We start from the raw sequence: 67,744 nt of genomic DNA, 5'->3' as shown, positions 1-67,744 counted from the left end.
CACTCTACTCAACTCTACTTCTCTGTCCCGCGAGTTAAAAAAACAATTGGCAAAAGAGCTTTTAAGTTTAAGACTCCAGCAGATTGGAATAATCTATCTGTGGAAATAAGATAAATTTATTTACTTGGTTTGTTTAAACATGCCCTGTCCGCTCACTTTAAGATAAACTGCCTCTGTTATTAAAGATGCATGCTATTTTTATATCTACTGTTCATACCTAATGTTTATATTTGACTGTAGTTAGAAATCCACTCATACTCTACTGTTTACTTATTTATTTACTATTGGTCATCTTGGCCTTTTGGTGGTTGTGATGTATTGATGATCATATGCAGGTGTTGTTGTTGTTTGTTTTGTTTGTTTTTGTTTTGTTTAGATTTTTCACTTCTCTGTTGTTATGTAATTATTGTGTTATATGTTGGAACCCCCTCGAAAACGAGCTGATACATCTCAAGGGGTTTATCCTAATAAACAAATTTGAAATGTGATGATGGAGTGCCATGGGGAAACAGTCTTGAGCCGCACCCAGTTATTAAATGGTTTGTTGATTTTCCTGTGAGAGGATTAGTGTCCAAGATCTGTGCTAAACTGATGCAAGTATCCATAGGAGAACTCCCAATAGCAAGGAAATGGGAGCGAGAGCTGAGCCCTGAGGGGAACGCAATTAATTGGGAGACAGTTTGTGACAACATTTTCCATTGTTCCAAGAACCCAAATCACCACCAGATCTACTTCAACATATGTCATAGGACATACTGGACTCCTCAGAAGAGATAAGTCTCTAAAGTCATTCCCACTCCCTACTGCACGTTCTGTCAACCTGAACAAACTGGAACTTTCCTGCACATGGTCTGGGAGTGTGAACAGGTGCATGAGTTCTGGAATAAAACAACATCAATACTATCTGATGTGATAGGATGTTGAATTCCTACTGACCTGATTGTTTTATTACGTAATGATGACTCTAAATTAAATCTGCTTGGGAGACAGAAGAAAGTTTGGTTAGCCGGCTCAACCACAACCAAGAAAATGATAGTTCAATGCTGGCTCCCCCCCCCCACTTGCTTTGTATAAAACAGTGGTTGGCGTACTTTCTAGACATAGTTATGCTTGAACTCTCTACATCAAGGATTAACAAAGCCAAATCATCGACAATAGATCTATGGAAAAATGCAGCAGCACAAGTATCAGTCCTAATGACCTCAGCATCACAAGAATTAGAGGAGAGTGATTAGGCAAGGTGTGATTTCTGTTTTTGTTTTTGCTTATTTGTTTGTTTTTGTTTTCCTCGAGACCGCAGAGGGTGGGAGGTGGGAGAGGGTTGTTGTTCTTGTTCAATTGTGTTTTTCTGTTCTGTATGTTCAGAAATATAAAAATAATAAAAAAAATTGATCTAAAAAAAAAAGAAAGTGGAACCCCACACAGATAGTCTTATTTACTTTGTCGATCCTTTCATTTGTTTTCTCTTACGCTGAGGTGTTCACCACTGCTCCCCAAAATCAGCACCTTACATGTTTCTTTTGTTTTTATGTGTAACTGTGTCCATATACCTCATTGATGCATTATTGTGGAATAAAGAAAAGTCTAAAAGAAAAAGGATTGCACTATCAAACAAATTAGCTCTAGCTAAAAACCACCACTGATGGTTTACATTTGTGGCATAAAACACCGAGTTGGCCTATGATAATCCAAACTGGAGTAACATGCTGCAGCCGGCACCAGAAGTGCACTTCAGAAATGTTTGTGCTCGTTACTGAGTCATGCCCAATTCTGGAAAAGCCATTGCAGACAGTGACTCACTGGAATCAGACAAAGCCTGCAGGGGGTTTTATATATCTTTTCTTGTGTCTATTCGCTTCATACTCCCACTTGTTATGAGGCTTATGGGCTTGTGCCTGAATCCCCCACCAATTAAGTGCACTGTTTTATTTAAGAGTGACACAGTATCAGATAATTAATTTTACTCAGAACCTGCCTTGCTTGTGGCAATGATAGTTGAGTATTTAATGATGACTCACCTAATCACTTCATAGGTCTAGTTTAGGGAAACCCTAAGGTGAACTACCTGTGAAGTGACTGCCTCTTAAAAGCATCATAATCACAGTAGATCAAAGTCTTTCTCACATACTGTGAAGCTACTGAAGGCGTGCATGTGCAGTGGGTGATGTCTGTCCTCTACAAACAAATGATCAAATGCCTGGGAGAAAGCCACAGCTTGGCTCCTGGGGGAAAAGTGCAAAGCTATTTATAGGCCTGATGGGGTGTCACCTCCAATATAACTCTCAGCACCGGTGTATTACCTAACCAATGTATCAGAGCGAAGCACTGAACGCAGCTTCAAAACCGCAAATGAGATTGCTTTTGGAGGATGCTTTTATGTGTGTTACGTAATCAGCCACTGCAGATTTAGGTTTCTTCTAAAAGGCCTCAAGGAACTGTAGCAGTTTCACAACTAAACACAGTAAGATATCTGCTGATTACCAACCGCTGCTCACAGAGGCACGCAGAGTTGCCAACTTCATGTTTTGTTCCACATCCTACAATAAACTAAAGTGCATATGGTAACAACAAAAGGGGAAAGACACAAATTGTAATTGATTAGATTCAAAATCGGTCTCAAGCACAGACGGAAAGTAAGGAGGTAGATCCTTTAGAGATAATATGAGCTGCACATGTGCAGTATAGGTGCAATTAGGAACAAATGCCCTGAATGTGACCAAATTTCTCAAAAAAGTTACATTAGGGCTGCAACTAACGATTATGTTTGTCTTATCTGTTACTGTAATTGTTTAGTTCATAACATCTAAAAAAAAAAAAAAAAGAAGTGAAAAACAGCCCATCACAATTCCCCAGAGCCAAAAGTGTCATATTAAATTTGTATTAGGCCTTAATATCAGATAAACAGTCCACAATACAAGGATTTCACAATTTACAATGCAAATTTTAACATTTCAGAAGCTGGAACCACTAAATGCGCTAAGGCTGTACATCAGTCACAGCCTGTTGTTCAACTCGTCAGTGTGCTGACATGATTAGTAAACAGGACTAAAAGAGTCTACAGCCATGCTAGGAGTTCTGTGAAGCTGCACTCGGGCACAGTGGTAGTAAATGCTAACATCAGCATGCTAACATGCTAAAGTTTAGCAGCAATAATGTTTACCACTTTCAGTGTGTTCTGGCTGGGATCGACTGTCTTAGTTCATCAACAAATACGTTTGATATTCAATTTACTCAGTAAGTCACTACCAAAGGAAAATGCATCAGCTTCTTAAATGGGAGGATTTGCTGCTTTTTTCTGCCTTATTTTATTGTAAACAGTGCAGTTATGGAGCAACGCAATGAATTTGGTGTTTTGCAAGGAGAGAAAAAATTGGAACAGAGTACACTGAGAGAAAAATGGGTCTTCTGTTAGCACCTCACAACCTCAGCCTTATAACAAAGATTGCTCTGAGAGCTTTCAATTTCCTGTTCTAACCAATTATCTTACGTAACTGTTGGACCTTCATACCAAACCAACATGCCGATCACCTTCAGGCATTAGGAGAGATGCCTTAGATGTTTAGAAATAAGTGTGATCTCAAATGTCCTTCGGAGCTTGTACCTGCGCTGCACCTTTTGAAATCCACTGCCTTTACAGTGTCCCAGGAGGTAGAGCACAGCCTGAGGCCAGGAGGAGGGGTGGGGGGGTCTCAGGTCATGCATTAGGTAACTTGGTAGTTGATATGTCTTGTCTCAGAGTCACAGCACAAGATACAGTAGTGGGTAACATGATGCCTTTGGACAGCTTTGTGTCATAAAGACTCTCAAGCATTGCACAGATGATTTCTACTCCTTATCACTTGCTATTCAACCACTAAATCATTCATAGATTACACTCATTATTTTGCATATTTTACAGCATTTACTAAATTGTGCAGTTTGTGTTGCCGTCAACCATTGTCCAAAACATGCCAATGAATTTTACCATCTTAAAGTTACTTAGATAATCAATCAAAGTGAGCATTTAGTCATCTTTATTTAGTTTGACTTCTTCCTGTATTAAGTTATGTTATTATTATTGGGTGATAGTGAAATTGAAAGATGATGCAATTCACAGTATTTCCAAAAAACTAAGATGCACAAAACAAATGTGGACTTTGTGAAAAAAAAAATGTAAGCTATATTTGTGATATCTTTTTTTAAGACTTACTGAACGAATGGGCTTGGAGCTGGGTGCCACAGAAGTATTGACAAAAGGACTAACACATTGATGGTTTTTGGTCTTTTCATGGGATTTGTGGACAACTAGATATATATATTACTTTAATGCAGCACTAACAAGAGCTATTTTCCAGAACAGTCCCTGCCTGCGACTGCATTACAATTTTTGGATAACATGACTTTGTTAAAATAATTAAGGTAATTGAATGTGATGGGTTATCTATTTCAAGCAACTTTTAGTTGTGTGCAAGTTCATTTGCATATAATATTGAAATGTATTAACCACTAGCTGCCTCGAAGGTGGGACATCAATTTGAAATATATTCGTAACGCTTTGGAAAATGATAAAAAATGCAAAACCACCAGTTTGCTCCTAATTTAGTTTGTCTCTCTTCTCAGTTTCCTTCAGGTGTGCATATAAAAAACTTAGTCAGTCTGCAGGGTTGTGAACATGTGTTCTCTTTATCTTCACAGTGAATATAGGTATAGCACAAAAGTTAAATGTTGTTCTTTCGCTCCAAAGAAAATCATACATCAACATCTTCAAATATTGTGCAGACATTTCGTTTTAAAAACAGATTTCACTCATGATATTAAAGATGTCAATATGTCTGTCTAGATTCTCACAATGTGTTATCTACTTTTGTGGACCCAATTACTGTATTTGAGCATGTGTTCATATTGACCATATAGGTCAGCTCATATTGAGTCAGTATAAGGATAGAGATACAGTATAATAAGGGTTAGGAACAAGGTCAGAAGTCATTAACCTTTAAAACATGCTGTGCTCAGACTCATACTTCAATGATCCATCATATACAGATCAATATTTGATCTTAAGGTAAGTCATACAAAAAAAAAAACAGTCTCCAGCAGAAACCATTATACGCCCACCTGAAGTAACGTACTACAGCTCCCACCTTACACATCATAATGAAGGAGATATTCCCAAAACAGACATTTCCTGCTTCCTGACTGAGCTACATTTTGTTTTTATTGCAGATATATTTTCCCAGTAACCAGTGAGGATAAAATGACGTGGGCCCGTTGTGAATGACAGCTCAGGATTGTGTTTACAGGGTTAGTAGTGGTGTGACAGTTGGGCCTCCTCCACACTTCTCAGTGTGTGACAACATACCTGAAAACCACCACACAGAAACAAAACTGGGCTCAAACATCTGCCACTTGCAGTGTGTGTGTGTGTGTGTGTGTGTGTGTGTGTGTGTGTGTGTGTGTGTGTGTGTGTGTGTGTGTGTGTGTGTGCGTGTGTGCGTGTGTGCGCGTGTGTGTGTGTGTGTGTGTTGCACAATTAGACAAGACTGTTGATCTGATATCATATGAGTCATGTTGTTTTGCATGATTCTTTTTCTTATTAGTGTTATTATCATTTGCACACATTTGCATACACATTTTTAATTCTAATACCACAAAAAAAGCACATGGGAAATGATTGCTCTTGGGGGGAATTGTTGGGTCTCTGTAAATTAAAGTGTGGTCTAGACCTACTCTATCTGTAAAGTGTCCTGAGATAACTTCTGTTTTGATTTGACACTATAAATAAAATTGAGTTGAATTGAACTGCGTAATTATTTGTGGATGGATGACTTCTTCTTGATAAATGGTATACTCTCTCAACTCAACTGCGTGCTGTACAAACTCAATTCATATTTCTAAATAATTGTACCCTGATCAAGTGTACATAAACTCCTTATGATGACATATACAGGTTATTAGTTATTATGGGCTACTGTATATAATGTGTAAAAGTGTATGGAGGCCCATTGTATTTCTAACTGCAAACTACATAAAAAAACCTCACTATTGCATACTGATAAAACTGTATTTAAGCTTATTATGAGGACACATACAGTTATTTATCATAATGTATCGAGCCTCCATTAACTCCAATTGCATTTATAGTCCAACTGATGCAATAAGGTCAATGACTTCATATATGTTTTAAAGTCATCCAAAAATCATGCAAATTAGCATCAACACATACTGCAATCACATGCATTTTCTTTGGGAATTGCTTCTATTGTATTCTGTGTTGTTCCTCACACAATCAGGGTCTGATTGTGTGATTCAATCCCAGCCTCACAATGTTAAGGCTCAAACTCATGTCCCGAAGTCAACAAAAAGTGCTCAAAAAGATACAGTATTTCCTGTGAAAGAAAAACACAAAACAACTCGCTACAAAAGCCTTTTTAGCACCTGCGTGTCATTGTGTTTTCCTGGACATCTGATGTGATATGTTATTGAAAATTGAGGCTCAGCACTGCTGCTTGGTAAACAAAAGGAGCATGAAATAGCTTTCATGAGTACTGTGCAGCTGCCACAGGTATAGCAGGAACGACTTGTGATGAGTCATGTTCCCATAGCAACACTCTAGTCTGGGAAGTTATCGCACCATCTCTGGCAGCACATGTTCTCAATGTGGATGTAAATATCATTTACATGGGGTATTATGGCCATCAAAGGAGATTATGAAGCCGTTATTGTCTGCTGCTTTTTTTAAATGACACATCAAAAGAAGCACACTGAAATGATATTCTTTTTATAGTATCTGTGCAACTGGAGGAGTATTTTGACAGCATTCAAACGCTTAAATGCTGTTTGTGACATGTGTGCATCATCATACGTTTCTCGTTCTTCTTCATCTCTCCCATAACTGAATGGTCTCTCCCATCCTGAGATAACCCGTTTTAACAAACCTGAGCAAACAGAATGGTTTGGTCCGCTGCAGGTGTCCAAAGCTCTGTCAAACCCTTTGCTTTGTTCACAATGAGCCCTCTTTTATCTGGAGCCCTAAAGGAGTGGATGGAGAGATAGCGGGGGGTGAGGAAGAAGCATAAATAGATTGCTTTGACCCAATGAGGACAGACCACATAAAGCCACATCTGAAAGGACTCCTTTAGTGTTTTATTAATGACCCAGTAGGTGATACCCTGCCCATTTATTGATTTCTTCATCAATCTTTTCATAAACAGTCAAACACATTCTTTATGAAGTTTTGAAATATATGACACAGGCTTCCTGGATGCAAAAGATATGAGGAAGAAAAGTGCAGGAGTTCAGCATTGTATCAAAAGGCTAACTGCAGTATTTGCTTTGGATTTTAAGAGCATTCCTTGGATTCAGACCACAGGGTCACAAACACATTGTTATCGCAAAGGGTTTATGACCACTCACGCAGAGTGTCCAGCGGGCAAACCAGCCAGGAAAACTGTCTTTCTCTGGAGCGGCTGCTCCTGCAGAGAGAGTAAAATGAAACCTGTGTCTGAGTGGAACAGATTGACAGTGAGCCACAAAGCACATTGAGCAGACACACTGCATTCATTATCATTAGGCGACAGGAGCGCTTTGAAGTCGGGGCTCCAGTGGGCAGACGGAGCAGGCCAGCACCTGATGGAGCATTATAGCTTCATTATAGCAGCAAGCTATGAAAAGAGCCTCATAAAAGGTGCAGGCACACTGATGAAGAAAGCATTACTTAACATGCTCTTTATAGGGATGGTGTAATGAACAGCCCAGCTCTTTAGAAATTGTGTGCCGAGATCACAACTGCTTTCTAAGATTAATGTACCATGTGCATGTGGAAGCTTTGACTTGATGTTAACAGTGTTGCAAAATGTTGATTCAACATCCACTTACTAGCTTTTTCCATGGTTTTCAAACCCCATCTCAGGGTCTTCATCATCAGTTGTTTATGTGACCTGTTTTCACTAGACCAAAAGTTCCATGGGTCGCTTGATGGAAACTGAGCTATCTCCATGACAACAAAGCATACTTGTGCTGAGGAAGGTGAGATGTGGTTGAAAGCCTTGGAAGAAGGTAGTAAGTGGACCTTTCGTTAAGTAGGCTCCTGTAGTTGAGTAAAATGTGTTGATATACGCATATCAAGCAATTAAGATTCTCAGCCCTGTGAAAGTATTATTTAATTAGATCCTGATTTAAATAATAATGCAGCTAATTTTAAATTTCATTTTATTCAGGCAAATCTCTTGTGTTAAAGCAACACTAGAGAACTTTTCCCGCTTCGGTCCCCCTACAGGTTGGAAGCGGAATTGTCCATTACATTACATTATGCAAGTTTGCCAGATCAGGTAGCGGATCTATAGTTCGAATGAACTGGACAATGTAATGTAATGGACAATTCCGCTTCCAACCAGTAGGGGGACCGAAGCGGGAAAGGTTCTCTAGTGTTGCTTTAAGCTAAAATTAAACCCTGGTGGATTTGAGGTGTTATTTGATTTAATTATGTTATTTTGGCACACAGACATCACCTCCTGCATGAGTGGAGATATGGTGCCCTGCCCTGAGTACTGAGAGTGCTATCTAGCGTACAGTACAGCTTTGTAAACTATCCATCACGCTGTCCAATAATGAGCCCATCACTGTCACCATAAAACAACAGAAAACACACACCTTAATGGCCCTCTGCAATTACACCATTATACCATTACACAGATGAATTTTATGGTGTGCATTTTACTAAATGAATATGTTCATTGTTATTCATTGCTGCTGTTGGATGAAAATCGGTTTCCTGGTGAACTTCACATCATTCACTTGTTTTTGGGAGGGTTTTATAAGTTTAGCTTTCTAAAACTCACTCTATCACTACTGCATATGTCCCATGTTAGAACAAAAAACTTGATAGGCGTAGCAACCGTAACTGAGGAGGGTGTGGCAAATAATATTCCCTTCCCTGTCCCATCATTTTTGTCTGTCTTCACTATCAGCTTTCAAATAAAGAATGAGAATATTCTGTTATGGTTTCCCAATTATCCAGGAATTAGCTTTATCTTATTACAGCACTTTGTGGGTTTTACAGTTTGTGGAAATTAAATGTTCTCTACTGCCAGTGAATATATTATGAGATGTATAATTTCACCAGTTGTCTCCCTGTGATCCAAACCCTTGCCATAATAAATACACATAGTCTAAGCATTGACTCACTTCTTTCTAACTCTGCCTATTTTCTTCTCTCTCCCTGCACACACAACCACATATACGTACGGATCCAAAGCTAAATCCCCAGTGGTAGTAGTTTGTTCTGCCTGTGCATCTCACAGTACCTCGGCTCTTACTCATCCTCTCGACCTTTACTGTGGCCCATCTGCACAAGAACAGGATGTGTCCAAAAACGCCTGCTTCGACCCTCCTTCAAGGCTCCAATGGCCTTAAAGATGTGGACTTGCAGTGTAGTGACTCACACTAAATAAGTCGCATGAGTCACAGAAGGCCGAGCACGAAAGTAATCACTACACACCCCACTCTGGGTAAGGACAGCCACCACACTTTCTGACACAGCAGAGACACACAGTCATTTGATATTTATTAGGATTTAAAGGCTGAACAGTGGCTTGGATCGGTTATGTTAGGTATACAACCGGATAGGGTAGTGGAAACATGAAGACTGCAGAAGTCGCTGGCTTGCATTGCACAATGGGAAGTTTGCTCTCCTTCTCCAAAAAATTCTACAGAGGAAGCACCAGTGAGCGAGCTCCACGGCTCAGTTGCCAGAAGTACAAGACTGTATTTGTGTGTGTGTGTGTGTGTGTGTGTGTGTGTGTGTGTGTGTGTGTGTGTGTGTGTGTGTGTGCATGTGTGCGTGTGTGCGTGTGTGTGTGCGTGTGTGCGTGTGTGTGTGTGTGTGTGTGTGTGTGTGTGTTTTCCTTTGCTCTACAACTACTCCCACTGGCTACAAGAGTGTGTTTTTAGTAGTTAACCTGAAGGGGCTGTTTATTCTGGATTGAAGAGATAGGATTTCTTACTATAGTCAGTCAAATTTATTTACTATTTCAGAACCATTCGAGCTCTCCCTGCCTATCTACATCACCAAAGGCAAATTAGGGGAAGGAACCTCCTTAACTTGGCTTGAGCCAAAGAAAATCATAAATGAGTGATGTTTAGCTGTGTTCAGACAGAATGCAAAGCTAATCTATTTTGCCTTGCATCATTTGCACAAATTTGACTAATGGCTGTCTGATCTATAAACTCACCTTGAACTGTAGTTCTTTCTATTCTCTAGTTCTTTCTATTATTTTCCTTCACATGTTCTCATTTTCCTATTGTCTCAGTTTGTTCAAGAATTTGAGTCGTACAGCTTCAGGGTTCTAATATTTGCCAGGATTCTGTCTGAGTACACCTTACAGAATATTGATTCAAGTCTTACAGTAGATTTTGCTATGAAAAGGAGGCTCCTAAAAGACAAAACAGCACTGAAAGCAAGACACAATTACATTTAGCTGGTTATCTAATTTCAATACTTTGGTGTATAGTTTTGGGGAGAAATGTAACAGTGGCTATCATAGAATACTTGTGACAGAGTTTTAGTCTTCTTTTAAATAATAGTATCGCTTTTTGGATTGTATTTTATTTAGGGAAAGGTCTTGTTCAGCTATGTGTACAGACAAAATGAAGTACTGAGGCATTTGAAAAGTTTGACTTATGTTGTGAAACATAAAAGGGTTATCAATGTGTCCTGCTATAAAATATAACTTTTTGAGGCAAACCAAAAAGAAAAGATATCATTATGTCATTATGTTGATTTTCTGGAAATATGGATAAACTGGTGAGCTCCTGGGGCCATTTAGTAGCATGGCATTAGCACTCTGTGTCAGTCACAAAAACCATCTTTCGGTGCTTCAAACAAAGAGATGACAAATTGAGGTCCACTGCTTGGATCTTTTCATGAGGTTCATTATTAATTCAGATACATTTTGCACAAATCAGTATGATTTAAGTGATTTAGCAGCTGTGAGCACCCAATTAATCAATGCGTTGGAAACACACCATCTTCAAATTTTGCAGCATGTCATGGCAGGATTGATTCTGCCACACTGGCAGATGTCATTACTTTTTTAGCGTAGTCCATGCAGTATTAACAAGTGTTATGTAACCTTAATCAGGGAAGTAAAGTGAGGCTTTGAGAAACCTCCACACCAGCAAGCAATTTCTCGTTAATCTTTAATTAAGCATAAGGTGCAGCGTTGATTTATCCTTTCTCGAACGCTATTTTTAGCCACTGTTGCCCACTTTTACCCTCACTGGGGAGGCAGAGGGGATCTTTAAAAGCAGGGAAGAGGCTAACAAATATTCCTGTCGAAGCGCAATTAGATTGAGGAAAGCTATTTTCAAGCAGGCTGGATTAAATAATGAAAGTGTCTGCTATATGTGGCTTTTGGTGTTTGGTAGCATGTTAAAGATTTAGAGAATAGGATCTTCAATCACAGGAAGTCTGTCAGATCTGCTATTCCTGTGTGGCACTTATTTATTTTGGTGTTGCTACTGCCACGAAGATTACAGTGTGCATTCATGTTTAATATCTTTGCATGGCCTTATTTCCCACAGTAACATGATTATGACACATAATACGACTGCAGCTCTGAATATTTTAGGCCGATATTTTTCACTAGAGTGAAAGGGCCTTGCATAGTACAGTACAAGGTAAAGCACAGGCTGTACTTTAACATTACACTTTACAGTCTACGTACTTCAACATGAGCCGGTCTGATTTAAATGTACAGTAGAAAAAAAAAATGTATGGCATCAATAATCTGCCTGTAAAATCTTTAATCGTTAGAAAATGTGCACTAGTTTGCATCAGTTGTATATAACTTAGATGAGGTTATAAGGCTTATACATTCATCAGTGGGGCATAAGACAAACATCAAGCACCATCCTAGACTGAAAAGTAAAGGAATACTTTGACATTTTGGGAAACCTTTAGCTCAGTTTAGGGAAACAGCTAGCCTGCAGCTCATTCCACAAATATGCCCACCAACACATCTAAAACATGCTTATCTGGCTTGTTTATTCCGTACTCATAGAAAAAGTTAAGTTAATGACTTTTTGTGGTGTTATGTGCTGTAACTACTATTCAACAAACAAAAGTTTATCCAACAGGCAACTGACGACAAGCTCTGGGAAGCGTAGCTTAGCTGCACTGCTGTTAGCCAGCATGTAACCCCCCATAAAACCCCACATTTTTAAATATCTGTTTGTGTACAGATTAAATGATCAAGATTTCAAAATACTGCTATGCTTATTTTTAATCATTGGATGGAGCCAAGCTAGCTGTTTCCCTCTGCTTCTAATCTGTATGCTATGCTAAACTAAGCTAATCACCTCCTGGCTCTAGCTACATGTACATACTTGAAGAGATGAGAGTGGCATTGATCTTCTCATCTAACTCTCGGCGAGAAAACGCATATGTTCCAACTTGTCGAACTATTCCTTTAAAGGTGGTTATTGTGAGGTTATTATGTAAATCTGTCTTAGTGCAAGTCTGTCTATTATAACCTCTTTGGTCAAATTGGCTATAAAGACCAGCGCACTTCCTGGGAGCCCTGTGGCCACTAGAAAAAATTGGCTGCCAGGCTGAGCGCACTACCTGGGGACTTACATCTGGGTGACCTCGGCCCGTCACCCATGGTAACGACACCCACTCCCAGCTTCTGCCTCTATGGTATCTCCCATTTTTACTTCACATCAGAGCTGCCAAGCTGCTCTTATGTTGGTCAGATGCATTTTCTTTTTTCACTTTAGTGAGTCGGTTAACCCATGGGAGCTGGATGCTCACAGCACTTTAACATTCTTCACATGATGAAAACAGATGATATAATATTGCATCATGAAACCAAAATTGAATTTTTGTGTCCCTCGAGAATGATACAATGCGGTTCATCCCTGTAAGCTGCTAATGCAATTGAGTTGATTGTATGGAGAGTTTTAAGAACAATCCAGAGCATGCACTTGGTTTGTGTCATCTAATTTTCACAAAATGGAAATATGTAAGACTGACATAATTTTTTCAATGTGTGTTGATACCATGTGATGAGAAATAGTTTTCTATTCAAACAAAAGCAACTTAACTTCCGCACTATCACTGGAAAAGTACAATACTTAACCACATTCAGAGGCTTCTATTAATTAGGTTTTTTTGGAGAAAATGTATTACAGTAATATCTCTTTTTTGACATGTTTGGAAAATAATTGTCTATATGTGTGTAATTAGTTTTTCTACTAAAATAAAGGAATGAATGTTTTGGTCACAAAAAAATTGCTTTTATGAACTTTTTACATTCTACTATCACCACCAACACAAAATCTGAATTAATTTGTAACAGTTTTTTTTTTAGGGTGTGTGTTTTTGGGTGTGTGACAAGATGATACAATCTGGAAGAAAGCAGATGCAAGTCAGTAAAGCATCATCCCTGATTATTTAATTTAACCATGATGTTGTTGTTGTTGCAACAGTGAAGCCATTAGTCTAGCTGTCTCCAGCATGTTGTGCAGCTACTGCCTGTTTGTGTGTCGTGGACATTGGTTGCCTGGGTCACAAAGTCTTTGTTTAACTCAGAGAAAGTTGGAAATCATTTTTCTGTGCTATGAAACAGAAATCATAGTTTTATGTTTCTCACCCTTTGGTTTGTGTTCAGACGGAGCATTTTACTCCAATCTGAATAAGAAAAATGTCACCTAAAAGGAAAAAACAATTTTATTCCATTAAAAAAAAAAAAAACTTTTAAAAAGGAGTTTAACGCCTTTTATAGATGAAAATTGTTCATGTAAACATGTAATCACTCAGCGTTTTCATGCTCCCCAGACATTACACAGTTGCCAAGCTTTAAACAGGAAGTAATTTGAATAGTGCATGAAAAAAGATATATATATTTTGTTTTATCTCGCTTTTATTGAATCTTTTATGTCATTTTCCATAGTGGTGTGGTATGGAAGCCTGTCAATGAAGAACAGAAACTCCTTAAACCAAATTGTAAGATGGCCAAGTAAGATAATAGGATTAAATCAAAGGAACTTAGGAAATATTTACACAAATCAGCTGTACCGGAAAGCAAGTGCTGTCTTGAGTGATCGGTCGCATCCCTTAAGGAATGATTTTAAGTTACTTCCGTCTGGTTGCCGGTTTGCAGCTTTGAGATGGAAAACAAGACGCTATAAGAATACTTTTGTTCCAGCTGCAATTGAATTCTTAAATAATAAGAGAGAAGTTTTAGTACTTGACAGTTAATATGGATAGAGGATAGGTATGTGTTATGGAGCAGTCTGTCATGATGTCTATTTATTTACTTGTAAATTTGTACGTGAAATAGTTGTATGTTCGTATGTCTTTTATATGGATGACCGAATTCTTCTTTTTATCTGCAAAACAATTTTACCTGCGGGTATGAAATAAAATTACCTTGACCTACCTTGACCTTGATATTCCTAACTGTTAAGCAGTAGGGGGTAAAGGAAAGTACTGGGAGAGTGGCGAATTCACACTGTGTGGCATTCCATTTTGTGCAGAACACAGTATTAAATTAACATCTCATCAAATATTAATTCAGTGGATTGGCCCCCAAGTGGCAATTTCAACAAGCAGAAAAGGTGTATTTTGATGCATACAAGTTATGATTTTGTGAAGAATGGGATTCTGTTGCGAAATACATAAATGAGATAAATCAGTGAATATACGATGGATCAGACAGCTTTATACTTGCAGGAAGCCATAAGTTGTGTTCTAATATTAACACCATGTAAATCTGAGTGAATTGGGTAGATGCCATGGCACGGCCCATGTGTGTACTGTGTATTTCGAGCTCTGTGTCGAGAAGAAGCGCCATCCAGGCTTGGCAGCTCTCCACTACCAACTTTTTGAAGTTTGTGTTGATGGTGAAATGTCAAATGGAAACAATTCCAAACAAACCCCTCCCCACCTCCCCCCATCTCACTCTTTCTGTATCTCTCAGTTCAATGGCACACTGGGGAGCACCAGGTATGACAGCTGGAGAGCCCAACACCCTAATCTCTGAGTATCACTCAGTAGGTGATGAGGAAGGTTGAGGCATGGGGGGAGGAGAAGTGGGTGAAAAGAGGTGTCTCCTGCAGGTACAGTACAAGACTCTATGAGTAATAGCCTAAGTGTGTTATCATGACCATCCGCTTGTCGGCTTTGAGATATTGATCGAGTGCCTGGATGAGAATATTATCCTCGACTTATCAAGTGGGAGAGGATTTAAAATGTGTTGGACTTCTCTGTGGTCAGAAAATCCTCCAAAGAGCTCTTTTTTTTCAAAAAGAAGTCACAGAACAAAGTTAGAAAAAGTTCTGAGTATTTAATACATTTTACTTTTAGTGCTTTCAACATCATCACGCCAAAATAGAGGTGTTGAAATTGATCAAATAATCGATGCATCTAATTGTGGACATGGACGATGCTGCATCGATAATCGACCGGGCCATAATCGATTATTTCTGTTTACAATTTAATTTACGTTTTGCACATTCAGGAAGTGCTGTAGTTTTATGTATCCAATTTATTTAGTATTAGAACACTGCAGAATGTTTTGTTTTTGAAGCTTGAAAAGCTATGAATTAAATATCCTATATGGCTTTAATAGAAAAATGTATTTGAGGCATCGTGATGCATCGTGAAGTAAAAATAAAGAAGAATAAATACATATAGGTCTACATATATTGAAATGTAGTAGCAGCAGTAGGACATACTTTATAATTAAACATTGATTTAACAAAGTCCGACCATTTGGTCCATATCCACAATGGATATAATGATGTTTTCTTGTTTTTGTGTCTGTCACTGGAAGTGGTCTAGTAGAAGTAGTAGTAGAAATATTCCTTAGAAAAAAAATAATGTATAAGTTAAAAAATAAGTTAAACAAACCCTTTAACACTGAAATCATGAACACCATGAACAGCAACAAACTGGTAGCATAAGTGTAACCTCATTCCACAGTAACGTGTAAGGAATGGATGGATATTAGCAAGTCTGGCTAACCAGTTTACATTAAGCCAGCATTACTTTCAAGGCCATTTGTTGGATACTGGTTAGAGCTTTCTTTTTGAAAAGCCCCATTTGTGACCAACCATAGACTGTAAAGATAATGGACGTCACAGCAATGTTCTATGTTATCATCGAAAAGCTTGACAGGCATAGAAACAGGCTAAGTTAACTGTCAGAGGGAATAATGAATATGGCGGTTCCATATATTCATGCGTAAATAAATAGATATTGACACAAAATAATGTACCAAAAAAAAAAAAAATTCATCGCAGTGACAGCTGTCAGCGTTGCAGCCCTACACGACTCGCTTTGCTGAGAGAGACTTCTGTAAGTCGCCAGGCCCCATGGTGCCACAATGAATAAAGCATGAGGGAAACACGGGCAAAGTTGTTGGCTTATAGGCAAAGAGATGCAGCCACTTCTCCCTGACCTAGATTTCACACATGGGGAGTAATTTTCTCTGTCTGCTAATGTGTTCCCCTCCTTTTTTTTTTTTGCTTTCACCATCTCTAATTCATTCCTCTGGAAACTTAAAGAGCTGATGGACATCATTTAAATACTTTACTTGGAGTAGGAAAACCTAAGAAAACCCAGAGAATTCTTTATTGCAAGAAATCACTTAACACGTGAAGTACCATTTGCAGAATAAAAAAACTGAAGCCCTTGTTCCGTATCACGCATTGTGTAAGACCAACCTCTAAGGGAAACGGTTTGTTTACACAGTTCAAATAGTTTTCCACGGGAACAGCAACATGATCCTATCTGGAAGCCCACTCAACTGCACACAGGAATTCATGTTGTGATGTGCAGCTCCTACTGTATATCAACACTCTCCTATGTTACTGGTTGTATAGTTTATTAGCCTGTGACCTTTATATTAAAGGGGGTGGGAGGGGGTGGGTCCTCTGGTGTCAATGCAGTGGTGTGAGGCGGACATAAACAGAGTCATGAACAGCTGTCAGAAGGGCTGGCTGCAAGTGTGTGGAGTTGGGTATTGGGCAGGCGATGGCCTCTGCTCCCCCGGCCACCTCACACTCTTCGCCAGTTAAATGCAGGGCAGCAGGTCAATAGCATCGGATGATCTTTGCAGACCCTGAGCTGAAGGAGTATTTTCATGAATTGATTTCTTCCTGGAAGCATAATGACACACAGGGGGGGGGGGGGGGGCGAGAGAGGGAGAAATGATTTGAGCAGGTCATTAAAAACCCACATGCGCATATTATGACCTTGTGCTGCCTGTCAAAACACAACCACAATCACTTTCAGCTCCAGTGTAGTTTCTGTCCGTCATAGCTGAAGCATCATTTACGTCCTGCAAAAGAGAGGCTTCCTCTCAGTGGACCTTCCCTGAATAAATAAAGGTTGAAAAACAGAAAACAAACACACAAAAAAACATCTAAATGGCCTTTCATCAACGGTAAATTGACCAGCTACAGCTTTGACCTGTGGTCAGACTGAGGAAATACGCATACGTCTGCATTAATATTCAATGACACATTGAGCTGCAGGGAATATGTGGGCATCCGGTCTGCCAATATGTAACCTTAGAATTTCCCTTTCAACCACAGTATGGGTGTTATCCTCAACTAAACAGAAAAATCAGGGAATGGATTAAGTGCACATAATATATTTGATATATATAACTGCTATCCGAGATAGGACTTACTGCTGTTAGTGATTAGTGATTTTGGGGTTGTGTCCTTAATATAGATGCAGTATGGATTTTACTTTCTAAGTGAAAGTTAAAATGATGAGACAGTAGATCAGAACTACGGTATGGGATTTTAAGTTAAACAAATGAGTTGCGATAGGGAAAATGATGAGATAGTAATGTGTAAATGGGGGATAGTAAGTGTAAATGATTACTTTTTAAGTCAAAATTATGACTTCATAGATAAAATTATGCGATACTAAGTCAAAGCTATGTCAACATTTTGACTTTTTAAGTCAAAAATACATACAAGACTTAAATTATACTTATGAGAAATTAAAAGATAATAAAGTCGATATATGGTCTTAAGTCAAAAGAGAGATAATGGCCTAAGTAACAACTATGAGATAAGTCAAAAGTGAGACTTTTTAAGTCAAGTAAATCAAAATATAGTATTTTTAAAATCACAATTGTGAAATATTATGAGATAATTTATACATCTCATATGTCATGAGTATTTATATTTTTGTTATTGCTAACATTTCATCTGTTTTCTTTGCCTGGCAGAAATGGGCTTCTATAAGATACCACAAGGGTTGAGAAAAGGTTTTTCATAATTCGGGTGAAATTACCCTTTAACCCTCAGTCAATTTGCACGAATGGCTCCAGATGGCAAAACAAGATAACCAAGATATCCTACCATTTAATGTCAGAAATCTGCACACTGCACATTGGTGAACTACCTGTGGGACAGTATGTGATTAAAATGATGCTAACATTACTCCCAGTCTTCTATTTCACTTCACATTTTTCACGTGATTGCAAAATCGGACAGATTTAAATAATCTGTCCTTATGTCCTTATTATTGCATCAGTGGTCTGATTGCTGTCACTCACATAAACAAACCAACCCAGCTGCAGTCGCTGCGTGGGTTTACTGGTTTTTGACATTTGAGCCACAGGGTGATGGCAGACCGTGTCAGAGAGACACAGCAGTGAGGGGATGACATGCAGCTCACCCCTCAACTCCTGCCAACAAATAATTCATACCGCTAACATTTACTTTGTTCAAACGCTGTCCGGTCTTTATCCACCGCCCTGCCTGTGAACCTCAAAGTACCTGTTTGAGGTGAATAAAATGTCTAAGTGAAGTATATAGAAGCTTTTAAAGTTTTGCTGCAGTGGAGGGAAAAGTTGAAAAATGCCCTGAGTGCTCGACAAAAACAAATCCATGATGGACTTGATCATCTTTAAATAAATAAAAAGATGTAGCTTGCAATGCACTTTAATATAGAGCAAGTGTACAATTTTCTGAGCTTTACAAAAGTCCACTTCTTAAATACATGAAAAAGAAAGACAAAAGAATCCTCTGAAATTAAATTTCAGCAGACAACGTAACCCAGATTTGTCAGCGAGCTCCAGCAGTGAAACTTAAAGCTGCATCACATTTTGGCAGCCTCACACAGAAAAAAGAGGACACTGAAATTTCAAGACCTCGATTCCCAGAAATGATGTAACGTGGCATCAATAAAACTCACACTGCTTGGACCTGAACTTCTTCCTCTTTGTGATTGCAGAGCTGGATGTGGAGGCTTTAAGAGGTTCATATGAGTGAATACTGTAATATACTGTATGTAAAGTATTTACTCAAGTTAAAAAATTAACTAAATAGAAGACTTCAAATAAAGTCTTCAGGAGGAATGAGCCAATCACAAGGCATCGTTTTTCATCTTCTTCAGAGGTCTGGTCGAGGGTCGGAGCTCATCAGGACCGTGAGCGAAGGCACAGTGTTGGGCCTGCAGGGGGCAGCGCTGAGGGTGGTGGTCGTAGAACCAGCAGGGGCGAGTTTTCAGGGCACCAAGGGCAACGGGCTTCCTCTTTGTATCCACCCTGGAGGACTTCCTGTCCCGCCAGTCTCTTATGTACACCCTCCCTCCTTCTACTGAAAGAGAAGGAATGACAGGAAGATACAAGACCTCTTCAGAATAAAGTGCTACCTCCAAAAGATACAAACAAATCTGTTCCTATGGTGGAGTGGAGAAAATAAGGGAATAATTCAATGTACAATGGATAAACTAGTTTTCCTAATATGTTACCCTTTTAGTGAAAAGTTACATTTAACCTAGTCTCACATTGCCAGACCTTCCTCCACGGGTCTGGCTAGTCCACACAGCATTCCGGGATGGGAGGAAAACGTGCTCTCGTTTATTGCCATTTCTTTAAACCAATCACACTCGTCTTGGGGCGGTGCTAAGCGCTGAATGGAGCCATGGTGCCGCTGCCAAATAGCCTCGGGAAGGAACTTTTTTTGCTGGAACGTGTAGGTTCAAAAGTTGTTTTAGTCGTGCAACAGAAAACTCAGATTGGACAGATAGTCTAGCTAGCTGTCTGGATTTACCCTGCAGAGATCTGAGGAGCAGTTAACCATAGTTGTCATAAATCCACCGGACTTTAAAATTTTCCAATATAAAGAAAGCAGAAGGTAACGGACACCCGGGCGAAAAGGGCGTGATCCGGCGGAATTTCCAGCAGCACCGGAGCAATCCCTGATCCCCTTTTTTCCCTCAATTTGATGTACTTATATAAAGTGTGTGGTCCAACTACCTCTAAAGACTTGGTGGTTGTTCTTGAGCAGCGTCTGAAGGCCTCCACACTCATTCTTCAGCAGCTGCAAGGTTTCCTGCTCCAACAGCCCAGCGACCTCGCTCACAGAGAGGCTGCCTGAGGAGGAGGGAGGAGGGGAAGAAAAGGATGAAAGATAAGAGCAAAGAACACCGTGACAAATGAGCTGGAGAAGGTCTATCAATGTTATGTTCATCAATATATTAACACGCTGCTTCAGGCATGCACAGAAATCATTTTTACCCACCACTACAGAGTAAGAAACTAGCATCCGACACAGCCGATTGGCTTGAGTCGAAGTCACCTGCAGTTGTTTTGAGAGAGCCAGAGCTACTACGTTGTCTCAGAGAAAATGCTCCAGGAGTGAAAGGGTGAGCAATGCTATATACGGAACATTTTACAGGAAGAGAGAAAAAAAAATCAGTCACTGTCTTTCAGTGTTAAGTCAGGGCTCTGAAGTGTGCTCAATTAAAGCTGCTCCACTAAGCTGTCAGAACAACCAGCATGCAATGCACCGCTGCATCTCCCACCGGCCGTTTGAGAGTGTGACTCTGTCGTCACTCCCCCACTGGGACAGTAATTGCAGATACCAAGAGAGCACAAAAAGTAGAAAGGGGGATATTGAAATCCATGGTCTTATGCTAGGAGTTTAGCATGTAGTAAGCAGATAAATAAATGACGTACCAGGAGCAGCACACCACCTATGGGTTTTGGGTTTCATGAGATTTTCTGTATTTCTGGCATTGCCCTTTTACCCCCCGTAGAGAATTCTATCAGGTCTGACCTTTGGTTTGTACAAATGAGTTCTTCCTCCTCTTTTCTCTGACATATTGGAGAGGGACACACTGCAGGATTTCTAATGCTCCTGTGTGCCGTTTCATAACAATATTCGACCTATATCTGCAGATACATAATGCGATCTTTTTCATACTTTTACTTAAAATCTCTGGTGGCACTTCAGGCAACCCCTGCTGGTTTAGAGATTATTGAATATGAGAGTTTTACTGTGAAATATATTGTCTTTGCCTCTGACCTGAAGTTCAGTTGGGCAAAGAAATAAATGTACTACTTCAGAGCTAATATATACTGTATATAGTTTTATTCTAAGTTTTACATTAATTATACAGGTGAATTTAGAGCTACGATGGTTATCTAAAAACATATTGTCCAACCAAATACATCCTAAACTTAGCTGGTCAAATAGCTGAGTCAATACCTAAAATATGCAACACACTCCCACATTCACACTTGCATGGCCAAAGACGGTGTTAAACTGGGCAGACTGCTGTCCTACAGCCCAGACGCCAGGGAGCTCCAAGCCTTAATATAATATCAGCACACCATTTAGAGTTGCCCTTTACTGCCTGCAATGTTAATGGGGATTAATGGGAAAAGGGCAGTATTGACAGAGCAGACTCTGCTTGGACTAAGACCAAGGGAGATGATTATTAATGGCTCGGCTTGACATACAGTTGTTTTTTTTTTAAGGCAAGTGATTGATTGCTTGTTGTGGGGTTTTTGCTGCTTAAGCCAATTCAGAATCAGGCTGAGTGGAGCAAATTAGCTCTAAGATTGCTGAGAGGTGAATAAAACATTTGAAAGGATCATTACCAAGAGAGCACAGCTGTAATACAGGTCAGCTCATGATTTGATTTTACTGCCTGTCAAAACCTGAAAATGCTGAAAAATAGTTTATTCTCTTTATCTGCGAGTCAGAATTATCCAAAGGGGTGACAAGATAATGGACAAGTTTGTAAAGAAGAGCGCAAAACATACACCGTGTTCCAAATTATTATGCAAATGATATTTTTCACTGATTTTCCTAAATAGTCGATGCAAATGACAATGTCAGTATCATTTTCAAGTCACCAACCGTTAGGGTATAAGTCAAATTTCATTGAACAAACCACCCAATGAAAACAGTATTTTTTTTTAAATATTTAAAAATAAAAAAACTCAAAATGCACTGTTCCAAATTATTATGCACAACAGTTTCAAAACATTTTATAGGTTGTAAAGAACTGAAAATGGTCATTTGCTGAATTTGCAGCATTAGGAGGTCATATTTACTGAAATCAAAAGCTATTTCAATCAAACACATCTTAACAGGGCAAGTTACATGTTAACATAGGACCCCTTCTTTGATATCACCTTCACAATTCTTGCATCCATTGAACTTGTGAGTTTATGGAGAGTTCCGGCTTGAATGTCTTTGCAGGATGTCAGAATAGCCTCCCAGAGCTGCTGTTTTGATGCAAACTGCCTCCCACCCTCATAGATCTTTTGCTTGAGCATGCTCCAAAGGTTCTCAATAGGGTTGAGGTCAGGGGAGGATGGGGGCCACACCATGAGTTTCTCTCCTTTTATGCCCATAGCAGCCTATGACACAGAGGTATTCTTTGCAGCATGAGATGGTACATTGTCATGCGTGTAAATGATTTTGCTCTGGAAGGCACGGTTCTTCTTTTTGTACCATGGAAGAAAGTGGTCAGTCAGAAACTCTACATGGTGGCCATCCACTACTCCATCCATCTAGACCATCCGGGGTTGCACGGCACTCATCAGTAAACAAGACTGTTTGAAAATTAGTCTTCAGGTATTTCTGGGCCCACTGCAACCGTTTCTCCTTGTAAGGAGAGAAACTCATGGTGTGGCCCCCATCCTCCCCTGACCTCAACCCTATTGAGAACCTTTGGAGCATGCTCAAGCAAAAGATCTATGAGGGTGGGAGGCAGTTTGCATCAAAACAGCAGCTCTGGGAGGCTATTCTGACATCCTGCAAAGACATTCAAGCAGGAACTCTCCATAAACTCACAAGTTCAATGGATGCAAGAATTGTGAAGGTGATATCAAAGAAGGGGTCCTATGTTAACATGTAACTTGCCCTGTTAAGATGTGTTTGGTTGAAATAGCTTTTGATTTCAGTAAATATGACCTCCTAATGCTGCAAATTCAGCAAATGACCATTTTCAGTTCTTTACAACCTATAAAATGCTTTGAAACTCTGTTGTGCATAATAATTTGGAACAGTGCATTTTGAGATTTTTATTTTTAAATATTTCAAAAAAATACTGTTTTCATTGGGTGGTTTGTTCAATGAAATTTGACTTATACCCTAACGGTTGGTGACTTGAAAATGATACTGACATTGTCATTTGCATCAACTATTTAGGAAAATCAGTGAAAAATATCATTTGCATAATAATTTGGAACACAGTGTAGTTCTGCTCTTTTTTCTGTCTTTTCTTAAATCTTTCAATTATTCGTAAAGTAAAATCTTGTGAAAGGCAAAACACCATCCCACTCAATAATAAAAACACCCATAATAACCAAAGTCATAAATAAACTAAATAGCTCTGAAAACAGGAACATAACAACACTTCTACATTTATTTTTTACTCCCAACATAATATTATGTAGTGCTGCTATTTTCATTCTAGAATAATGTGCCAATTACCTTCTAGGTTATTCTAGCGGTTGGTCTACCTGTGACAATTTCCTGCATGTCTTCCCCCTCTTTCTCACATAGCTGTCCTATCCATTAAAGGCGGAAAAGCCCAAAAAATAATCTTTAAAAATGTCAGGAAACAGTGAAAAATGTAGTTGCAATTTCGTAAAGCCCAAGCTGACATATTCAAATTGTATGACTATATATATATACACGGTGTAATCTTAAGCGTGGGGAGAGTGCAGTTCATCTTCATCAGTGAAGACTGCAGCTGTGGAGGAAGATGATGATGATGATGATGATGACGCTGATGATGATGATGATGATGATGATGATTCTGGGAAGCACAACTTACTGCTGGGTCTTCTGGACTAAACTGGTAAAAGGTGTGATGGGAGGCACCCACCCGTTAATAACATCCTGCATCAACTCTCACCCACTCCCTTGTGCAAGCTGTTTCTGTTCAGTACATACATAATGGGTGCACAAAGAAGCAATACAAAGGACATTTACATAATATAATGTGCATTTTTAACTTACTGTACCTGTCTTTTGATGGAAAAAAAGAGGTTTAAAAAACAGATTTGACTGATTTGAGGTTCGTGTTGCAGAGTGTAATATATGTCAGATGTACAGCTACACACTGACTTTCATTGTCAGCATGACTACATAACTACCTGAGCACAATCAGCAGTTCGGCATGCATGAATTAGTAACTTGATTTAGAGCTACAGTAGCCAGCTTCACACATTTGCACATTTCACACGTTAACTATTCAAAACGCCAGTAAGATGTACACTATTTTAACGTCAGTGCACAAATATCGTGCTATATAACAGCAGTAAGGCTTGTACATTTGTCAATATTGGTTTCAAATAATGAACTTTGCCTGATTAAAACATAGTCTAAAGTTAGAAGAGTTTCCTGATTTTGACCAGGGATTAGCTGTACAAAGAATAAGTGAACAAGCCAAAGAATCTGACCAAGATTTCAATGCAAATACGAATCTTGACAGTTTTTGATACTTGATTGTTACAAAAATAAGTTTTTTACCCCCCCCCCCCCCCACACACACACACACACACACACACCTCACGGGCTGTTCTTTTTTATAACTTTTAGTTCATGAGTTAAATGCGTGTATTTGAGATCTGTTTCAGACTGGGTGCTCAGGAGCAACTGATAAATATATTCAACTCTGAACTTACACTAAAGCCAGGAAGCTATAACCAAAATTCTACTTCAGTATCACTTCAAATTAAAAAATTAATATATTAAAATGTCAATAATCATTATACTCATTGAAGATGCATTAAAAATGGAGAGAAACTGAATCTCAAAGCCCTTTCGATGACTCTGAGGCCCTCCTGGATCTCTCAACATAGGCTGGCTCACCTGAATTTACCCTTTGTTCTTACACAGCACATAACTGGTAGGAATACCTCAATACAAATGCATACTCATGCATAAATCATAGATAGTGGTGCATTATTCATCCACTCATCTCTTTACAGGGTTACAGACTCCCTTTATTCGCTCTCCCTCATATTTTTTGAACCTCTAATTTCAGCACTGACATCATGACAGAGAATTTTCTGTTTTAATCATAGTAGTCCTCATCTCTTCTTTATGTCATTCATATTGTGTGTGTGTGTGGCAGTGGGGGGGGGGGTGCAGAGGCGTTGACAAAGGTAGTGTGTGTGTGTGTGTGTGTGTGTATGTCACTCTCTGTACCGTGCAGTGCAGGAAGTGGCTGGCAGAGTGAGATACAGAGTTCAAAGTGGCGTCGCTGTGTGTCACGAAGGGGGGGGGGGCAGTTGAGAGGTTCAAGCTGCAGAGGCTGCCATCGTGCCACAAAGTGCGTTGAATTATATTTTAAGGTAGTGATGAGAAATGTGAGAAGTGATTCATCCGTGTTCGGGTTACATCTATAGCTTTCTCAACTGCACTGCTTCTGTACATACTAATCTCTCCCTTTGTAGGACATATATACAGCTGCCCGGCAAAAGATATTACAAAGTTATGAATTCAGAAAGTGCACAATACCAAGACTGGATTGGTGAGCTTCACAGATAATGTGTACTACTCTGGATTTAATGTGAAGATTTGTGTGATTCTTTTGACCTCGGGTGTTGTGTTGTGGTTTACCTCCTCGATTCCAGTCACTGGAGGACCCGCGGCCGTCACCTTCAGTCATTCCCAAAAGAACATTAGCAACCTGCAGGACAACACCGTCGACAAAGTCCCGCGGGAGAGCGGCACAGTTTCGAACAGTTTCAACCCTGTCTCTGGGCTGGAACCCCTCTCCCCAGCTGCTGTCGCGGGACCAGTCAGTGTCTCTCTTCCCATGGCAACAGTCCACGCCATTTCCGATGTCTGACCTTTGAACTGTGGCCCCAGAGGAGGGCTGGCGGCTCTGGATGTAATGAGCTCTTCGCTGCTCGGCCTCGGCCTCGTCAGATAGCTGGTAGTTTCTTGACTGTCCCACCAGACACACCTGCAGGAAAACGGAGCTGAACGTCAGGACCACTCCCATGGGTGCTGAGCAGGGGTGCAAGATATATCGACTCAATATCGTTATCGCAATATATCGAAAGTGTCGCAATAAGTATGCAATATTTTGTGGAGTGCTGCGTCCCGTCCGTTGGCTGTGTGGCTTAGTTGTGTTTGATTTAGAGCCAACTTGAACTGCTATAATGATCATGTTTCATTGGCCAGTTAGCGTACCACTTGCACATGTTAGTGCACGTCAGCGCACGGGTCTACTACGTGACAAACCCTAGCATACCACATGTGTGCATATTTCAACAGAGTGACAGTGTAAGTGAAGAAATAGATAGAGACAACTAAACGGAACAAATCAGAGAAGAGAAAGAAAAGTTGTGTCCTGTTCTCTTTATTTATTTTATACTGTCCAACCAGTAAAACATGTCCTGTTCTGTAGACATGGTCCTTATTCATTTATTCATGTTGTACCAGTCAAATATGACTGTCAGTTGAAATAACCCTTGTGTTGTAAGAAAACTTGTTTAATTTGTTATGAATCTATTTTGATGCGTTTTCCTGTAACTTTTGTAATTTTACATATGTTTAAAAATATCAAAATTAATATCGATATCGCAATATCACATTTTGTCAATATCGTGCAACCCTAGTGCTGTGGCTCAAAGTTGTAAAACAAACTCAAAAGTAGGAATAAAAATTCAGTATATTCATATGTGCTGATGTTTGGGAAGGTTTTGCATTATTATGAACAAACTGATTATGACTGATCTCTCTACATTAAAAGCACAGTCAATACTTGCTTGTTCTTATTATGTGTCCGTGCATGGAAGCCATTAATGGCTGCCAGGTGCGAAAGAAACGTCCCTAAAGACTTGATTTATTTCTGTGTGTCTATATTAAATGAGGCTCAGGTGGACAAAAGGCAGGGATGCATTTTATGATAATATTGCGGCGAAGGATAATGACCTTTTTTGAAGAAAAAAAATATGTTCATTAAACTATATATAATAATAATATTCACAGTGAAAAAAGACTGGAAAAATCTGAGACAAAAAAAAGAGCTCACATGCAACAAAAGTTCACACCTACGACTTCACAAGTATGAGGTACGTGCGCATTAGGTAATCAAGAAACCAGCGTACTGCAGTCACTTTTAACCACCCACTGATTCACTACGCACGTCTTTTTACACACTGCGCTGTGAAAAGTTAAAAGTCTGTGAAAGTGTAGTATATATATCAAAAGATTAGACGCATCTTTATTGTGGTCATTTTCAAAAAGAAAACCTGTCCCTTAAAACATTCCAGGTACAATGCATGGTATACATATGAAACCTTAATTATGTGGGGTTTTCTACCTTCAACGTCCAAATTCTTTTCTAAGGTTGTAACTGGTAAAGCGTTAAAGGGGCACTCCATCAACTGTACACATGGAAGTGTATTTCATTGGTCATGCAAAGCACTACTCATGCTGTTGTATAATGTCTTCTGTGGCTCTGGAGGAAGCTTACCAATGTCTGTGTTATAAACTGGTGTGGAGTGTGGAGTTTGAAAGATGTGGGCATTCATCAGGAAGTTGCATTATGGGAAGTGTAGGATGTATAGTTTTTTTGCTGGGTGACACATACTAGGGATCATAGAAATGAAATGAATAAAAAGGACCTTGACATTTTGCCATGGTCGTTTCATTAGTACAAAACAAAATGGCGATTGTTGTTAGTTATCATGCTAACAACATGTGTCAGTGGGGCTGTGAAGTGTGTCGCAGCTCGCTGGGAGGAGAGCGGGCCGACGCAGCTCGGGAGACGTTCTCCGGAGAAGTGGGGAGTGATGATGAGGGACTATTAGAACCAGCCCGCTGTTTGGCTCATTTTCTGTAACCAATGCAGTATGAAAGCACAGCAGAAGCAGCAAGCCAACTAGCGGACAACTGGCTAGTTAGCTAGCTAGCTTTCTATCTCCGCAATGCCCCCACGCCACTCCAGTAACTAAAAAAGAGCCAAACAAAGCTGTCACTCATCTGGCGATAGCAATGTGCTTTGTGTGGATGAAGCATTAAAGCTGTTGCAAGCATTTTATTTTAGGAGTCGTTGGGCAAAAATTCCATAATAATCTTTCAGCATATTGTAATTCAGTCAGGTCTGAGAAACTAGACTTCTACACCTTCTCTTGGCTCTGTATTCAGGCTTTAGAAAATCTAGCCGTCACGGGAGACTTTGGACAGTCACAGGTCATTTCAGAGAGAGAGAGAGCATTCCCACTAGGAGAGGGAGAGCTGCAGGAAGAGATCTCACTCTACTTTAAATTCTGGTGTTGTTTTTGCATTCTACCCACTGTAGCTTTAAGTCGTTAAATCGGACTCATTTAGCGGCTGACTCTCTGCCGCCTCGTAACGTTATTTCTCCACTGCTCATTTTTCCTTTACCGAAACACCTCTCCTCCGTGACTTGCTGCAAGTCGGTTTGTACAGAGGTTAATAGAAGTTAGTCAGTTGCCATGGCAACTGTACGCATAAAAATGGCTGCCGCTCTGACCATTTCTGCTACGTTGATTTGAATGGGAATTGGCCTTTCTATCAATTTCATTTTTATATTAGGGACTCAAGGTCAGGATACATTGGGCTTTGCTGCTTCAATCTTGACAATTGTTTTTGTTAAATACGGAGTTAAATAGTAGTTTGTAACTTGTTTTGGAGTATAGATAGAAAGAAAAAATGTTTTAAAAGATGTCAATCACACAATATGACAAATGTTTTAGTAATAAGACAAGTCTTAATATAGGAAGTCTAGTCAGTTGTGACTCTGGACTACGTACTGTAAGCCTACCCGTTTGGTGGAGGGTATTCTGAGGCAGTCCTCCTCAGTGCTGAAGCCACTGACTTGGCTGACCTCCGTGATGAAGTCGATGTATTCCTTGTACTGAGACTTCTTGCACTGACGTCTCTGGTACTTTGCATAGAAGTCGAAAAAACAGCAAGGGAGGACGAAGTACCGGCAGGAGTAAGATGACCTGCAGTGAGAGCAAAAGACATATTCTTACCCAGCGCCAAAGAAAAAGTTGATTATAAATCTTCAGCAGGAAGTGTGCTGGGTTATTTCCAAGATTCTGAATCTCTTCAACAGACAGGAAACAACAATCCATTACTAGAGATTATCATCTGTAGTCACAAATAGATTTGTCAGACTGAGGCTCAACATCGCCATCAGGTGGTCGCCTTAGAAAATACAAACTTGTCAACTCGCGCACACACACACACACACACACACACACACACACACACACACACACACACACACACACACACACACACACAATGTTATTCCAAATTGGAGAGATCAGCTGGCACTTGAGCTGCTGAGTGAGATTGTGTCTGCTGATGACTCGCCTGGCAGCTATAACGGGGATCCAAGGTGTGAGCTCGTCCGAGTGGTTTCCAATCAGCCAGTCCGTAACCGGGAATAAGAAGCTCTCGCTGGGAGTAATTGCCTTTTCCTGATTGAGCAAAGACCCAAAAAACACATGAGCTCCTTAAAGCGGGGAAGATGCACGCCGGTGTGATTTGATTCTGAATCACTTTATCGAAAAAAGGACAACTTTTTCTCTTCTCAAACTTTGAATATATCACTGAGCACCTGAAATGTATGAGAACTCATTTAGTCGTTGGGCTTTTAGATGATCAAACTAACACGATCCAAGCAAATCCAGCTATAAGAATTTATATAAAACATTTCATATTCGGCTCATTACAGCAGGCAGGTCCATCACCAACATCACAAATGATGTAGGTTAGGAGCACTGAGGCCTGTGAGGTTCAGAGAGAGCCTCCAAATGAAGGTTTAGGACTGACTACAGCACCCCTGGAGGCTCAGAAAGATTGGTCTGACACACCCTCTCCCAAAGAATCAGTCAATAATAGATGATCTGAAATGGAAGCAGTCAGCAGCTTGTTGTCAAATGAATGACTGAGTCCAGGAGGCAGATAGGAGGGAGAGTGCAGTGTTCTGGGGACAGGTTTCCCTGCAAACGTGTGCATGTTAACATGGATTAGTCTGGATTCAGCTTAAGTCCCCTGTGCAGTTGTAATGGGTTTTTTTTGCAGCTTGTAGCAATCGTTAAATCAAGAGTTTCTGAAGTGTAACACTGTCTGTTCCAGCCAGGTAATGTCAGTGTGAAAACCTCACTGTGGTATTACTGTTAAATAACAAAATAAAAACATTTTCTTTCAGAATTTTGCATTATGCTTTTTTTTTTTTTTTTATGGATCTTTGCAAATAATTAACAGTTATAAGGTTCATTCCAGGGCAGCCACTGATGATTATTAATCTGCCGAATACTTGGTCCATTATTCAATTCATTGTTTGGTCTGCAAGTTTAAAAAAACATAGTGAAGAAATGCTTGTTTTGTCCAAACAACAGCTCTAAATACAAATATATTGTTTACTATCATATAAGATCACCAAAAGCAAAACACCCCTACATGCTCCATATAAAATGGTTAGTGGATTATCAAAATTGGTGCAGACAGATTTTCTGTCGATCAATTAATCGATTAATAGACTAATTGCTTAAGCTTTAATCTGTCTATCATCATGGACTAGCATAAACAATAATATTTATGTTTCACTGGCCAATGTTTGGTACAAAAACTGATATTATGACGTAAGATTGTTTGTTTTTTTAGCAACCTGATTTACGGTTTGTGTTTTACTACAAAAGATTGTCTCATTTCCTAAAAATGTGTCTCATACAAACAAAAGAATTAACAGTTGAACCCAAAGCAGCCGCAGTGAGGGGGCGATGCCAGCTTTAAAGACACCTACAGCGTATGATATGGATTCCCTGCCTCATGTGAAACGATAATAACGCTAATTAAAAACCTGAATATGGTTACAATGAATCCGCCTTCTTCATGCTCAGCTCGCTCACCTCTAGCACGGTCTGGGGGCCGTACATGTCCCAGATCTTCCTCTTCCGAACATCGATGCCCTTTCCAGGATGCTGCAACACAAGACGGCATGACGGTCAGCGGCTAATCACTTTCAGCCACATTCACATCAACGGCTGGGTGCAATTTCAATTACACCTGTCCTAGTTTGTGATTGGCCCATTACGGTGACACAACACTGTAGATTTTATATATGCAGAGACATGAATCCCCTCACCAGCCCCATGTCATTGATTAAGCTACCAGGGAACATCTGGCTAATTGGAAGATTTCTTCTTCGAGGGCCCGGTGTTTTTACAAAAGGCAGTTTAAAATCTGTTATTCCCTCCTATTTAGGATTTAGGTAGCGTGGCTCTGGGATGGCAGAGTCAGTCAGTCAGACAGATGTTCCACCACTTGGGTCCAGACAAGAGCTGCAACAATTATTCAATTAATTCATTAGTTGAACCTAAGAAAATGAATTGTCAACTATCTGAATAATCGATTGTTTCAGTCATTTTTTCAAGCAAAGATAGCCAAATACGTACAGTGCTCGGCATAAGTGAATACACCCATGCTAAAGTTGACTAAAAAGAGGAATAAAAAAATCATCTTTAGGAAATTAAAAAATATAAGATAAAAAAAATGAGGAAAAATCCAACCTTTAAGGACACCAATTTTCTTTGTTAAATGAATAATACATTGTAAATAAATAAATGTTCTTCCTTAAAATACAGGGGGCATAAGTAAGTACACCCCTATGTTAAATTCCCATAGAGGCAGACAGATTTTTATTTTTAAAGGCCAGTTATTTCATGGATCCAGGATACTATGCATCCTGATAAAGTTCCCTTGGCCTTTGGAATTAAAATAGCCCCACATCATCACATACCCTTCACCATACATAGAGATTGGCATGGGGTACTTTTAGTTAGACTAATAGCTGGTTTGATTTGCATTGAGAGATGATCTTATTCAGTTCAAACATTTTGCAATTAAATTCTTCATGATGTAGTTTATATGCTTTTTTTTTGTTTTGTTCGGTTAAGCGATTGCATCTGCTTTCAAACGTACATTATTAGAATACTGCTTTGTCGTTTATAATGTGGCATTAAGGCGCAGCTTCTGACTTTCCTCAGTTCAGTTTTAGATTCTAAGTACATCCAGTTTGTTGCATTGGTGTTGCAAGTGTTGCATCCAGTTCAGTACAAAACAATGCCCATATAACCATTAACCCTATCAGGTAAGAAACCACCTATCTACATCTCAGTTATGTAGACCAATCTATATGGTTACGTGGGCTTTCAGTTAGCTTTTAACCAGGAAGTAACATACTGTACATATCACTGACAGCCAACATTCAGCCAGCACCTGACTTACCCCTTCATTGGCCAGTATGTGAACCAGGAGGCCATTTCCACAGCCCAGGTCCACAAAGGACTGTCTGGCGCTCAGACTTTTCTCTGCTCGCTCCTCAGCCCACAGCACCTGCAGCACAGTGACAGAGACTCAACACTACTGTATGCTCATGAGAGCTTCCAATCGCCTGCAGTGTGACACCTGCAGCTGCAGCTAACACCCTTTCACCTGCCTCTGGCATGACATATCATTTAATTTACTGGGTCAAAGCAATTTTTCACACTCAAATTGATTGACCCAGCTTTGGTTGCGTGACTTGACAACATGTGACGGATAAAAATGAGTTTCACCTACACATACATGTACAGTATGGAGAAGTGTGAAAAGACAGAGGAGGCAAAAGACCTTCAATTCACATATCAATCTTCAAGACCCAATACAAGTATCACTGATTAACAAATCATTGATTTTTTATATCAAAACATTTACATCCAAGTTTGAACTCACAAGGAGATATGTAGCAATGGCAACATCCTCATAGACAAATTTGTCAGGATCTGTAACCTCAGGCCAAACCTAGAGAGTATGGGGAAAATATCAGTACTTAATAATAAAGATGATATTAACAGCTTTAGAACCATTTACATATAGAAAACAACCGCCTTACACTGAGTGGACTTTACCTTGACCATGGCCTTGTACTTCTCTTTCAGCTGCTGGTACATGACGCTGTACTTCTCCACCGGCAGCAGAGACAAGGTGCTCCTGAACTCGCTGCTCTTGCACTCGGTGGCCCAGCGCACCAGTTTAGGCAGCAGATCAGTGGACAGCCAGGGCAGATTTGGGTACGCCACGCCATCAGAAAACCACGCATCTGAAGCTAGAACATGCAGCTCCAAGGCCCTGCAGATAAAAGATTAGCTTTCTGTGTGTCAACTAGTCTGTGCTCATTTAAATAACAATTTGTGCTACTAAACGCACAGTACTGACAAGATGAGGGCCTTAATGTGGGTCCTGCTTAATTACCTAATCTTAAGGGCCTGTCTTCAGGAGTGCCTGTGTCAAAACCAGTTGTTAAGATCTACAGTAGTTTAGTTTGGTGATTTAATGTTGCATATTTCAAAATGAATGTGCTTAATTAAATTACCACACAGCAAATATGGACCCAGTAGTGTTCTAGCACAGAAAAACTGCACATATTGCGCAGAGAGTGGGAGGAATGAGGGGAGCTAATAAACACCCAGCAGCTAACTTCCCTAGCAGTTAAATCAGGCCATAATATACCCACAGATTGTTAAACAATCCTTCCCTTTTTGCCCCACTGTCCTGCTATAAATCCATCAGATTTAGAAAGCAGGACACCATTTTAAATCTGAAAACATTTCAAAGGACAAACAAGGCTCCAGCTGAAGAAGAGAGACAAGAGGTGTAGCTGAGACACATCACTGCCACTTAAGTCAACCTCCACCTTCTCATCTTACTAACTTAATATTGTAATAAAGTGTTAAACTGTTGTCTAATGATAGAGTCCTCTTGTTCTCCAATAACTACACTTAGAAAGCACCACTACCAACTGCTTCCAAACACAGATATCTTAACATATATCACAAACACATTCAGACTGTATATCACTACTACTACTGCTAATACAGACAGCATAGTACCTCTATCACATTTTGGGCCGTGCTTAAGATTGTATACAGTATAAACATTAGTCAATCTTATTTTACTGTGATAGAAGAATCATTTTTTTCTGCATGTTGACTGTATGGAATATCTGACCTGTGTGTTTTCTAAAGTGAATGACTAGATTCTCTCCATTAGTAATCTTTTATTATAGTTCATGTGAAATAAAGCATAAAGTAATTTGATACCAATACTAACACTGATATACCAATTAAACATTGTATTTATGTGAGGAGAAACAAGAAAGTGTATAAAAGTTAATGTATTCAGTAGCGGCATGGCGGTACATTGATACAATATTTACAGTGTGTTATTAGACTAGATATCATCTTGGATTTTGGTGAAAATTAACAATGAATCCTGATTCCATGTTCAAGTTTTTAGTTCCTATTCAATAGTTCTTAATGTCAGACACTTCCACCATCCTGAGTAATTGTTGGTGGACTGTGAAAACACAGGGGACAACGATGGAAATAAGTCAAAGACTTCTCATCTATCGTCATCATTGTAATTGAAAAAGTTGAGTATGGTTGTATTTTATAATGTCAATAAACCACACCGAGAAAAATAATGATCCTGTGTAACCATTTTCTGTATAAATATTTCTGAAAGCATCCCAAAGCTTCTCGTCAAAAATAAGGCATTCAGAAAAAATATTGAGCCATATTATCTTGTCAGTATTGCTGAGAAGTTGCATGCAGTCATGTTGACCTCCAGGCTTATATTTGATAGATAGCGCCCATTGAGCCACTCACCATTCCTCACAGTCCTGATGGAGGAGCTGGAACTGATAAATGTTGCCCTTCTTTAGAGACACCTTTCTTTCTGAATCCTCTTCAAACGGAAGAAAGGTCACTTGTTGTCTGTCAAAGTCTTAAATGGACAAAGACATTTAAAAAAAAAAAGTTATTATAGGAGAACAGTTTGGTAGAGGGCCTTTCATTCCAGTCCACTCTTACCTTTGAGTATAACCTCTTTATGAAGGTGTGTCCCATACCGGTTTACTTTAGGAATAAATGTTCTGACACTAAAAGACCAGGGCTTTCCCTTGTCGTGCGTCTGTGCCGGTGACACCCTGCCGCTGATGAAGGACAACACTTGCTGAGGATCATCCAGCAGGAACAGCAGAGCCTCTCTGCCCACATCTTTACTCTCCGTCTCCTTCACTCCGCAAAGACGCTTGTTTACAACGTGAGGTTTCTTTATCCACACGTCTACAGCTGACCAAAAGCCTTCGGGAAGAGTCTTACATTCTCCTGGGAACTTTATATCAAACAGTTTTGGCATAATTGAGTAGCAGACACGACTACAAGCCGCGTGTGTTTACAAACGGAGAGTGGACTTCCGGGGTCTTTTATTTTGTAGATAAAGAAAACTAGTAACTTTAAGATAAAACTTGCTTGTAAAATTAGTTCGCATTTTTTCCTAAATCCCATCGTACCATAAAAACAAAAACAAATGCTGAGCTCTATTATGAACATTAACCTATGAGAAAAAAAAGAAATGTTGTCGCTGTATGATGACGTTTCCACAGGCGACAAATATCAGTTTTTACAGTCATACATTAGAGGGCGCTGTTGCTCATGTCTAGGTTTCCTCAGCTGGGATAATATCGATCCTTTATGAGGAAAAGGGCAGATTTTTTTTAAATAACTACTCTTTACTGGTCTTTTTCTTTTAACCAATACGCAAACAAATTCCCAATAACATTAGCTGGCTATGTAATCATGACTATTATTATGTAATTAGCACTATCACTGATGTGTTGGTAGCTGCTAATCTTTTAATCACGTTAATAACATCAAGTATCAATAATTAGGCAACATGTAAACTCAGGTTGAAGAACACCCCCTATACATTATATACATTGATTCACAATATGTTCACGTCATGCATGATTGTATAGCTTATGTAGTATGCTGTGTATAGTTTTCTAACTTTGCTTTATATGCTATTTGATTTTTTTTTCTACTTACTTCCCAGTAAAGTTGCATTTTATTTTATCTAATTAGCTTTACATGCCCATGAGATGTCATTTTATTTTTTAGAATTGCATGCAACTCTATCAGTTTATATAACATTTACACAGAGTCAACCTTTTTTCTGTTTGTTTGTTTTTAAGAGCTGCATCATCTCATCAAAATGCACATATTCTAGGTGTATATGTGCATTATTTCACACAGATTTCCCCAAAATTCAGTCTGACATATTTGGACTTTTGAAAGTTGTATGGGTTTGAACAGTTTTTGTCTGCACAACATGCACCTTTGATGACAAACACCAAACAGACCGAACAGACAGATCAGTGAAGTTTAAGGGGTTAACGCCTTTCCTATAGGTCTTGTCACATTCTCTTCTTTCAAATTCTGTGACAACGTAATCTTGACCTTTCTGGCAAATAATGCAAACAGATGAATCAACTTCTCTAATAATGGTTCACTCTTTGTTCCCCTGTCATGCGTCATGTATCTCATTTCTTTTGTCCACGGTTCCTGGATTTCTGACTGGTTTTTTTAGACTGTATATATTCACAGAGTGACAATCCATTCCTTTTGACAGTGTTGGTTCATACTGCATCTCTCTCATACATACATGAGCAAGAAAACATTGAACACTACTGCATTTTCCCAGCAGTGATTCATGGGCCATGTCCCCTCACCTCCAGTCTGTCTCTCAGACACGTGAAACAAGACATGGAGAGCTTCCCACACTGCAAGCTGACACTGAGGAACTTCAGCCTCAGAGATTTAAGACAGTAGAACAAGTGTAAACATCCTCCCCACACACTCCTTATTAGCCCTGTGGACTCAACTGCTCATCTAATCCTGGAAATGACAGGTTGTTGTCTAACTACTGTCTGGTGGGATGCTTTAGTAATCCGTCACCTCCATCCATCACGTCATTATTTGTGTTTATTATTTGTAGTGTTTGTTAGACTCTTGACTGTAGCATTATCAAAACCACTTCTTACAAACATAATAACCCAGATTTAGTCCTGTAATAGGTCACTCTCAATCATCTAACAAACTGTCATCTGTCTATTTAGTGTGAAATGCGTTAAACAAGTGTATGGCTCCTCTTTGTGATGTCCTTTGAATGGCTGCTCCACTGAAATCTATTGTGTGTGTTGAGTAATTCTGGAAAGCAGGCAGGGAGGAGCGACTACGGGAGAGACTGTACCAGGAAGTGCAAAGTGCAGACAGGACCTCCACAGCGCTGCCTGGTTTACATTCAAATTAACAGCCACATGAGAGGCTAAAAGAATCCTGTCAAACTTGCTTGGCAACAGCCGAGGCGTGAAAGACAGGGACAGAAACATATTGGAGTTTCCTTTTTTGACTCACGGCAGTTTCTGTTTGGTTGAGTCCAAACATACCAATTAAACATGGCCATTGGAGATAATGAATCTTGTTTACAGAAATAATTTGAAGCTCAGTCATGATTCATTCTACAGATGAGTTGATTCAACTTTATGGTCATTTTAGAAGCTGACATTTGTGGTACGGTTGAATTGCATAGCATTTGATTGAGGTGCCTCTACTCTCATTGATATGAATAGAGTAAAACAAATATTAATTCAACATCACAATAAAGGCCCCACAATTATCATAAAATTGAAAAAAAACACTGTTTCAAAAAAAGACAACATTTTACCGTACACTTTATAAAGGGAGGATTTATTGGGTTTTTGTATTTAACAAACTAAACTAAAGCTTTATTAGGTGCACCCAAAGACTGTAAAAATGAGTGTGTGTGTGTGTGTGTGTGTGTATATATACATATATATATATACTGTATAGCTTTGCTTAGATTTGGTGTAACCAAAAGACTGGCAACTGAGTGTATTGTTACACACTATAACTTGAATTAACTTGCGTATGACTATGTGTACATTTTGAAAAGAATGTGTTTAAAGCTGTAATGCTAATTTTTTAATTAAATAAATGTGTTTTAAGACCCTGCTGAATGAGGTAACAAAATGGTGATTGATCTTTTTACCCACTGAATAAAGTATTTATAATATATATATATATATATATATATATATATATATATATATATATATATATATATATATATATATTTATATAAGTATGAACTGAGTGACTGGCACGACAAAAAAATGCTGTGTTACAGTTTTTCTCCATTGTATAGGTCTACACAAATACAAATACAATTCTAAATCAACCAGGACTGAAATCTTAAGGAATGCTCCTCTAACTTCACTTTCTAGTCAAACCACATGGACACATGGTTTTTGGTAAATGGTGACCTATCTAATTATGGTGACGTATGTCATTAGGTAAAGTTATTACCTGTACAGGTCTGGCTGGCGCGTTTAAAGCTCAGGTGAGAAAAGCATAAGGAGAAAAGTCCGGAAGAGGTGTGGTCGGTGGAGTCGGCCTAACTGGAAAGAGGCGGAGAAAAGAGCTGAAAACACACAGGTAGGCCTAAATAGATCACAAACTCCAGGTAGTCGAGACTCACAGGAACATAAAAATATAAACTTCATCTTTGAGATTGGTCTATCAGGTGGTGCTTTATTTAGAGGTAGTAGGATTCAGAGAAGAGTTTTGATTTGTGGAAAAGCCCGACGTCGACGTCGCTGGAGGTTTCAATGTCAACATGGATCACTTGTCTCGGGGCGTGTGCGATTAAGAGCTAGCTGTCAACATACGGAGAACAGACTTATTTTGAACAACGGTAGGTGAAGTATCAGAGGTGATAGGCCTATCAGTTCTGTGACCGGGTTTGTAGGGACGCAGCAGTCTGGGGAAATAGTAGGCTACTAACTGTTAGGCTACTAACTGTTAGAAAGTTTTATGAACATATCAGGTTTCAAAAATTCTTAGTGAACAATTAGCAAATGTAGGCCTATTCTTAAAAACATTGCCCTAAACGTCTTTAAATTGTGTTAGCATATGTAAAAATGTCCTTTTACACAATAATTGAGAATGAATATTAATAGCAGATATCCCAAAGGACATATTGTGTGTCTTTATAGTGGGCGAATAAATAAATGAGTAGCCTACATTTACTCCAGTAGACCTACTGTACACGTTTAGGTATAACGTTTTAATGTATGCTGCTTTATTCTATTTCATCACACTCAGACGGAAATGTTATACTTTTAACTTTATACATTTATTTAACAGCGGTATTATTAGTAATTATTAGTAGCTACTTTTCAGATTTTATGTACAAAACGTGTGATGAGTTAATAAAATATGGTGTATTATTATGGATTAATCTACCATCATTAATCACCACCACCAACTACAACATGAAAATGCTGCTTAGACAGTAATCCATCACAGATACTAATCAAATAATGTAACATGTACAATAACATAACATTGTTGTGAGGGACCATTCTGCTGATTAAAGAGTACTTGTAGTCTTTATACAATAGGTGTATTTTGCTGATCATAGTTAGGTGTCACTTAAGTATGATTTTGAATGCAGTATTTTAATTTGTAGTATTGCTAATTTGATTTAAGTGGCTCAGCCAGAGGACACATGCTTCACCAGTATAAACAAAGGCTCACCAACAGAAGTGCAGTTGTACTGGATAAACAATGCTGTTGGCCATTTGAAGTTGCAGATAATGTCTTGTAAGATAAAAGTCAGGCCAGTTCAACCAGTGACTGTTCAGCTACATTAAGCTATTAACTCAATAGTGGGGCACTTGTGGTTACACATGCTATCTAGGCTGAGAGGGGTTTCCAGTAGCTGGCCAGGTTAAAGTTTGATCCCTCTGTACATAGAGAGAATGGTCACAGAGAGGTCTCTTTGTTTACCAAGCTGCATTTTTTTGCCTTTGAATTTGAATGTGACCTGCAGAGAATTGCCTCACGCTCACACACAATTTGGGTGCAAATTAATTGGGAGTTGTCCCTGGAAATGAATGCAAGCCCGGGCTTGTACCCTCTAACACTTGTTTGGTTTTTGAAGAATCAGTTGGCTGTGAGAATGAGCCAACTGACAATGTGGATGTGCTTGTTGTTTGGCATAGATGTTAATTTTTCCCAGGATAGCTGACAGGAGAATGTGAAGTCCTTCCCTGACTCATACCTGCTGGGCTGATAAGCAAGGGCTTTATGGCTGTACAACCTTCCAGTGACATAAGGAGCAGAAGCCAACACAATAATGTGTTGTGTTTTAAATTCTTCTAATTGTTTTGGCAATAAGGAAGTAAAACATCTTAACTAAATCATCCTTGTTATTGCACCCGTTACCTAGGACACTGCAATTGCTTTAATTGTCAATATTAACTATACTAAAGAAATGCAAAGTAGAAAAGAGATAGTTAAGTTTAAAGTGAAAATGATGCTCCAGTCAGTCTTACAGAGCTGTCATGCTGCTGTCAACACACGGCATTACTTCAGCAGTGACACGAATACTGTGTGAACAGAATCCTGTCTGACTGGTGCCCATAAACCACAGACAAGCTAGCGTGGCTGCCCCTGAGGTCCGAAATGAGTCGCATTACAGTTAACAGCGCTGATACTGCACATACTTGTTCATGCTTCTGAGGAAAAGACAATGTTTTTTTGTTTGATTTAGTTTATTGTCCATTCATCATCTTGTTCCTCCTTCTGTGCCTTCACTTATATGCTTCTTCTGTCATCTTACACCATTTCCCTTATCTGATTTCACTCTCATTCGGGTAGCACACTGCCTGCAAATGACACTACTTTCATGTTCTCTTGGTTTAAAAAGCCGAAAGATAGAGCAGTAGATGTTGAGAGTAAATGATTTGCCAACATGAATTCCCTCTCATAGGACACCAACAAACAACTTGTTAAAAAGTTGGCACACAGCAAAAAGCTGAACAATCCCCCTCCGGCCTCCCACACCAAGGGCTTTTTGTTAGGTCTCCATGGTAACTTAACAAGGCCCAAGTGGGAGCAAAGTTACCATTAAACAGGCTCTTTAATGAGATGAGGAAGACTCAGATAGAGCACAGGTTCATAATTGTGTCTTTTGGGTTTTGTCTTCGGGCCCCAGACTGAAAAACATGATTGAGGGCCTAATTTCTGTTCTTAATGTGAAGTGTTAATGACCAAAAACAAAATATTTAAGTTGATTTAATGTAAGAAATTTAGATGGGCAAGGAAAACTGAACAAAAAAAAAAGACTAACTCATAACTGTTGTATAACGTTGGACCCTAAAGGCAGGTCGGCCAGGTGATGCTGATGGACCAGGAAACTCAGTGGCTGTACCATCTCCTGGCCGAGGTCCAGTTGGAGAGGTTCTACCTGCGCGTCAGAGATGGCCTCAACATCAGCCGCATCGAGCACTTCAACTACGTCAAGGAGTCCGACCTGGAGCAGATAGGAATCAGCAAACCTGGTGAGCCTGATTGTCTCCTTTTGATCATCCACGCATCAATACTTATCTGTTTTCTTCTCAGACAGGCTCAGTAACTGATGTTTGGGTCAGCTCAACACAAAGAAGGGTTTAAATTGCTTCTGCTACAAAAAACATTGTCTTCTGTTTACCCACAGTAGAGTGTGTCTCTGTTAAATGTCCTTTGGATTTACAGTATTTGTCGAGCAATAGTCCAAAAACTAAAGTTTGACAAATGTATCACAGTATTTTTCTAATGCTTTCAGCCACCTCTCATGGCCTTCATCAGCAGATGCTCACTGTTAAAACATATACTTAGACTTTACTATTTCCTACTACACATTAATCACACTCGTATGTAGAGATGAGATGAATTTACTTTGGTGCATAAGTCATCAAAGCGATGTCACTTTGAGGATATCCAGTTTAGATTTGAAGGTGAAAATGAGAAATAACTTTTCTATCGCTATTTTGATCAGACATTTAAAAGCTATTAAATAAGTGTGATCAACAGCTAACTTCACCCTCGAGATTTTCATTTCCTGTCCTGCCTCCTTTAAATTCTAATATATAGTAGATCGCCAACCAGTGATTATTTGCATTATCAATTAATCTGTTGATTATTTTTTACAAATATTTCTATTATTTGTTTAGTCTGTAAAATGTCAGAAAAAAAGTGAAAATTTTCCAGAGCTTAAGGTGGCGTCTCTGATGTCAAATAAATGTTCTGCTGATCAACAAATCGATTTATGAACTGTTCATTTCAGCACTTTTATGAAGTTACTTCTGCTCCAACATCCTGTTTGATGCAGAAATCCCTCAAAACATGAAGTGGATTTCATTTACTAGCGCCCTTTAATACAATTTTAGCGATATACTGTAATGACTTTAGAATTGCTGTACCAAAGGATACATTGGTGTCATTGTTAACCCTCATGTTGTCCTCGGGTCAAATTCTTTTCTTTTTTTCAATTTTTTTAAAGAATATTTTATTTTATATTTTGGGCTTTTCCGCCTTTAATGGACAGGACAGGTGAGAAAGGGGAGAGAGAGGGGGAAGGCATGCAGGAAATCGTCACAGGTCAGAGTCAAACCCTGGACCTCTGCGTCGAAGCATAAACCTCTAAATATATGTGCGCCTGCTCTACCCACTGAACCAACCCGGCCACTTCCTTGGGTCAAATTTGACCCGTTTTCAAAGTTGTTTTTTTTTATCAGAAAAAATGGGCCATCAAAATAAGCGCAGAAAATGTCAAAATTAAAAATATCAAAAAATATTGGGAAAAGCAACAAAAAACGATGAAAAATTACGTCAAAAACACTGGGAGAAAATGCCAAAAACGGCAGAAAAACGTCAAAAAAAGCACCCAAAACATTGAAAAAGTGACAATAATGTCGGAAAAAGCGATAATAATGTTGAAAAAAAGTGACCAAAAACTTTCTTAAGAAAACTGAAAAAAGCAACTTAATCAACAAGTGTTTTTTTTATGGTTTACGGGAAAACAACACAAGGGTTAAGTACATTTTTTGGTTATAAAACAATATAATTTATTGTAGATTATAATAAAGGCTGTGATTAAACTGGGATTTTCAAATCTGACCAATGTGTTATGTTGGATATGTTCGATAACTTGTTTTTTTATTCCAGCACAAAGAAGATTATGGGCAGCTCTGAAATGCTACAAGACGAATTCACGAGGACGGCCATTGATGCCCAAGGTCTGACACATGTAGTTACTGTACATCCACTTTGTCGTAGAGTTCATATCTAATGAGAACTACATGTTATCAGGGATGGCGGTCAGTAATATGTTTTTTAATTAATTTATTGATGCATATAGATCAGTGGTCGAGGTCCGGATGGAGGGGAGCAGTGGAGCGGAGGCGGCCCGGCTCAGGAGGGTGGTAGCCGGGCTCTTCCTTGTCTGATCCAGGACAGCGAGCTGACCCTGGGAGAGAAGCTGGGCTCCGGGTCCTTTGGGGTGGTGAAGAGGGGAGAGTGGCACGCGCCTACTGGGAGAGTGGTAAGGGACAGCTTTTCTAGACTTTCTTTTACATTTGTTTTGGCATTTCTTTCTGATAGATTCTGTACAGATACAGTTAAACAGTAGAACATCCCCAAAACAATCAGCATGGAATGGTACATGGTATTTTTGATTGCTGCGGGCATACAAGTACAAATCAAATAAATGTATCTAGGGACAAAGAGAGCTGCTTTTTATTTTACTTTATTGCACATTATGGGATTTTAGAACCAGCATGAAAACACGGTGTTACAAAGTGTTGGTATAGGTGTGCAGGATGCAGTGTGTTCACAAGGACGTGAAAGGGGTCACTCGTAGTGACTAACAACCTACAGAATATAAAGCCCCTCAGAACATAGTGGAGCATTTTGCAGCTAAAGAGTCTGGTATTTCCCTCAGAATGCTGGTGGTGACCAAAACAGAGAGTGAATATTTGACTTAAATTCATCGGTTATTGCAGGTTTAAAGTCATGTGTTTACAGTGATACTCATAAGTTTATGAACCCATGCTAAAGTTGACTAAAAAGAGGAATAAAAAAATTAAATTGATCTTAATGCCTTAATTAACCTTTAAGGACACCAATTTTCTTTGTGAATGAATTATGTATCGTAAATAAATGTTCTTCCTTAAAATACAGGGGGCATAAGTAAATACACCCCTATGTTAAATTCCCATAGAGGCAGTCAGATTTTTTTTTTTTTTTTAAGGCCAGTTATTTCATGGATCCAGGATACTATCCAATCTCTATGTATGGTGAAGGGTATGTGATGATGTGGGGCTATTTTAATTTCAAAGGCCAAGGGAACTTTATCAGGATGCATAGTATCCTGGATCCATGAAATAACTGGCCTTTAAAAATAAAAATCTGCCTGCCTCTATGGGAATTTAACATAGGGGTGTACTTACTTATGCCCCCTGTATTTTAAGGAAGAACATTTATTTATTTACGAAACATTATTCATTCACAAAGAAAATTGGTGTCCTTAAAGGTTGGATTCTTCCTAATTTTTTTAATTAAGGCATTAAGATACATTTCCAAAAGATTATTTTTTTATTCCTCTTTTTAGTCAATTTTAGCATGGGTTCATAAACTTATGAGTGCCACTGTATATCACAAATTTCCTCCATTAGTCACCACTCATACTTCTGGATAGGGATAGTGAAGAATGACAAGTCAGCACTTGCTCTCAGACGGTGTTATTGTCCCGTTACACCCTATCTGACAGTCCCAAACACTGTCTGGTTTGGGACTCTAAACATGGCGCACCCTCAATGTGGAAATACAGAGGCTGGGGGTTAGAGATGTTAGATGTAGGATTGGGATTGAGCCCGTGTCTCTGTCTTTTTACTCCTCTCAGTTGCCTGTAGCAGTAAAGTCACTAAGGAGCAGCATGTCCAGGCAGACGAACACACTGACAGACTTCCTCCAAGAGGTGACCACCATGCAGTCACTGGACCACCCCAACATCATCCGACTTTATGGTGTGGTTCTCACACAGCCCCTCAAGATGGTAAGATGTGTTGTCTTTTGATGTTTAAACATGGGGATACAATATGGATCTATTCAAACTAAGATGTGTTTAGCAGCTTCAACACAATGACCTATTTTCCTTCCTCCAGGTAACAGAGCTGGCCCCCTTGGGCTCACTATACGACACCCTGCGCTCGCGTCAGTATGAGTACCCTCTGGCCCGCCTCTGGCTCTTTGCTACCCAGATCGCAGCGGGTATGGACTACCTGGAGACCAGAAGGTTCATCCACAGGGATCTGGCTGCAAGAAACGTACTGCTGGCATCCAGGGAGATGGTGAAGATCGGGGACTTTGGGCTGATGAGAGGCCTGAGCCAAGACAAGGACCACTATGTGATGTCAGCACACAGAAGGATCCCGTTTGCATGGTGAGGACTGTTGGGAAATAGGGGCGGAGGAGGAAAAAATATTTGAACATTCTCACTAGTTACATCTTTCCTTGTTGTCATCTACCTGCAGGTGTGCACCAGAGAGTCTTCGTGTCGGCTCTTTCTCCCATTCCTCAGACGTGTGGATGTTTGGCATCACCCTGTGGGAGATGTTCACCTACTGTGAGGAGCCCTGGTTCGGTCTGTCAGGCAAACAGGTACACGCTTGTCAGCCACATGTGAACATTCCCGCTTTGTTTCAGTGTTTGTATCCGTGCCAGTCTGCATATTTGTCCTCCTGTTTGGAATGTGTGTCCACGCCCTGATGCTGTTTGCTTTTGCGATATGACTCAGAGTTTTAGTATCTCTGACGTTCACTTTCTTCAATCCAGATTTTGTGGCGTGTGGAGCGGGAAGGTGAGCGTCTGGAGAAACCTCCGGATTGCCCACAAGAAATGTACAACGTCATGAGGAAGTGCTGGGCCTGCAACCCTGCTGACAGACCCAGCTTCGCCCAGCTCATCACAATGGTGGCAGAGGTCTGCAACTATGTTGTCCCTGGTGATGAAATCAGAGAGGGTCTATTGATCGAGCCTTATCAAAAGAATCTGTCTCTTAAAATGCTGATGAAATTCATGTTTTTCAGTAAATCTTTGTGTTAGGTTTCCTCACTTCTGTCTGTCTTTGCAGGCTAGACCATTGGAGGCGCAAGCAACAAGAGACTTTTCTGAATCCAGAAAACTTGCACTGGTGGCCAACGACCTTGTGACCCTCATAGACCATGGGTGGGTGAGAGAAAGGAGGGTGGGACCAAAGAGCTAAGGAAAACTTTGACCGGCACAATGGGCCTTTGTTGTGATGAAACGGGTTTAAATCAGCCTCTCAAAAATGCATTCCAGCCCTGATCTCCACCATGGAGTCCTCAAATGCTTTTGGCTTTGTTTGTTTGAACAAGTCTAGCAGCTATGAAACATAATGGATTCATGGGCAAGATGATACTGTTTGCTGTTTTTTTTATGGAAAACGTCAAGCAATACAAAAATACACCAAATACATAAAAATCAACATAAAAAAGATACTTTTTTTCATTGTGTATCAGCCTCTACGGGCCATTAAAATGATTTTAGTCAATGCATAAAACCCCAAACTAAAATTACAGTCATAAAATTTTAAGTGCTGTCTTCAAAAAATGTAATGCCAGTCAAATTTACAAAATAAACCAGTGTAAGAAGACATCATATATACCAAGAGTTAAGTCTGTTTGTATTGTTATTGCTAGTCAATCACATAATAACAGTTTCTGCAAGTCAAAGTGAGACTATGTAATCTTCAAAATGAGAAGTTATACATTATTCCTCTTACAAATGAAAAGTTTAGTTCATAAGCAATCAAACATCATTGACCAATTTAATACATTCAGGGGTTTTACTGCTGCAGCCTTACTTGGTCTGGCATGACCAGTAGCTTATAGTGGCTAACGTTAGCTCACTTAAAAGGTAGTTATTTCTGTTTAACAGGCTTATAATGAAGCTAATTCGCTGACAGTGTTTTAGCATTGACTATTATGCTGCTGTTCAGCAAAAGTTATATCCCAGTGGTCTCACTCTTTGGTTTCTAATTGAACTGTTCTCTCTCCCTGTGCAGTCTGGAGCTGTGTGAGTGGAGGGGCCAGAACCAGAGGACCCTGACAGTCGGCTGGTTTCCTGCGAGCTTTGTCACGGTGTCACTCCCTCTTGCTGCCACTGCCGGAAACTCCGGGCCCAACCCTGCTTTTTCCACCCCTAACATCTCAGCCCCGCTGAAGGGCAGCCTGCAACACTACGCGCACGGAGACATCAAACCTGAGCGCTGCTGGGGGACACCTGAGAACCTGGACGAGTCAGTTGCAGCACTCATTCATTCCTCTCTATCTCACTTAGGCTTGGTGTATTTGCTTCTTCTATGATAAATCTGGAGAGAAGCTGCTGCTCTTTGCTTCTAAAGGAAAACAAAACCTCATGTTATTGTTTTTTAGTGCACAAAGTTGTCTGCTGTCAAACTCTGGTTTGGCCAGCCTGCACGGATAAAATTAAGTATGCGATAAACTGAAACTTGCATGGCAGTAAAATGACTCAGGATTTATTGTTTAGTGACTGAGCAAAACTCAAATGATAAAGCTGTCAGGCTCTCACAAATGGCTCGTTTTTATTTCCGTAGACAGTGGCTTGAATTACCTGCAGCTAAAAATACACCATAAAACAAGAGAAACGGGCCCAAAGATACAAAGTTCATCTCTCTTGGCTGTTTTTAACAATGTCTTCAATGTGTCTTTTAGTGCATTGTAGCCTTTGTAGCTTTTCTCTTCATTTATTGACCTTTATAGAATACTACAAATTACAAAACAAAGAAAATGAGTTGTGATTTTTACTATTTTTTTGATTCTGCCTACAGTATATCATGTAGAATTCTCGAAAAAAAACATAAACTTCCATCTCAGGTCCCTGAGTCACTGAGTTTTCTTGCAGAATGCTAACAACAACAGTGTGGCGCTGAACTTTCACCTGCTGTCAGCCACTGTACTGTAGTTTGTGAGCTGAGGCTGTCAGACTAATGTGTTTCTCTGTTCTATCCTGTGGAACAGTGGCAGCGGGAGGACGGTGCCTGCCAGGGAGAAGGAGGGCTCCAATCTGCAAAGAATGGCAGGTAGGAACTAAAAATAATGGCACAATGTAGTGAGTACATCTGCGAGAGAAGATTTTATTTCAGGATAATGTTAACATCATGATATGACTAGATCTCATAATATATTATAATATTGCACTTTACATATCTTTAATGCTGTCTTTTCCTGGTCTAAAGGTTTTTTTTATTTACAAGTACATCATTAGATTCAAGTGGTTGCTAGTCTCTTCCTAAGGTCCACTTTTGATTTTATCTTTCTCATAAATCATGTCATGCATCATACTACATATTCTGCATTGCATTAAAGCATCAGAAGTCAAAATAGTGATATTTAATTTTGTCAAAATTGCTCAGCTCCAGTAATGAGCTCTATAGTCTATAAGAAAATGGCTGCCACACTTTTTACCTGTTAATACATTACCCTCACTGCTCCAAATGTATCATGCAGTCTAGAGGGTCATGCACAGTGTGTCTTCTGCAGACCATAAAAGTGTTAAGGCCTCAAAAGGTTTGACATATAGCTAATAAAGCTTTTTGTCCATTTATTTCTTTTCACATTTTATTTTAAAATGCTGTTTGTTATGCTATTGTCAGACATGAACCATCTTATTCATCCAGGAAGTAACTCAATTTATGTATTCATTCATTCTCACCAGTCTGCCCTCTAGTGGCTTTAACAGGCTCCTAGCAGTGCCCACATACACGCTGAACTAGGATCACTGTTCAATACTATTACCTTGTCCATTCCGTTTCCTCATTCATTTCACTTGACTTGTGTAATATTTCATTGTGATTTAAAGGGCTTCTCCCCGTGTCTTCAGGTATGTCTCAGAGCCTGGAGTCAGTTTTGAGCGGACACCGTCCCCGGGCTCACACAGTAGGGGCGTTCACAGTGGATCAGCAGGGCAGACTCATGTCCCCTGGGATGGCAGCTTGTAGGGTAGTGATGCAGCAGGACCCACGCCGGTTCAGCGAGGCCAGTTTAGTCCCACCTCCGCGGCCACCGCCACCCAACCTGAAACGCTTCAACATGAAACAGAGGAGGCCCGCAATCCAACCGGTCCCAGGCACCCCATGGCCTCCACAGGTGGTCCTGTCCCCTCCAGCGCAGACGCAGCCTCAACCCCAAAACCCACCGCAGCAGGGCATCGGAGGCTCCAACCTGGCTAAAATGGCCCATATGGCACGCTCAACCCCGCAGCTGGATGAGTACACGGACAACAGAGAGAGGGAACGAGTCAGATCTCGAGAGAAATTACCTAATGTGCAGAGCACAAAAGACAGTCTCACCTCACAGGTACGAGACTCATAATCCATATATCGGTTTGCTTTTTCTGTATGAAAACGTGTTCAATGGATTAACACCGACCTTCTTCTCAGGTTATGGAGGCAGTTCATGGAGTGACCATTGAAGAGGTTCATAATGCACTTCAACGAAATGACTGGAACCCAGTACGAGCTGAACAACAACTCAAGGTCAGACCAGGACATGACTGTCAACATAATGCGTACCTGTACTGTATATGTTGCAAAGTTTAGTTTGTGAAAGTGTACAAAGTGTCACTTACAAGCTACTGATGCAAGTGATTTTAATAGGACATCAGGAGACATTAAGACAAGATTTAAAAGAAAAAGCAATATATAAAGACACATTACAAAATAATAAAAACAAATAAAAAGAAATTACAGTGCAATGAGAGATACTAATAAATAGTCCTATGTTTAAGTTTATAAAATGCAATGGCAAACTTAATTTAAAAAGTACCTAATGCACTTAGCAATAGTAATCATACCCAAAAATTCACAAAAGTACAATACAAAATACAGCTTTACAGCAAGACTGCATTACCAACCGGGTGCAGGGGACCGAGAATACCCCAATTCACTGCATTTTAATTGGTTTTGGAAATGTGGACATTTGGTTAGCGAGTTTTTACCACTGAGGGTCAATACCAACACACTTGCATTAGTGGTTAATCCATCATGTAGAGGGGGCCTGTCCTGACCTTTAGTATTTTGTGCTCACATGGTGCATATTTCTAAATTATTCATATTACCACAAACTAAAGTGGCATACAGAAAACCTGGGGCCAGGTAGAGTTCATCTGGAATAGAAGTAGGTGACTGGGGATATAATGAAGCTGCCCGGTATGTAGCCTGCTGTGTTCACTGTACTCACAGTAAAGCAAACTTAGAGGCCACAGGACAGGATGGTGATGGTGGTCTTGGATAGGGCTGGGTTTTGTAAGACCCTGGAGTGCACTAAGTGCTTAATCCAGTCTGTGTTGTTTTTGTTATGCATGAAGTTAAAGCCACACCAGGTAGTTAAGCGTGATATAGATGAAAATATTATCTAAGGTCTTTACCAAGCAGAGATCTAGTCAATTTTCAAACACATTTGTTTCAAACTTTATTTCATATAGATAAACAGAACAAATCTATGTCAAGACATTGGAGTTAGATGTTCATCTTTAATGTAGACCTATCTTATACATGTATACTAATGTGTAACTTGTTTTCCCGTGTAGCTTTAATCAATCATCAATAAGGAATTTGCGTTTCATATTTTGAACACGAATATTGCGATTCTGTGATAAACTGCACTAAACACTAAAGTATGTTGCACTACAGGACATGGCCTCAACAATGATTTCACAGCAGGTGTTTTGCATGCTGATGAGAAGGCCTGCTCTGAGGTGTGTGGACAGAGGTGCAACTTGCCGGAAAGTTGCAACTTTCAGAAAGCAAATAACCAGCAGTTTTCTCTTGTTTCTCTTGTATGTCTTGTTTCCATAAAATGCTCGAGGTGTTAATGGATTTATGTATCTAGAAAATGTGTGTTTTGACTGCCACTTCTGATCCCTGTCTACTTGATTTGTGTCTCTTCAGTTGGAGCAGATGTACTCACTGAGCCTCTGCTCCAGAGATGACTGTCTGAGGATCCTCTCCAGATACCAGTGGAACCTGCAGCTGGCCAGCCGCTACCTGATCCGATGGTCTGGCGAGAGGGAGCGACCTCCAGTTAGCACAGAAAGACGAGTCTGAAGGGATTTTCTTGCTTCATCAATGCATCGATGGTTGACTTTCTTAGCAACAATTTTGGCACTTGAAGCTGCCGCATACTTCTACTGCTTTCATTGACCACCTTGATATGGGAACAGACGTGAGGTCCGGTGCATAGAAAAGTAGAAAAGTGAAGATTTTTTTGAATGTACAAACAAAAAATATTTTGTTTATTTAGCAAAAAATGAGACATTTTCCAGCACATTATGTGCTATATGCAAATAGTTTTTGTATCTTAATGCATTTGTATATATTGTATTAGAAATGATTATTTTGTTGAATAAAATAATCTGGTCTTAATGCTGAGCTGTGATAATATGAGCAGTTTAATCAGTTGGTCACTGTGTAACACCCTTTTAATTTCATGGGATTTTGTGTTTGAGTGCCCGCTGGTCTTCAGAAAGATTTAGTGTCTTAAATTGTATTACATTATTTAAATTCAAAGCCTGACATTTCCCTGAATGCAGGATCAAAGCTTAGTGGGCCTTAAACTTAATGTCTGTTTTAAGAGAGGCCATGGACTCTTGTGAGACATCAACCCAGTCACTCAGACCTTGGATATGCAGTATCCTGTTGGTCATTTCCATGTTTACTTTAAACAACATATTTGTCTATTGTATTCTTCTTAATGGGATGTGAAAACTAACAGTCGCTGACTGTATACATAGACATACTGGTGTAAATATTTCCGCAGCAGGAACCGGTTAGCACGTTTGGCTGTTAACCCAAAGGTTGGTGTTTCAAATCCACCCAGGGACGGTATTTATTTATTTATTGATCAGCTTTATGTTACCTATATGATTAAAAACAATTATACTTCTATCATGAAAATATTTAAGGATAGGAGTAGAAGAATCTCCATTCTCATCATCCAATCATGCTATTCACTGCCAAATGTGAGATTGGATGTAGGCCAATCACGGCGCACTTTTCTAATGGAAGAATAATGCTCAAACTCAGCGGGCATTTTTACTGCTTTCATCTGTCAATAACGTTAGCCAGACTAGTTGCTAAGCCACTGAATTGGTGAGAAATGTATAAGAAGAACCATTGGATTATGGGAAGACAGACAAAGCTTGAAGTATTTCCCAGAATCATTAAGGCATGGATAGACATGTACAGACATGCTCCCTTAAATACTTTGCTTGTAATTCCCGCATTTTCCCAGAGGGTGGAGCAGTATGATGTTTAATGTGACTTGAGAAGAGAAGTATCGTCTCCTTTTGTTCCATCTGAAGGGTTAGGGTTAAGATATAATCTTTAGATAAAGGAAGCTGATATTGACACCAATAAAGTTTATGTTGTATTGAGAAAGTTACCCAGTAACTTAAGTGGAGCAGAGTTTTAGTGGAACCTTTGGCTGATGTGAGAGGCGGGATTTCCCTCTAAGGCAAAGAATTTTTTCCAAGTGAAACCAGATGTTCCACATTTAGAATTTAGGTTTCCAAAGACCTTCCCAAAACCTTTCCTGGGCGATGAGTAGAGCAGAAGAACAAAAGACAACAAGACTATAACACAGCATAATATGGCAATTGTTTTATTTCTAAAGTACAGGGTATTTTTGGTGTAAAAAATGTGATTTACAAGATACAAGAAAAATGGTACAAACTTGTTTTGATATAAACAGGAAAGCAGATATAACAAATTTTTCAAAAGCAAGTTCTGCAGATAAACATCAAACTGACACAATGAATAAACATTTGCAATACATGTACTGTACATCCTTTGGCTACTTTCCTTTCCTCTTTCCTTATCAGATGTCAGACTGCACAGAGGCTGATGGTAGCAATTCAACTTACATTTTTCATTTCAATAGGCTTTATTGGCATGACGTTCGACATGTGTTGGCAAAGCACAATTATAATCATGAAAGACAATGAATGAAAATAACAAAAAAATAAGGTTATTAATGAGTTGTTTTGTTTAAAAGTGCTTAATAAACTACTGCTAACTAAAGTTCATACTAATGCAATTGTTATGTTATTATGTCTTACTACGGTTATTTAACTATCGTGTGGTGCGACAAAAGTGCAGATTGATTTGAAAAATCTGCACTGCAATGAATACAACATAACTGTGGCAACAATAATAGCAGCCATAATGTTTGATTTATTTAACTCAAGTCTATGCAAGCTTATTTACATCAAGTAGTGAGATCAATAAAAAAAATGGAAGCCTCAAAGGAAGGACTTATTACCCTGGCCTTTATATAAGACACATGTAGTTACTGACAGCGTAAGAGAGCTGTGGTCTGGATTTGAGAGCACTAGTGGCAACCAAGCCTCACAGGAGGCACACCCATGTTATGTTGCATTATAGGCAATAGGCCATTGATTTATTCATTCTAAAGCAATATAAGCTAAAACAAAAACTAAATTTCACATGACAACTTTACATTCAGGTCTCTTTCTGCTACACAAATACAGAAAGTTCATGTGTTTCCTTAAACCCACCACCGACAAGGGTTTTCAGTCAGATTAACGTTTACTAACCTCAACTTCTGCTTTTTATTTTCTTTCTATTCCTTTACTTGAATTATTCCTCCTCTTAACCTTAACCTACACTCACTTTCTCGTCTAAATCATTACCCTGGCACATGTTCAAGGCGCTGGTATCTGGAGGAATTGGAGGCTGAGGTTTGGCAGTGATGTCTGTCTCCATGGCAACCAATAAACTACAGAGGGGGCATGAGAGCATTTACACTATAGTCTATGCTACAGGGTTGTTAGATAATGTACTATGGTTTAAGAACTATAGTCTATGCTACAGGGTTGTTAGATAATGTACTAGGGTTTAAGACGGAGGGCTTCGAGGAAGAGAAAGGCTGCTGAGAGGTAGAAGAAGGAGCACTTTGGTAAATAGCCTCAGCATGTGTCAACTGCTGTGTTCACAACTCCTCTCGCTGACCCAACCACCACTTCCCTATTTAAGCTAAAAAATGACTAATGTTCAGGTTCTATATACATCTTTTGTTGAAGTATAAGATTAAAAGCCTACAGCCACATTAGCTGCTCTGAGGCTGTACTGAGGTACAGCAGTGCTTTGAGCTAAATGTCCGCATGCTAACATGCTGACAATGCTAACATGTTCCGCAGGTATTTTTTTTTTTTTACCATGTTAGGCATCATAATTTAGCTTGTTTTCATGCTAAACACAAAGTATATGCTAGCTGCTCGCACAGCTAACAATACAAGATGATCCCATAGATCCACACCAGTATTGCACTCACACTAGACCTATAAGAGTGTGCTAATAATAGATAAGCATATAATTGGGTTGAAATCCACTCTTATTTCTATTTGTGGGCACTGAAAACGACATTGAGGGGGTGATGGTGACTTTCTTTGGCAGGGATTAAATCTCAGATGGTGGTGCATTCATTCACTTCAAATAGATAAAACTACAGACTGCATGCAATGTAAAAAAAACCTTGGTAACACGGCAGCAGGTATCACTAACTGAGTTTGGATAGATATCAAAAATAATCCTTGGCAGTCATCTGGAATCAAGAGTTTATCGGCTCATTTTGGTCTGTTTGTATAAAATGATCCTGGGATTGACGCCATTTTGGCTGGAATTTGGTGAAGGCAGAATTTTAAAAAACAAAGTATATGAACAGAGAATGCATATCTGGCACTTGCTCTAATGCTGTAGTTTTCCCTTCTGTTATGAAAACACCGTGCTGCGCTGGTTGGCGTCCCCGACCTTTTCGAAGAACATGAAATCCTGCAAAGTGGCAACACAGAAGGAAATTAATTTATCCCGATTAGACCAGGGCAGCAAATATACAAAAAATAAAATTGGTGTTATTCATATACAATACTTCAAATATGGTCTTACAATGAGGAAGCAGGCTCCCATGAGCACAGCTTTCATCTTCACGTCCAGGTCCAGCGGGAACTGGATGCCAAAGTTGTCCGCGTCTGTGAAGACTTCCTTCAAAAGGCCGGTCCACTGCTTGCTGATGCGACCAATGGGCGTGTCACCATCTTTGCTCTTCAGCTACAGAGCAATAAGTACAGCAATGTTTATAAGACGTTTTATCAAATATACTGTGAAGTCATCATGTTTAGGCGTTTTCAAAATGCCAAACTTGAACTGGAATGGTTCACTTAAAGAAATAGTTTGACATTTTGGGAATTACGCTCATTAACTTTCTTGCCGAGAGTTAGATGAGAAGACACTCTGATATCTGTAGGATGAATAGGAAGCTACAACCAGCAGGTGATAAGCTGAGCTTAGCATAAAGACTGGAAACAGGGGGAATCAGCAAGCCTGGCTAGATATGAGCGTGGTATTGACCTTCTTCTAACACATCGATCTGACCTCACCTCAAAGTTGACATCCCCACAGCAGTTGCAGGCAAAGCAGGGCCCCTCCAGTTTCATCAAGGTCTCCTTGTTGGCTCCCTGGATGGAAAACTTTGGCAGGCAAGGGTGCCAGTCCTGTTTGACATAGCCTATGGTGGTGCCTGGCGGCGCCTGGACCTCCATCTGTTGGTCACATACAAAATTACATACACATACTAACATGCCACTAAATTTTATAAAATCATCCCAGAGAGCTTAAAATCTGTCCCCATCCTGTGACGCTGACAGCTATAAATAAAAACCACGGGGTTAGTTAACAGGATTGATAAGTGAACCTCTGACTGCTCCATTGTGGCACCACATAACAAAGGTAATACATCTCACATGGCTCCTGTCTGGCCAGTAAACAGAACGGCAGTATGTGAGAGTGTAGCAGCTTGGGTTCGGGCCAATAGGATGGTACTGTAGCCAGATTGCTAACGATGTGATTAAAGAGGTGGAGGGATGGAAGAGGATCGGGGGAGTCAAGGAGAGATAGTTTGGACAAACAAAGGGCCATTCATAGTCTCAACAAACCCCTGCCTGAACGCCACTCAGCAACTCAACAGTAACAAGGCGAAGGGAGGAAAGACAAGCCTCTAAATATGAGCCACTGAGAGCAATGAGACTACTGATTGTTATGCTTATCGGAGCAAAAAGGTTTTATCAGTGGAATTATTTTTAATGCTGTTTTAATGCTTGGCTGGAGTAAAAACCACACAAATCCATTTCAAAATCCACTGTTAAAGGGATGCTTTGCTTATGTACTTTGATTGGTATCTAGATATGCAAATAGTTTTGGATTTATTTGCCCAGATATTGAAATGTCCACTTCAACAACATCTCTTTGCAGAAACAATGACCTTACACACCACATCAACAGTTTTCATAGGGACTATTTGTTCAGTAGAAAGTAGTTTGTGTTAAAACTGATTATCCAGAGTAACCAGGACATTGTTTCTGGAAACACATTTAAAAAATAAAATTCCCAATGCTATCAGCACCACAATAAACAATCAACAGTAATACACACTGTATTGAGGTGGCAGAAGAAATCTCAGAGACAGATATCTCAGAATCTGGACAAATGAAACCAAGAAACAGCTCTTTAAAAAGGATAAGGCTGGGGATACTCTTTATTGTTGTTCTAAATCCCAATTTAGCACTTCAATTTTTTGCTTTGGTTGTTTCTATTTCCTTTTTTCGAGAAGCACTCTGTTAACTTTATTTCTAAAAGCCCCCCCCTCCCAAAAGAGTATTATTGTTATGTCCTAATCAGTAAAGCTAAACTATGAAATCAACTGCTTTCGCAAGTTGATAGTTCCTTCTTCTCCATCAGAAACTTTTCAGACAATCAATATGGTTAAATATTAACATATTAATAAGTGAACATATTATCTTGGAACACTTAGGGCAAATATTAGGACACAAATATCAGGGTGTTTATCCACAAGCAGAGTGAGTGCTCAGGGCGAGCTGAATGAAATGAATTGGTACAATATTAGTCTTGGTGTGGTAAATCAATAGAATATGAGGCTATAAAAACTGTTTTTGAGACCCCCACACACACACACAGACCTCTTGCAGGCAGCAGGGACACCAGCAGGAGACGCAGCGGAAAGGCCGTATGAGACGGATGACCTCCGTGTCCATGTTGTCCTTGATCTTCATGTCGAAGCTGCGCAGCGAGCCGCAGCAGTTCCTGGTGCAGCAGTCGTTCTTCTCTTTGGCCTTGTAGATCTTTTGGCCCAGACTGTTCTTTATCTCGTACTGGTTGTTGGTCTCAAACCCGATGAATGCTGGGATGTGAGAAAGGAAAATGGGTGGAAACGGTAAATAATAAAGTGTAGATAAGTAAAGAATTCCCAGGACAGATGTCATTTTACCATTTTGATTAATGAGAGGTGTAAAGGTCGCCGGGGCACCATAAACTGACAAACTGCTGATGGTTATTTGCTGCTTTCAAAGTGGCGATGAGTGCAGATATGACTGGATGAACAAGTAACAGGCCTTACCTTCTAGGAGTTCCACTTTTTGATGGATCAGGATCTGGTCAATCTAAAACCACAAGGGGGAACAGTGAACAGTTTATCACTGCAACATATATCCATCTGAATGTCTGAAAGTCTTATTCCTCTAGAAACAAGCGGAAAAGCAGCAAACACAAGGGGACTATTTCACTTTTTTGCAATGCAAAGCAACTTACTACATATCATAAAACCATATCTCGATGCTGGAGTATAGAAAGAGTTATTTGTTTGAACTCTATTTGAATAAAAGTAAATGTTGATCCTCATATGTGCACAAAGAAAACCTATTGAGTTGCTGTTTTTAAGAAAGAACCACGTTGAATATGACCTTTACAAGTTAAAAGGCTGTGATGACTGTGGTCTTACTACATTGTTTTAAATGGAAAAATGCACAAACTAAAGCCAAATTACTACTTTTTTTCACTCACTGACTATCCACTGTAATTGGCTCCAATTTCTGAGGCAAAGCAGACACTTTCACTCTGTAATGGATTTTAATTCAGCTGTAGAGATGTGCAATCAACGAAGCAGTACACGTACATTAATGGTAAGTCAATTACAGTAACAGAAGAAAATGTAGTTGCGTGAATCTTTGTCTACATTTTATGGCTATTTTCACGTTTTATTTCACGTAACGTGTGAAAGATAGGAAAATTAGGAATTTAATTTAATTCATGCATTTCAATGTTCTAGACTGGTACCCAATTGCTGACAGTAGCTTTGTTGGGTGCTACACTACACACCTCAAGTGTAGCTTTTTATTGTTCATTTCTATGAGTCAACTGAAGTTGTCATTATCAGCCAGCTGCACAATCGGAAACAAAGAGGGAGCAAAATCCAGAAGTGAAGGAGTGGTGCGTAAATCATCCATCTAAGCCTCAACTGACTGCACAGGCTATGCAGATCTTTCTTTGATTACTCTATCCTACCTGTGTGAGGTACTCGAGCCCTGGTGGGACACCAACAGGAACCACAGCTGGAGACCCAGCTGGAGCCAGCGCAATCCCTCCCGGAGGGGCACCATACTCCGGTCCTGGAACTGGAACTGGGCCTGGGCCGACCGCACCAGGCTGATACATGATAGGAGCTTGGGCTGGACTGTAGCCCATGTTGAAGCCTGGTGGAGGGGCTTGACTGGGGTCTCCGTACCCCCCCTGAGGAACTGGATAAGGGGCTACGGACTGGCCGCCTTGCTGAGGCATTGGGTAGGGTGAGTGGCTGTAAGAGCCTGGGTAACCTGAAAAAAAGACGTCATCACATCATATTAGTTCAAACATCATCTTGTACAGGCTTATTCTTTTATTTGACTGAATTTGTACAAGACTATTGATTATAATAGCTACACACAGAGGAGTTCTTCACAGTACAAAACCAGATGGCTTTCAAACTGGAAGGACTCAAGTTCATTTAACCATTACACATAATATTATGTTTAATGGGTAAAATTAACCACAATTTACATATAATATAAAAAAAATAACTCACAATAAAACTTAAACAATAAAAAGGAATTAAAACATCTATAATACACAATACAAAACAACAAACATTTAGGTAAAAAGGAAAGAAAAAAAAAAAAAAAGAAAAACTGGAATTGTGATCAGATGTCTCAGCCAAGTTCAGCCAACTTCTTACCTTTCATTAAGATAAAAAAAAAAGTAATATTGCAAAAGACAAACATTCAGCTCATCGTTGCGCCTCAGTGACACAGACGGAGGAAGTCATGATCTGTGTTTGTATGGCTGATCGCAGCTGCTCTGTGCTCCTAAGTGAGTGTGGGTGTGTTTACTGTGGATCATCCTGCTTTTCCCTGCTGGGACAGCAGAGCCAATAAGCTACTTATTATCTGAACCACAGAGGAGATTGGAAGCACTTTTACAAGGGAGCTAATTATAAGCCAATACCGGACTATGCTATATAGTAATAGCCCTGGTGATTTTCTCTTGTTTTTCATCACCTTTTCATGGTGAGTACTAAATGGGGCTTTTAAACAGTACAGTTACTTGACAACGGTCTTTATTCGGGCATGAATTCAACAGCTTCAGGCTCTTATCTAAGCAGAGCAAACTACACTAAACAGTAAGGTTTTCAACTGGCAATTTACAGCAGGGACTTCAGTTTTAGTAGCAGCCTGAATGCTTAATATCATCTCATATGAATAAAGTCTTCATTTAAACATGACATACAACATAACTTTGTTTCTACTTGTTTGTATGTTTATGTTTAAACTGCAAGTCTGGCTTCATAATAAAAGATAGGACTTTCCCCTGTCATTCTGAAGTTTAAGCAGCAACGGCACTTCAACACCTGCTGATGACAGAAGCATCTTCAAAACATGTTTTTAAAAAGGCTAATAGAAGACTATGTTTGGTTCAAGAGAGTTTAAAGCAATTAGAGAATGCCAAATTACTCACTCAATACACTGTCCTTAACACTTAGTTTATCACAATATGTTGATTGTGAAGAAAATAGCTTAGGCTAAATGGCAATAAAGGAAGTGGGTGCGCTGTCTGTCATGTGTTTAATCACTGACAGATGTCTGCAAAGTAGCGTCACCACAGAATTTCTCTCAGAGAGGGCAGTTTGGACATTTCCACAAGTTTCACACTAATAATAATCCTTCCTCTCTCTTTCTGCTAGTCAGATCAAGCCTATCAAAAAGGTAGCCTACCTCTCATTTTAGATTGTTCATCCACATAATGCACTGGATTGGTCACTTTGCCGAATCATCTTATGGAGCTCAGCGCAAATTCTTTCAGGAAGACTTCTAAATAACTTCAATCACCACGGTCTCTTCCTAAAACTATTCAGCTGTTAAGAGGCATTCACTTTTCAGTAAACCAACCACAATTGGCCACGAAATTCATGATCCAATCACAGCATGACATCCTGCTTTAAATGTCTTCTCTCCTTGCTATCAGCGGTCTTTTCAGGCAAACGTGCAACCCTCCTCCTCCCCTTCCACCTCTGGTCATCGTCAACCACTGCAACCTGAGTCCCTTTCCGGCAGACAGCTCCTTCGTTCGGTCTCTGTGTTCCTTCTCCACCATCGCCAGTGTCTAGGCCCCATCAGGGGAAATATGTCTGGCTTCTCTACCCAAATTAAAATATTTTTCCTAATCCCCAAAGACTCCGTACATTTCATATTACGCTTATGTATTACACATCTTTGCATATCTGCAACGAAAGTCTCTCCAGATTGAAATGTCTTGATGAAGTTGCTGAGTCATTTCTTTTAACTATTAGGCTGACAAAACGCATTTTTTGTCCTTTAAAACGAAATGTGAAAGATCATTCTTGTGATGTTTATCCTCATATGTAACTATAGCGTAAAACTGAAAAGATTTTTCAGGCAAAAGTGCAAAACATTCTCTGGTTCCAGCTTCTCAAATGTGAGAATCTTCTGCTTCTCTGTTTTATATTATTGTAAATTAAATACCGAGTCGCAGTATGCACTTAAATGTAAAGCTTATTGAGTTTACTTGTAATAAAATGTCATAGTGTTGTCACAGTGTCACTAGTGTTGAGTCATAGAGGATCTGTGTTTCATAACTGACCAAACTGGTTTTTGATGGCATGGCAGGACAGTCCATCCACCACTAGCTGGAATAGAGTTTTAAAGCTCAACTGATGCGGTTAAATCTCAAAACAAAACATGGATTACAGTCAGAAATACTTTCTATCAAGCACCTGAAACCAAAAGGGGGGCCCGAGTAACGTTGTCGGTGAACTTTGAGGCTTGTTGTTGCCCCACCTCTTTCCACATTCCTTTTTCTACTTGCAGGAAACAAACCCAAATTTTAAAGCAGTGAAATCGCAGGAAGGCAGCCCTCACGCACACAGCCATTGCCCACACAATGGTACCTTTCACCTCTTAAACTGTTTTTTCCATCCAGAGGGAGGCTGTACCAACGGGCGAAATGTGTTTCCCCTTAAAGATAATGCAAGCATTTCTGTCAGATTTCACCACCTTGGGGAGGACAGCATTTCTTAAGGAGAGCATGTCACTTCACAGTGATGCTCAGTCAACAGGAATGTCTAATGGAAACTTTGAGATGCAAGAGCCTTATCATTTCAACAATGGCAACAAAATAATAGAGGAAACCGTTAAGGAAGTGTTAAAGCAAATGTATTAAACAAATCACCATCAAAGCTCCTAATTCTTCTCGTTTTCTGTGTAATAGTCAAACTAAGGATGGAAATCATCTAGTTGTTTTTCCACTTTCCTAGTTGTCAGCCACTTACCAGGAGCAGACATGGCGAGGGGCTGGATGAAACCTTTCTGGGCACGGAGTGAAAGGAAGTCACACTTCTGGCTCCACTCCCAGGGTCTCTATGGGAAACTGGAGGAATGAAAGGGACAGAGGGTGTGATAAAAGGGAAGGGGGTAGCACAGAAACAGAAAGTGACGATGACAAAAAGAGTCCAACAACATTTAGCCTCAATCACATATGTGGAGTGACTTCTATTATCCTATAATCATGTGTGTTGTTGGTCACCACACCACAATGGTGTAGTATGTGGATGTAGGCTAACCAACATGTTTTAGCATAAGCAGGGCTGGCTATGAATTTTCCACTGATCCACTGTTGCTAGATAAAGCAATATTTCCGGATAAAAACAAAGTTGAAACACAGCTACAAATCCGTCAAACTGATCAGGAATACATTTTTCTAAAAGCCTCCTTTACAAATGTTCGCAGTATAACATATATGGTGGCTATATCTATGCCTTATGTAGCCTACACGGTGTCTGGTAAATCCTGATAAGACCCCTCTAATCCTTGCCATACAAGGGGAAAGAAAACCGAAAATGACGCAAAAAACTCACCTCTCTGACAGCAGATATCTTCTCGGTCCCAGCTAGAAAAATTACATTGAAAACTAATTTATTGAAGAAAAGGAAAAAGGCTCATGCATGGAGCCAAGTAGGCGTTTTTTATCGTCTTCTACCTAACCTGTTTCTCGTCGCTGCGTTGTTTCTGTCACTCCTCCCTGTCGTCAATACTTACTCATATCCTCCTCCCCTTTCAGAGTCATACGACCTTTATTAAGGGTTCCGTGTGAGAACACAAGGAGTAAGCTATGTATCATCCGGTTGGCGGAAACTGGAAACTATTTGTAAAATATATTGTTTCTATTTGTTCTAGTATCATGTTGGCTGTCACATACGAGGACTTGCGCCAAAAAAACATATTATTTTAGTACATGCAGCAACAGCAGAGAGGACCACCAGAGGGAGCCAATACCTCAGTATTGACAGGCACATCTGTCACTATGGTCAGGACATTCAACTTTCGTGACCTGGCTCAGGTGGTCATAACAAAGAAGGAGACAACACCATGTTAAATATTTAAACAATATTTTATTAAACCAATTTTAACCAAATTAGACAAAAAATAACTATATACAGAATGAGATGTAGAAATCAGTGGTGTAGGTTGTGCATGCGTGAAACGGGTGAGTGCCTACCTGAAAACTGTAAGGTAGGCTAATAGTAGTAGTAGTAGTAGTAGTAGTAGTCGTTTGTTGTAGCCTATTTAGGCTACTTAAAGTTACTTAAATGTAGTTACTTTCCACTGCTGACTCCAACTAAATGAAATTGAAACTATACTACATTAATCTAAACATAAATTAAAACCATGTTAACCAAGCTAAAATAAACTCATCTTAATTAAACAAATTAGCTAACATTATAACGTTTGACAACTAAACTGAATTTAACTAGCCAAAAAGGCTAAAACTGATATCCCGCCATGTTTCCTTTTTCCATTGTATATACAGTCTATGATTGTAAACTAAACTGAATTAAACCATATAACATATACTCTAAACTAAGAGCATTGACTAAACGAATGCAACCAAATTAAATTTAAAATGACATTAAACATGCACAGATTTATTTTTAAATGTGATGTGAAATGTGTGGAAGGGTAACATTAGCTAGTAATGTTAGCCATACAGTTATCAACCGGTAGTACAGTTATTTCTTTTACTGCACAGCCTCTACATTCTGTCTGTCAGTGTTTCTGTGAACAACACAAACTTTATGGCTGAATTGACATTACATTTCTGGACAAATTTACTCTGACAAATGTTTAGTTTATTTATCATAATTTCTAAGGTTGCTCACATTTGTGGAGGGAGCAGTCCTTGTCTAGTCTATATTTGGCAACTGCTACAATGCCTGCTACTTATAGGGCACTGGACTGGGGCGGGGTATGAGATTCAGCACACACACACACACACACACACACACACACACACACAGAGAGAGAGAGAGAGAGAGAGAGAGAACACACACAGCCATAAATCAGTAAATCCTGTCCGTGCAAACAGACAAATATAGGTGGATGAAGCCCACTTTCTTTCATATACTCATGAAGACTTATATACTTATATATATATATATATATATATACGACTATATTCATTTCCAAACCTTAACTGTGACTGAAAGTAGTAACCCTAAATAAACTTTCACCACACATAAGAAGCTAAGAGCATAAGAGCTTAACATCACCAAGACCAAGGAACTGTGTTGCCATAGGGGCCGACTGCTTGATACTCCTCATCCACTATCCACACCATTGAGACTGGAAGGGCAAGTAGTGGAACAGGTTGAAAGTTTCAAGTACCTTGGCACTTTGATTGACCACCGTCACACCTTCACCCTGCATGTTGACACAATTTACAAAAAGGCCTAACAGCGCATGTGTCTTCTCAGAAGACTTAAAGGATTTGAAGTGAGACAGGACATTCTATCCAGAGTATACCAGTCACTGACAGAGTCTGTCATCGCTTTCAACATCACATCTTGGTACAGCTGCCTACCAAACAAATGCAAGAGAAAGCTAGCTAGGATAGCCAGGCAAGCTGTTAAGATCATAGGCATTCCACAAAAACAGCCATCTGATCTTTACAAGCAGTGGAAAGAAAATCCAACTTCATCATCCAGGATGCCTCCCACCCCCTCCACCATAGCTTTGAGCTATTACCATCAGGAAGAAGGTTCAGAGTGCCTGTGGCTAAAAAGTCATTATACAACAAATCCTTCATTCTCAATAAAAAACATACAAAACTCATGCTACTGACACATCACACACACTCTGCCTTCAATCAAAAGAAAATGTTCTAACATGGCAACATATTAGACAATAAATCTTTTTGAATCTTGAATCTTAAGTACTATTAACTTGTATTTAAGTACTTTTAACGGTTACCTTTTATTTTTTAACCATATGCTTTGTGCATACTTGAATTTAAGTTATATTTAAATTATGTGTATATTATGTATGAAAAACAATAATTGTAACTTAAGAAAGTGTAGTCAAATGCAGTTAGAGGAATAGTTTTAACATTGCCTATTCCTTTTTTTGCTGAGTTATAAAATAAAATAAATGCAACTCTCATGTTTGAGAGTGTTTTCAATCTTCTCATCTAACTCTTGGCAAGAAAGCAAATAAGCGTATTTCCCAAAATGTCAAGTCTTTTTTTAACTATAGTCAAGAATATTTGAAGTTATTTAGGTAATGCTATGTTGGAAATAGCACAGTTTATGTAGAGATATGGCACACTTTTGAGATCAATCAAATACGGTATATTTTACATACATAGAAAGTTTTAATGAGATACCTGAAATGAATTTGAGCGAACTTGTACCAAGTTGTCCTGGCATCCAATCAACTTAACTTTAACCTTTATCTTACCCAGACTAGATTCGATCCTACCCCCAAACTAACCTAACCCCATTGCTTTTCCATCAGTTTACATCTTTGGAAGAACATTTGGTCTTGTATTGCAATAATACAACACACACACACACACACACACACACACACACACACACACAGTCACACACCCAGCCAGAGGCTCCTAATGAGGCCCGTCCCTGATAATGAAGGTAATCAGTGCAGCCTATCTGGCCTCTGCCCCTGCTGACATGCTGCCAGCCTTGCCTTAGTTTATTTATACACGCCTGATCTATCAGCACTAGCTCTATGTTTGGTGGGCCTCAGTGTCTCAGAATAGAAATAATTAGGACAGGGCGGGAAAAGAGGAAAAATGAAAACGTGTCTGAATGCGCATACACTCAGAGCGGACCCCCGCCCCGTCCTCCAATCCGCCAATCTCTCCATCCATCCCTGCTACACTGTCTCCTCTCTGTTTTGTTTTCTGGAGACAGAGGCAGCATGCAGGCGGGCGGAGAGAGTAGTGTGTGGTCTGGATTGGGTGGCAATCTGCTGGTGAAGTCAGGCGAAGCAGAGTGATCAAGTTTTCCAGATTACCACACACACTGGGGTCCTGATACTATCTCTGATCTCTCTGTCTCTGTGCTTCTCTTTTAAACTCAAAAACATTGAATTAATGCAGATGTGAGTATTGGATGAGCTGATCAGTTAATTTACTTCAATTTTAACTGTCAATTAACAGCAAAGTTTATCATTTATGTAATTTATTAAGTATTAATGGCAAATAGTTACTTGCTTTCATGGTTTTGGTGGATGTTAAGTAGTTTAAGTATGTCACTTTCAGCTCTAATATTTTTCGATGGCATTTGCCATTACTTTGGATATTTTATAGATGAATTAGTTAATCAAAAAAAGCATTTCTTCGAGATTACAGAGTAACTATTACATTGATAATTTAATAAGAAGGACTTAATGTTTTCTATATGGGGCAAGGCGTCCGTTTAAAAACACAATAAAAACCCCAATTCCAGTGAAGTTGGGACGTTGTGTAAAATGTAAATAAAAACAGAATACAATGATTTGCAAATCATTTTCAACCTATATTCAATTGAATACACTACAAAGACAAGATATTTAATGTTCAAACTGATGTGGAATTCTTTCAATTCAATTTTATTTATAGTATCAAATCATAACAAGAGTTATCTCGAGACACTTTACAGACAGAATAGGTCTGGACCCATAATTTACAAGACCCAACAATTCCAGTAATTTCCCATTCTTGCTACGACTTCAGTTGCTCAACAGTCCGGTGTCTCCGTTGTCGTATTTTATATTTCATAATGCGCCCCACATTTTCAATGGGAGACAGGTCTGAACTGAACTGAACTGCAGGCAGGCCAGTCTAGTACCTGCACTCTTTTACTACGAAGCCACGCGGTTGTAACACGTGCAGAATGTGGCTTGGCATGTTCTTGCTGAAATTAGCAGGGACGTCCCTGAAAAAGACGTTGCTTGGATGGCAGCATATGTTGCTCCAAAACCTGTATGTTTTAGTAATTCAGCATTAATGGTGCCTTCACAGATGTGCAATTTACCCATGCCATGGGCACTAACACACCCCCATACCATTACAGATGCTGGCTTTTAAACTTTGCGCTGATAACAATCTGGATGGTCCTTTCCCTCTTTGGCCCGGAGGACATGACGTCCATGATTTCCAAAAACAAATTGAAATGTGGACTCGTCTTTTGTTGCCCCTGTCCCAGCTTTTTTGGAAGGTGTTGCAGGCATCAAATTCCAAATGATATTTGCAAAAAAACAAAGTTTATCAGTTTGAACATTAAATATCTTGTCTTTGTAGTGTATTCAATTGAATGTAGGTTGGAAAGGATTTGCAAATCATTGTATTCTGTTTATTTTCATTTTACACAACTCCCAACTTCATTGGAATTGGGGTTTGTACAACAAACTTATTGCCATCAAAATGACAGATAGAGTTGGGCAATTGATAAATATCATTGTGTATAGATTTGTAATGGAATTGTATTTAATCAAGTTAATTTGTCAAGACAAGTTTTTTAGTTTGACTATAACTTATATGATAGGATATCAATGACGTGTCCATGGAGTAAAAACAACAACTAAACTTGAATGTAGATGCGAGCAAACCAGCCGAAACCAGCCTGAGAGTAATGTATCACTCCAAGGCAAACCTGTAAACAGAAAGCTACAACATCCTCAACAATGACCTTATCTTGCTCCCATCTTCCCTCATAGCGGCTGTAAGGAACATGGAAGAGGGAGTGGGGGTGGGACGGTGTGTATGTGTGTGTGTGTGTGTGTGTGTGTGTGTGTGTGTGTGTGTGTTTGTGTGTGTGTGTGTGTGTGTGTGTGTGTCAAGGCATGTTGTCAGCACTTAAAATCTCTTAAAAAAAGAGTGGCTTTAGAGGTTTGACACTAATGAC

At 39.5% G+C, this 67,744-nt stretch overlaps 3 protein-coding genes across 7 annotated transcripts; 1 reads left to right on the top strand and 2 right to left on the bottom strand.

Moving 5' to 3' along the window:
• Positions 1-18,225: 18,225 nt before the first annotated feature.
• trmt44 (tRNA methyltransferase 44 homolog) lies at positions 18,226-35,699 on the bottom strand. Of its 2 annotated transcripts, none has more exons than XM_035994168.1 (11): positions 35,166-35,699; positions 34,962-35,079; positions 33,204-33,423; positions 33,028-33,096; positions 32,542-32,649; positions 31,164-31,235; positions 29,623-29,729; positions 29,063-29,246; positions 25,882-26,230; positions 20,268-20,384; positions 18,226-19,602 (listed from the first exon to the last, which is right to left on the bottom strand). In XM_035994168.1, exons 1-11 carry the CDS (start codon positions 35,491-35,493, stop codon positions 19,373-19,375), a joined length of 1,902 nt encoding a protein of 633 aa, XP_035850061.1. In that variant the 5' UTR covers positions 35,494-35,699; the 3' UTR covers positions 18,226-19,372. The 2 variants fall into 2 exon arrangements, with proteins under 2 accessions (XP_035850061.1, XP_031154258.2); XM_031298398.2 differs by having other exon boundaries at positions 18,226-19,605; positions 35,166-35,698.
• A 2,901-nt stretch (positions 35,700-38,600) lies between these two features.
• tnk1 (tyrosine kinase, non-receptor, 1) lies at positions 38,601-53,095 on the top strand. Of its 4 annotated transcripts, none has more exons than XM_031298393.2 (14): positions 38,601-38,651; positions 41,385-41,563; positions 43,209-43,279; positions 43,402-43,584; positions 44,944-45,096; positions 45,206-45,483; positions 45,575-45,701; positions 45,876-46,022; positions 46,174-46,268; positions 47,128-47,361; positions 48,101-48,165; positions 48,966-49,441; positions 49,525-49,620; positions 51,034-53,095. In XM_031298393.2, the coding sequence occupies exons 2-14, from the start codon at positions 41,401-41,403 to the stop codon at positions 51,187-51,189; spliced, it is 2,244 nt and encodes a 747-aa protein (XP_031154253.1). In that variant the 5' UTR covers positions 38,601-38,651; positions 41,385-41,400; the 3' UTR covers positions 51,190-53,095. The 4 variants fall into 4 exon arrangements, with proteins under 4 accessions (XP_031154253.1, XP_031154252.1, XP_031154255.1 ...); XM_031298392.2 differs by lacking the exon at positions 38,601-38,651 and adding an exon at positions 38,670-38,910; XM_031298395.2 differs by lacking the exon at positions 38,601-38,651 and adding an exon at positions 38,670-38,910 and having other exon boundaries at positions 41,376-41,563; positions 48,110-48,165.
• Positions 52,729-62,749, bottom strand: LOC116049045 (phospholipid scramblase 2-like). The gene is made up of 8 exons (XM_031298434.2): positions 62,417-62,749; positions 61,832-61,929; positions 58,516-58,823; positions 57,572-57,614; positions 57,135-57,355; positions 55,539-55,700; positions 55,048-55,209; positions 52,729-54,933 (listed from the first exon to the last, which is right to left on the bottom strand). The coding sequence occupies exons 2-8, from the start codon at positions 61,842-61,844 to the stop codon at positions 54,874-54,876; spliced, it is 969 nt and encodes a 322-aa protein (XP_031154294.1). The 5' UTR covers positions 61,845-61,929; positions 62,417-62,749; the 3' UTR covers positions 52,729-54,873.
• Between the last annotated feature and the right edge of the window lie 4,995 nt (positions 62,750-67,744).

The sequence above is a fragment of the Sander lucioperca genome, chromosome 17, assembly GCF_008315115.2.
Source record: "Sander lucioperca isolate FBNREF2018 chromosome 17, SLUC_FBN_1.2, whole genome shotgun sequence".
Lineage (NCBI taxonomy): Eukaryota > Metazoa > Chordata > Actinopteri > Perciformes > Percidae > Sander > Sander lucioperca.
The sequence above is the reverse complement of the archived record's forward strand: the minus strand, read 5'-3'. Positions and strand labels throughout refer to the sequence as shown.

What these genes read in the sequence shown, in the direction of transcription:
- LOC116049045 (XM_031298434.2), bottom strand. An exon ending in GGCTCGAGTACCTCACACAG is followed by an intron (nt 57,615 to 58,515) that starts GTAGGATAGAGT and finishes TTGTGGTTTTAG; the next exon opens with ATTGACCAGATCCTGATCCA. An exon ending in GTCCCTGCTGCCTGCAAGAG is followed by an intron (nt 55,701 to 57,134) that starts GTCTGTGTGTGT and finishes TGTGACCAACAG; the next exon opens with ATGGAGGTCCAGGCGCCGCC.
- trmt44 (XM_031298398.2), bottom strand. Translation starts at nt 35,493, where the DNA reads ATGCCAAAACTGTTTGATATAAAGTTCCCAGGAGAATGTAAGACTCTT. An exon ending in GAATACCCTCCACCAAACGG is followed by an intron (nt 26,231 to 29,062) that starts GTAGGCTTACAG and finishes GTTTTCCTGCAG; the next exon opens with GTGTGTCTGGTGGGACAGTC. An exon ending in CAGTGACTGGAATCGAGGAG is followed by an intron (nt 20,385 to 25,881) that starts GTAAACCACAAC and finishes CCTCCTCCTCAG; the next exon opens with GCAGCCTCTCTGTGAGCGAG.
- tnk1 (XM_031298393.2), top strand. Translation starts at nt 41,401, where the DNA reads ATGCTGATGGACCAGGAAACTCAGTGGCTGTACCATCTCCTGGCCGAG. An exon ending in AAGACAGTCTCACCTCACAG is followed by an intron (nt 49,442 to 49,524) that starts GTACGAGACTCA and finishes CCTTCTTCTCAG; the next exon opens with GTTATGGAGGCAGTTCATGG. An exon ending in GAGCTGAACAACAACTCAAG is followed by an intron (nt 49,621 to 51,033) that starts GTCAGACCAGGA and finishes GTGTCTCTTCAG; the next exon opens with TTGGAGCAGATGTACTCACT.